The 69,455-nt window shown below is 45.3% G+C and overlaps 5 protein-coding genes and 1 pseudogene across 7 annotated transcripts in view; 1 reads left to right on the forward strand and 5 right to left on the reverse strand.

The window, feature by feature from the left end:
- Upk1a (uroplakin 1A) overlaps positions 1–469 on the reverse strand; it is an 8,618-nt gene extending 8,149 nt beyond the window's left edge. The window contains exon 1 of the mRNA XM_076839184.2: positions 389–469. Coding sequence (XP_076695299.2) covers positions 389–469 — 81 coding nt within the window. The remainder of the gene's footprint in view (positions 1–388) is intronic.
- A 12,970-nt stretch (positions 470–13,439) lies between these two features.
- On the forward strand, positions 13,440–14,007 carry LOC143383196 (receptor-binding cancer antigen expressed on SiSo cells pseudogene; annotated as a pseudogene).
- A 2,792-nt stretch (positions 14,008–16,799) lies between these two features.
- On the reverse strand, positions 16,800–25,558 carry Cox6b1 (cytochrome c oxidase subunit 6B1). The gene is made up of 4 exons (XM_076838849.2): positions 25,467–25,558; positions 22,980–23,096; positions 21,613–21,713; positions 16,800–16,987 (listed from the first exon to the last, which is right to left on the reverse strand). The coding sequence occupies exons 2-4, from the start codon at positions 23,083–23,085 to the stop codon at positions 16,934–16,936; spliced, it is 261 nt and encodes an 86-aa protein (XP_076694964.1). The 5' UTR covers positions 23,086–23,096; positions 25,467–25,558; the 3' UTR covers positions 16,800–16,933.
- Positions 25,559–31,770: 6,212 nt separating this feature from the next.
- Positions 31,771–34,071, reverse strand: Etv2 (ETS variant transcription factor 2). Its single transcript, XM_076837544.2, has 6 exons — positions 34,002–34,071; positions 33,815–33,904; positions 33,535–33,594; positions 32,833–33,294; positions 32,268–32,380; positions 31,771–31,968 (listed from the first exon to the last, which is right to left on the reverse strand). The coding sequence occupies exons 1-6, from the start codon at positions 34,069–34,071 to the stop codon at positions 31,771–31,773; spliced, it is 993 nt and encodes a 330-aa protein (XP_076693659.2).
- Positions 34,072–37,409: 3,338 nt separating this feature from the next.
- Positions 37,410–45,673, reverse strand: Rbm42 (RNA binding motif protein 42). 3 transcript variants are annotated; one of them, XM_076838131.2, is made up of 10 exons: positions 45,447–45,673; positions 45,070–45,214; positions 43,361–43,445; positions 43,183–43,257; positions 41,438–41,503; positions 41,183–41,337; positions 40,409–40,741; positions 40,033–40,150; positions 37,746–37,940; positions 37,410–37,651 (listed from the first exon to the last, which is right to left on the reverse strand). In XM_076838131.2, exons 1-10 carry the CDS (start codon positions 45,572–45,574, stop codon positions 37,539–37,541), a joined length of 1,413 nt encoding a protein of 470 aa, XP_076694246.1. In that variant the 5' UTR covers positions 45,575–45,673; the 3' UTR covers positions 37,410–37,538. The 3 variants fall into 3 exon arrangements, with proteins under 3 accessions (XP_076694246.1, XP_076694245.1, XP_076694247.1); XM_076838130.2 differs by having other exon boundaries at positions 41,183–41,358; XM_076838132.2 differs by lacking the exon at positions 41,438–41,503.
- Positions 45,674–54,069: 8,396 nt separating this feature from the next.
- On the reverse strand, positions 54,070–63,011 carry Haus5 (HAUS augmin like complex subunit 5). Its single transcript, XM_076838542.2, has 19 exons — positions 62,888–63,011; positions 62,370–62,432; positions 62,249–62,281; positions 62,089–62,113; positions 61,382–61,487; positions 61,148–61,307; positions 60,045–60,114; positions 59,878–59,954; positions 59,177–59,234; positions 58,903–59,027; positions 58,651–58,714; positions 58,437–58,567; positions 58,058–58,220; positions 57,792–57,872; positions 57,545–57,690; positions 57,211–57,322; positions 56,996–57,128; positions 54,487–54,619; positions 54,070–54,361 (listed from the first exon to the last, which is right to left on the reverse strand). The coding sequence occupies exons 1-19, from the start codon at positions 62,983–62,985 to the stop codon at positions 54,244–54,246; spliced, it is 1,896 nt and encodes a 631-aa protein (XP_076694657.2). The 5' UTR covers positions 62,986–63,011; the 3' UTR covers positions 54,070–54,243.
- Between the last annotated feature and the right edge of the window lie 6,444 nt (positions 63,012–69,455).

A 69,455-nucleotide genomic window follows, 5' to 3' on the forward strand; every position in this document is an offset into this window, starting at 1 on the left:
GGAACAACAACAAAAAAAAACAGATGTTATTCATTTTGGTGGGCCTCTTGTGCCAAGCAGTCACTTGATCATGGTAGCTAGCGTTTGCTGAGTGCTTTTTTCTCTGAGTTGAGGGCCCTACATGGACTCATCTCTACAACAGTAATCCATACCTACAACAGACACAATCTATCGATAAGGAGGAGGAGGCACAGAGAAGTGAGTTTGCTCCCTTGAGGTCACGTAGCTAGGGAGAGGCAGAGCTGGGTTTGGACCAGGTTGCTGTGACTTGAGGCTAAACAGAGGTCAACTGGAGAGTCCTGGGCCCTCAACGCCCACCCCAGGCTCAGGGCCTCCACCTCCCCCACCATACACCCACTTGACTTCCCAGCACTGCAGCATGGCTCACCAGAATAATGATGTTGCCCACGACCAACAGCCCCACCACAACCGGAGATCCCTTCTCCCCGTCTGCTGCTGCAGAAGCCATAGTCCTGTATGACATGGGCAGAGATGAGGCCAGGAGGGGAGGGAGGGAGCAGGCTCCCCATCTCCATCCCACACCCAGAGGCCTCAGGGCCACCAGAGGATGCCCTGCTCTCTGCAGGGGCGCAGGCTGGTACCCATGTGCCCAGCCCCCACAACCCTGGCAGTGAGCTGCAGCAGAGAAAGCCTCGGTTCAGGCAGAGCAGTCACTGGCTAGAACTCAGCACTGGCCCTCCCGGACCTCGCCCCTCCCGGTTCCCCCTGCCCAGTCCAGACTCCCAGGGTCCCCACCTCACCTTCTCTGCCCAAAGCCTCTCTGGTCAGCTCCACCCACAGCAGCTCCCTATATATGCTCAGGCCCCTCCTTGGGCCAGTCTCCAAAGAATGGAGGAGAGTTCTGGAGGAGGAGACAAGAACCCAGAGGGCAGACCAGGATGGGAGACAGATTTTATGAGATCCCGCCATGTAAGTGATTTATAGACCCGACATTCTAGATTGCGCTGATATCCGGCCACCTGGACAGGGTGATGTGCCCATGGCCGCTGGTTCCCAGGCTGCAGTAGGGGAGGAGGGAAGGTTGGGGGGCTGAGGACACACCCTGATATCCCAGGACATGGGCTTTCTTGGGAGCCTGAACCAGCTTCTTGTCAGGGCCACCTGAGAATCCTGAATCTCAGAACTGCCTCCTCTCCTCTGTGTGAACTTGGGCAGGTGGCTTCACCTCTGTGAGCCAGGAGCCCAGGTGGAGACCCAGGCAAGGACCCTGGGACCCCCAACTCCTATCCTGGCAGGCAGGAGAGGAGGACAGAGCCAGACCAAGAGGGTGATGGAGGCTAGGAGGGGGTGGGGGGAGAGGTGGAAGGCATGCTTAGGAGGCGGATTATAGAGGCCATGGCTGAGGAGAGGATGATGAGTGAGAGGAGTGTAAGAGGGGAAAGAGGAGTGTCTCAAAAGAAAGGAGGGGGGCACATTGAAGGGGCTTAGTGGGAGAAAAGCAGCCCTCCCCCAACACACACTCACACAACCATAGCTAGAGGTTTCCTCAGGTTGTGGAATCAAAGACATCTAGGAATGGCACACAGGCAATCCCAGGAGGCTGAGGCAGGAGGATTGCAAATTCAAGGCCAGCCTCAGCCACTTAATGAGACCCTGTCTCAAAATTTAAAAAATGTTGGGCTGAGGATGTGGCTCAAGTGGTAGCATGCTCGCCTGGCATGCCTGCGGCCTGGGTTCAATCCTCAGCACCACATACAAACAAAGATGTTGTGTCCGCCAATAACTAAAAAATAAATATTTTAAAAAAAAAGTCTCTCTCTCTTTCTCTCTCTCTCTCTCTCTCTCTCAAAAAATAAAAATAAATAAATAAAATTTAAAAAATGGAAAGGGGCTGGGGCTGTAGCTTAGCCGGAGTTCTGGCCTAGTATGGGTGAGGCCCCGGGTGGGTTGGGGCTGGTTGGGAGGGGGAAGAGATCTAGAATCAAATCCTAGTTCTGCCTCCTCCGTGGCGTGCACATCTGCAAAATGGGTGCTCTCAGACCACGTGCACGGGCGGCTGTGGGAATTGAGCGAAGTCGCCTCTGCGAGGGATAAATGCGACAAGTGACCGCACCGCGCCTCACCGCAGCCTCCCCAGAGCCCCATGGTCTTTCCTATGGCGCCCTCTAGTGGCGCAGGGCTGATCCCACAGGCGAAAACGAGGGTTTGGGGCCTCCAGACCCTCCCCAGGATTTCTGAGCCCGGAGGCCAGGGCATTTGTGTTTTCTCTGAGAGTCCACGCTTCCCCGTTGCATGCAAACAAATAGCACTTAAAATTCCAATGTCAAGACGCCAGCCTCAGAGACTTAGTGAGACCCTGGCTCAAAATGAAAAGGGCTGGGGACAGAGCTCAATGGTAGAACGCTTTTGGGTTCAAGCCCCTGTGCCAAGAAAAACAAAAACCCAAAACAACAACAAAATAAAAAGAAGACACTGGCTTGGTTATTAAAGCATGAGATGCTTTCCAGTTAGAATGGTTAATTTGGTATGTCAATCCACTTTATAGATTTAAACTAGTTTTTCTCTTTTTAAATTTTTTTTTTAGTTGTAGAGGGCACAATACCTTTATTTTATTTACTTATATGGTGCTGAGGATCAAACCCAGTGCCCCACACATGTGAGACAAGCACTCTACCACTGAGCCAGAACCCCAGCCCTAGTTTTTCTCTTTTGAATTAAGCTAACAAGAAAATTTAAATGATAATAATGTGCGTGAACTGTCAAGTACATCTTACAAGTTTGGCTTAAATAATTTACAAAACAGCAGAGCCATGCCACTAATTTGAATATTTCATTTTCAAATAGTTGGCAACTCTTAGTATTTGCAAGTTATATAAAAGGTCCAATAAAAGCAAAAATGTTGTCATCAATGGGGCATTAATATGCCACTGGTCATAAAGGGTCTCATTTTGGTTTGCAACATGAAGCAAGTGTTCTTTGACTTCAGGCTTGAGTTTTCACTATTATTTCTTGCTGTTCGTAAGTCAGTTTTCCAAAGAATGAATGTGAAGTGTTAATTGTTGTTTTATAAAAACTACAATGCCATTCTCCTGGAGCTGAACATATGCCTACCTATAACCCAACCATTTAATTGCCCCACTTCTGTCTATCAAATGCAGTGAATGTAACTCAGAATATTACCAAAATGGAAGTCACTGAAATATCCCTCAGTAGTATAATGGAATCAGGAACTGTGGCAGACATCTGTAATCCCACTGGCTGGAGAGGCTGAGGCAGGAGGATTGCAAGTTCAAAACCAGCCTCAGCAATTTAGCAAGGTCCTAAGCAGATTAGTGAGACTCTATCTCAAAATAAAAAATAAAATGGACTGGGGATGTGGCTCAGTGGTTAAGCCCCTCTGGGTTCATTTCCTGGTACCATGGTACCAAAAAAAAAAAAAAAAAGAAAAGAAAGAAAGAAAGAAAGAAAGAAAGAAAGAAAGAAAGAAAGAAAGAAAAGAAAAGAAAAACTACAATTGCCAGTGGCTCAGGAGGCCAAGGCAGGAGAATCAAGAGTTCAAAGCCAGGGGCTGGGGATGTGGCTCAAGCGGTAGCGCGCTCGCCTGGCATGCGTGCGGCCCGGGTTCGATCCTCAGCACCACATACAAACAAGGATGTTGTGTCAGCCGATAACTAAAAATAAATAAATAAATAAGTATTAAAAATTCTCTCTCTCTCTCTCTTCTCACTCTCTCTTTAGGGGGAGAAAAAAAAAAAGAGTTCAAAGCCAGCTTCAGCAATTGTGAGGTGCTAAGCAACTCAGTGAGACCCTGTCTCTAAATAAAATACAAAATAGGGCTGGGGATGTGGCTCAGTGGTTGAGTGCCCCAAGTTCAATCCCCAGTACCCCCCCCCAAAAAAAAAGTTGCTGAGGCTGACTTAGAACTTTCGATACTCCTGCCTCAGCCTCCTGATCTGCTGGATTACAGATATGTCTGGCTGTAATTACTGTGCCTGGCTGTAATGCAATCTTATGATGGTATCATGGAGAAAGACTCCTTTTGAAAATGCTACTGTTTCCTCAAAGTCTTTGTACCTTGCAGAGTGGACCTCAACAGGCCTCTGCATTTGACTAGACTTTAAACACAGATTTTTGTGGTATTTATTTTTTGATATTTTTATGGTGCTGGGAGTGTATTTATTTTTAAGATGAGATGCTGTATTTTTCTATGTTTAGTGGTGAAATTTTTCTTAACTTTTTTTATTATGAAATAATTCAAGCATAGAAAACAATGTCATAAGTTATATTTTATTTAACTACTGACACCGCCACTGGGATTTGTCAAATTGAAGCATTTTTCTACATTCACTGCAATTTTGTTTTTTGCTTTTTGTTTGTTGGTGTGTCTGTCTTTGGGTACTGGGGATTGAATCCAGAGGCACTAACCACTTGCCACAACCCAGCCCTGTTTATTTTATTTTATTGGGGTGCTAGGGATTGAACCTCCCACACTCCTTCCTTGTCTTCCTTTATAGATCTCGGGTATCATGGGTTGAGTTAATTCAACACCCTCAGCAATTCAGCGAGACCCTGTCTTATAATAAAATGAGCTGAGGATGTAGCTCAGTGGTAGAATGCCCCTGGGTTCAATCCCCAGTACCTCAAATGTTGGCAAGGATGTAGAGAAGAGGGAACTCATATTCTTGGTGAGAATTAGCCCAGCCATGATAGAAAACAACATGGAGTTTCCTCAAAAATTAGAAACAGAACTACCATATGATCCAGCCGTTCCACTTCTATATACCCAAAGAAAAGGACATCAGCATGTCAAAGAGATAGGTGCACTCTCATGTTTATTGCAGCATCATTAGACTCGTGTGTGTGTGTGTGTGTGTGTATGTATGTATGTGTGTGTGTTGCCAAGGATTGAACCCAGAAACTGGGGCATGCTAAGCAGGTGCCTACCTGATCTGTATCCTCAGCCTCTTGTAGAATTATTTACAAGAGCCGAGATACGGAATCCACTGACGAGTCCCTTGACATATGAATGGATAAAGAAAATGTGCCCCCTGCACACTATTGAGCCTTAAAAAAAGAAATCAGTCCTGTTGTTTGTGATAACAGTGATGGGATGAAACTGGAGGACATTATACTAAGTGAAATAAGCCAAAATGCTGCATTTTCTGACTTATACGGGACTTTAAAAGATTGAACTCACAGCAGCAGAGAAGTCGTTCTGTGGTTGACATGGCATGCTGGAAGGGGAGATAGAAAGATTTTTGTCAAAGGGTATTGAGTTCCAGCTAGACAGGATGAACAAGTTCTGGAGTTCTATCTACAGCCGGTGACTATAGTTAATAATATATACTTGCACATTGATATGAGAGCAGATCTTAAATGTTTTACCACACACAAAAAAAATAAGTATGTGAGGTGATGGGTATATTAATTAACTTGATTTAATTATTTTACAAAGTACACACATATCACAACATCATCCTATATACCAAAAATATCTATACATTTTTTTATTTGTCAGTTATACCTTATTCAAAATTGAAAAAATAAAAATCAGCTAAGGATTTGAATAGACATTTCTCCAAAGAAGATTTATGAGTGGCCAATAAGCACATTAAAAGGTGCTTACCATCAGTTAGTCATGAGGTAAATACAAATCAAACCTATAATGAGATGCCACTTCATACACCCATTAGGATGGCTATCATCAAAACAGGGAAAATAGCTGGGCTTGGTGGTGTTCACCTGTCATCCCAGTGGCTGGGGAGGCTGAGGCAGGAGGATGGGAAGTTCAAAGCCAGCCTCAAGAAAAGCGAAAGGCTAAGCAACTCAGTGAGACCCTGTCTCTAAATAAAATACAAAAAAGGGGGCTGGGGATGTGACTCAGTGGTTAAGGGCCCCTGAGTTCAATCCCCAGTACCAAAATAAAACAAAAAACAGGGAAAATAACTAAGATTGGTGAATTTGTCGAGACCCTGGAAACTTCATACATTGCTGGGGGAATGTTTTGTTTTTTTTTTAAAGAGAGAGAGAGAGAATTTTAACATTTATTTTTTAGTTTTCGGCGGACATAACATCTTTGTTTGTATGTGGTGCTGAGGATCGAACCTGGGCCGCACGCATGCTAGGCGAGTGCGCTACCGCTTGAGCCACATCCCCAGCCCCTTGCTGGGGGAATGTTAAATGGTAGAGAAGCTATGGACAACAGTTTGATTGTTCCTCAAATAGTTAACACAGAGTTATCATATGGCCCAGCTACTCCACTCCTAGGTATATATACAAGATCACTGAAATACACCTTCTCACAAATATGTATATATGGATGTTCAGAGCAGCATCACTCCTGATAGCCCTAAAGTGGAACCAACCTAAATGTTGATCATCTTATGAATGGATAAAAAAAATTGTGATATATACATACAATGGAATATTATTCAGCCATAAAAGGGAATGAAGAACTGATTCTTCTACAACATGGACAAAACGTTATGTTAAGTGAATGGAGCTGGATGGAAAAGACCATATATCACACAATTCCATTTAGATGAAATTTTCAGACCAGGCAAATCCACAGAAAGTAAATTAGAAGGGCTCAGTGGTACACGACTATAATTGTGTACCTCAGCTTGGGAGGCTGAGGCAGGAAGATCGCAAGTTCAAATTCAGCCTCAGCTGTGGGTGGCCAAACTAGCACCTGACCGCTTCTGTTTCCCCTTCTGATTGGTGAGGCATCATAGGTCGCTCTGTGATCTGGTTGCCTAGGGAAGCCAGAAGATGGCCCCAATCTTTAAGGTGCGAACGACTGTGTCTTCGTGCAAGGACATGTGCCTTCCTACAGCCCCATGGGTGGGGCTATGCTCACCTGTTCCTTTGTAATATAACCCCTTGCCCTGTTTGGGATAGAATGTTCCATGGAAACACCCTTTGTGTGTCTCCTTCTCTTACTGTGCCCTTGGGTGTGGCCTACCCAGGTGTCAGTCAACCTGCTGACAGTGGACATCATGAAGATAGACTCAGCCCCTGAAACCTGACCCCTTGCCTCATTTGAATAGCTTCTCCTCAACAAAAGGGGTCAGCAAATGCTCTCTCTCTCTCTCTCTCTCTCTCTCTCTCTCTCTCTCGTTCTCTCTCTTTCTTCAGACTCTTAAGGTCAGAGGAACCATCACAGCGATCCCAAAGAAAAAGGTATTTGTGTCTCTTGTGTGGTTATTTCGCGCAGCCCAGTTAGCCCAGTTCCCCTGGAGTGACCCCTGAGTGTTTTAGTCGCGAGCAACCCTGCACTCATCAACTTAGGGAGGCCCTAAGCAACTAAGCAAGACCCTGCCTTTTAATAAAATATAAAAAGGTCTGGGGATGTGGTTCAGTGGTTAGTGCCCCTGGGTTCAACCCTTGGTACCAATAAATAAATAAATAAATAAATAAATAGATTAGTGGTTGCCAGGGTCTGGAGGGAAGGGGCAGTGGGAAGTGACGGCCTATAGGTACAGGCTTCTTTCAAAGCAATGAAAATATTCTGGAAGTAGATTGTGATATGATTGCACAATCTTCTGAATAGACTAAAATTTGGACTACACACTTTGAAATGTTGATTTTTATGGTATGTGAATCAGAAATTCAATTAAAAACAGAAGTTGCGCAATTGTTGTCCCAGATGGGGTATCCCAAGTTTCTTTTAATTTATTAAATAATCGTTCTTTCCATCATGCCCAGTGCAATCAGCCAGACTCAGAAAATCACGGGTTGACTGCTTTCTCTCACATGTGGCATCTAGAGCAAAAGAAGGGACAGAAAGCAGGGTGAGGGGCTGGGTGGACATCGTGAAGACAGAGGGAAGCTCAGGGGGGCAGGAGGAGACAAAGAGGGAGGGAGGAGGGACGGGGAAGGGAGGAAATAAGGAATGAACTTAGCAAAAATCATGTTATACGCATAAACATACCACAGGAATGCCGTCCTTACCTGTGTACATAGAAAGTACCAATCAAAAATAGATAAATAAACGAGTAAAAGGAAGATTAGTAGAGGAAGGAGAAGAAGGGCAGGGAGAAGGAGAGGGAAAGAGGAGAAACAGGACTGATCTAATTCCATGCATGTATGATTTAGTCAAAATGAACCCACTGGGCTGGGGTGGTGGCTCAGTGGTAGAGCGCTTGCCTAGCATGGGTGAGATCTTGGGATCCATTCTCAGTACCGCGGATAAGTAAATAAATAAACAAACAAATAAATAAATCCATCAACAACTAACTAAATTAATTAATTAAAAAACCACAGAAATTCATAAGAAAAGAACCCAACTACTGTGTGTAATTATAATGTTCTAATAAAAAATGACTGCTCTCTCTGTCTGTCCCTGTATCCCTCCCTTCTCACTTCCCACATTGAGGAAACTGTGACATTTGTCTGGAATAATATCATACCTTCTGCATTCTGCTGATTCTTCTGTAGGTCATTTACCTGGTTTTCAGTCCCCATTCAGCCTACAAACTGCTCACTGGATCTAACCCAGGCTCCCTTGCTGTTCATAGTGTGGCTGTGACCCGGCAGCCTCAGCAGCATCTGGGAGCTTGTGAGAACAGCTGAGTCTTAGGTACCACCCAGACCTGCCTAATTAGAATCTGCATTTTATTTATTTCTTTATTTGTGTATTTATGTATTTATTTTGGTACTGGGGATTGAACTCAGGGACCTTAACCATTGAGCCACATCCCCATCCCTTTTTCATATTTTATTTAGAGACAGGGCCTCGCTAAGTTGCTGAGGCTGACTTTAAACTCATGATCCTCCTGCCTCAGCCCTCAGCCTCCTGGGCTGCTGGGATTACAGGTGTGAGCCACTGTGAAAGGCCCTAGAATTTTAAAAAGCTGCATTTTAACAAGCTCTCCAGGCATCTTGAATGTGCCTCAGATCATTCTGCATCTTAGAATCCCTGGGAAACAAAAACACTCTCCATGTCTGGTTGCATCCCAGACTAAATATATAGAACTCTCTGGGTTTGGGCCTGGACTTCAAATTTAATAAAATGCCCCAGGTGATCCTCACATACAGCCAAACTTTAGAGATATTACGTTAGAAAGATTATATTAAGGTTTTGATTTTTCAAAAATATTTTTGTAAGGATATTTCATAGGCTAGAGCTTCATTTCCAAATGCATTTACTTCAACAAAGATGATATATTTAAACATCAGTGGCCACAGTGATGGGCAGACTTAGCAACACCCTGAAACCTGAAGCTTGGGCATACAGTAGAGGCTGAAGACTCAGGGTGCTCCTTTGGGTCAGCTGAGCAGTGGAGGACACAAGATTAATGGGTGGGATGGGAAAGCTGAATGTCCTGCCGAGAGAGGGGGACTTCAGAGCTGTGTGAAGGAGGAGAGGGGAAAGGTGAGGCGGGGGAGAAGTCACAGGGAGGCCAAAAGTTGGTGTGAGGGGGTGAAGCCAGGAGAGAAGCCTTAGTGTGGTGCAGCAGGGTTTTTTTTCTCAAATGTATTGAGCACCAAGTGCTGCTCAGTCCTGAAGGGAGGTGAAGGGATGATGTACATAATGAGCTTTCTGCATGCTCAGCCCTGAGCAGGGCCATGCTGGGAACACAGTGGGGACCATGGCACCCCCGTTCTTGGCCTCCTAGGCTCCCATAGAGAGGAGGAGACTGACACTGACCAGAGAGTGGCAGCCCAGCGTGGTCAGGGGGAAGTAACCAACGATACACACCAGAATGATCAGGACCATGACAGAGGAGATAAAGATGAACACAGGTCTAGAGGAGGTGCCTGACCCAGGGGGGAGGAGGGGACATTGAAGGAGAGATGGGGGTTGGTAGGGAAAGACAGGGAGGAGTGGTCCTGACAGAGAGAGCCTGTGGGACTTGAAGTGGACAAGCACCTCGGGGTATTCACAGCCTCCAAGGGAGGCTGCCTCAGTTTCTGGTTGCTACCCCTGCAGACCAGGGACCAGGCGACTTGTGAAGAATAGAGGCTGATTTGGATTTGTGGTTGTGGAGATGGGGAGTCCAAGAGCATGGTGCTGACATCTGTTTGGCTTCTGGTGAGGGCCTCATGCTGCCTCAACTTCCGGTGGGTCGTGGAGGGGGAGGCAGGACTGTGGGAGAGAAGTAGAGCCCCAGGGGCTGCCTGGCTTTGTGAGAACCCACCCTCCAGGGAACCAGCCAGGTCCAAGCCCAGGTGAACTTATGCCAACAAGAAAGTCTTTTTAAAGGCCCCGTTGGCTTTTCCCACAATTAGAAGGGGGACCAAGCCTCGACATGAGTTTTGACGGGGAAAAATCAGATTCAAACCATAGCACAGGCCGAAGTGCCTGGAGCAACTAATATTTAGAGAGCACAACACACACCGTTCTAGGCACCTGAAATGTATCAGGCACTGTCCTAGGTATCCTTCATGCACCATCACATTTTTGGTGGGGAGGGTATCAGGGATTGAACCCAGGGGTGCTTAACCATTGAGCCACATCCCTAGCCCTTTTTATTTTTTGAGACAAGGTCTCACTGACTTGCTTAAGGCCTCACTAAATTGCTGAGGCTGGCTTTGAACTCATGATCATCCTGCCTCAGCCTCCCAAGCCACAGGGATTACAGGTGTGTGCCACTGCCCCTGATTTTTATTTACTTATGTTTTTTGGCGAGACTACTTCATGGGTGGTGGTGAGTGCTTCTGACCAGAGGCACATGTTGGTTTCTGTCTTTGTTTGGGCTGCCATAACAAAATATCAAAATCTTACAAACAGAGCTGGGGTTGTAGTTCAGTGGTAGAGCGCTCACCTAGCACATGCAAGGCCCTGGGTTCAATCCTCAGCACCACATAAATAAATAAATAAAATAAAGGTATTGTGTCCAATACAACTAAAAAACTTTCAAAAAAATCTTATAAACAACAGAAATTTATTTTTCAAAGTTCTGGAAGCTGGGAAGTCCAAAATCAAGACACTGGGATCTTTAGTGTCTGGTGAGGGCCTGCTTTCTGTTTCATAGATGGTGGCTTTTGCCATGTCCTAACATAACAGCAGAAGGAGCAAGGAATTATGGGATTTTTTTGAAGGACATAAATCTCATTCGTGAGAACTCTACTCTCATGACCTAATCATCCACTTCCTAATGCCATCGCCCTGGAGGTTAGAACTTCAAAATATGAATCTCAAGATGCATTCAGACCATAGCAATTGTCTCTTTTGGTGACGTTCTCAGCCATTTCTGCTCAATGGGGGTTGCAAATGGGGGTTGCAAATGCCAATATTCTAATTATCTTTTCTTCTTTATTTATAGACTGGAATCAGGTATTTAAAAAGCAATGTAAAACCCTAAAGTAAAGCTACCTTCAAACCTGTACAATGTGGGGTCATGTTGAATTGAATATAATGAAACGAGAATCTGAGGCAAGTTAATTATGTTATTTCCAAATTCATGTCATCACGGGATTTTAGGGCCTCAAATTCCTCCTAAAAAGACACCCCAAAAGGAAACCCACAGCTGCCTGACCTGGGGGAGGGTGTGGAAGCTCTCAGTTCCCTCACTGTAACATGGGGCTCATCATAATGCAATGCTCACCGAGTGGCCGGAAGGCCTGGAATGTGCGTGGCAGTTCTATATCTTAAGAAGAAATAGGTAGGAAATGGTGTTCAACTGACCTGAAGGAGAGGATGAGAGGGTCTGTGACTGCCTCCTTAAAAGAAGGGATCGAGGAACTGCCTCGTGGCCACCTTTCATGAGACTGCTTATTTCCCTTTGTGTCAGGAGAAAATTCTAGAGCACTCTGCCAAGGTTCCAGTCAGACACCAGTTAGGACTGGCCTGTGTGGCTCATGTGATTATGTACAGGTTGTGGAGTGCCATGAGGAGTTACTCCCCATAATATCACCCCACAAGTTGTGCCCATTGGCAAGGAGGGAAAACAGATCTTTCTAGAGGAGGTAGCTATTGGCCATCATCTTTCCCAGGGATTAGATGGCCATCACGAATGGGCAACCTAGCATCAGGTACTTCCTGTTGGGAAGCAATAAGGAGGTTGCACCCAGGAAGGAGTCTTGCAAAAACTATTTAACCTGCAAATGGCCTGTAGAACTAAATTCCAGTTCATATGATGGTAGAGGAAGAGCAATGTCAGCATGAAGAAAACAACAAAACAAACCCAGAGTAAAGTACATTTTACAAAACAGCTGGCTTTGAAGACTCCCCTTTAAGCTGAGCATGGTGGTGCATGACTGTAATCCCAGTGACTTGAGGCTGAAGCAGGAGGATCCCAACTTTGAGGCCAGCCTCAGCAACTTTGAGGCCCTAAGCAACTTAGCAAGACTCTGTCTCAAAAAATATAAAGGGCTGGGGATGTGGCTCAGTGGGAAAGCACCCTGGTTCAATCCTTCTAATAACTAACTAAACTCTCCTTTACCTGGCAGGTGGTAGGTGGGGTGTGAAACGCTATTGTAGAACATTAAAAATTGTAGAACATTAAAAATCTATTGTAGGGGGCTGGGGATGTGGCTCAAGCGGTAGCGCGCTCGCCTGGCATGCGTGCGGCCCGGGTTCGATCCTCAGCACCACATACAGACAAAGATGTTGTGTCCGCCAAATACTAAAAAAATAAATATTGAAACTCTCTCTCTCTCTCTCTTTCTCACTCTCTCTCACTCTTTCTTTTTAAAAAAAAAGTCTCAAGATGTTTTTTTTAAAAAAAAATCTATTGTAGAACATTAAAAATTCTAGAGGCTAATAACCACATATGCAGAATATGAACCTCAATTGTATCCTGGTTCCAAAAAACAAACATCGCTGAACAACAGTATGGAGGACTTTTTTGGTGCAATTTGGGAAATTTGAATATGAACTGAACAGGAGACTTTTTAAAGGAATTTTAAAGATACCTTTATTTAAAAATATTATTTATTAAATTTTATAAATTCTATTTATTCATTTGTATGTGGTGCTGAGGATTGGGAGCGCTCTACCACTGAGCTATCACCCCAGCCCCTGAACAGGAGATTTTAAGGAATTAACTTTTTCTTATAAGTGATAATGGCGTAAAGAAACATGACATTTCTCTGAGATACATGCTGACATATTAGGAGTGATGTGAAAGGTATTTGGTAAATATTTTCAAGCAGTTTGACAAAAACACATGTATACAGTTAACATGACAAAATGTAAACAATTGTTAACCTCAGGTGGTGGGCAATGGGCAACCATTGTACTATTTCTGCTGTATGCTTAAATTTTCATAATAAAAGTTAAAAGGGGGAACTGTCTTTTTTTTTTTTTTTTTAATCCCTGCTGTCATGGAAATCACATTCTAGAGGTCTTGGAATGATGATGATTGATGATGAATAAGGAAAACACTTGGGTGAGGGAGGGGCTGGGAGAGGGTTTCCTGCAGAGGGAGCACCCAGCAACTGCTGTTAGAGCCAGAGCTCCAGAAATGACCACAGCTCGGGGAGGGGGGGGGTTTGATTCCCATCACGGCCATCACTGTTTCAGCTAATTTAAAGTTTGTACCTGTCTAGCAACAGTATTCTCATTCCTAAAGACATTAATATGCAGATCTGGCAAAGGAAGTAAATTAAGTGGAGACCAAATAACTTTGCCAACTACAGGTGATTATTTACCAGTTCCTAAGCAGACTGATGTGGAAGAGGAGCTTCCTGGGATGAAGACGCACCCACAGTGTGAAGTTTGAAGGTAGGAATGGGAAGGTGGCGGAACAACAAAATGCTTCGGAACAAATGGAACCTGACTATTTTTAAGGTCATGACACCAACTATAAAGAAAACTCAGAAAATGATTATTAAGAAGAGAGAACCTCTCCAGTAGATTAGCTGTTACACAAGATATGCCTTTTATTCACCAATCTTCTGAATTAGGTGACTTTGATACCTGGCAAGAAAATACCAATGCATGGGAAGAAGAAGATGCAGCCTGGCAAGCAGAAGTTCTGAGGCAGCAGAATAGCAGACAGAGAAAGAGCAGCAGAGCAGCAGAGGGAGAAAATGGAAAAGGACGCACAGAGGCTCATATAGAAAGAACAAAATAAAATCGGTGTGAAACTTTCATAACAAATGTCTCCAAATGTCATAGTGTCAGTAGGAGAAATCTGAGCTCCTCAACCCACACAACATTTATTTGGATTTAAGAGTATTTTGAGAATACAAACTCTGCTTTATTTCAAGTGCATTCATCAGGCCATCCGGGACACCAGAATTCTCCCAAAGTACCTTGAATTCCTAGTAATTAAGACTCAAAAGAACAAAAAAGGACTTACAAGACAATATTTTCTTCAACATGCTCCAAATATGACTGTAGAGAAATTATTATGAATGGAATATACCAGTACCTCTCCAGCTAGTGTTTCTAGCTAAATTAATGGTTGTAAATAGTTTTATGATGGAAAAGAATTCTGCTATTGTGCTTTCCTTCAATGTGCATAATTATAAAATAAAATAATTTTAATTAAAAAAACCACTTGGAATGTGACTGAGAAATGCTTTAGAAACTGAGTAAAGGGGTTCAATGTGTGAGGTGATGCTGCAGGCTGAGTGGTCAGGGAAGGCCTTACTTTTATCCACCACAAGGAACCACAAGGGAGTGGGCAGCTGGTTATCTGATGGAGAAACTTGCCAGGCTGAGCGGCCAGAGCCAGCTGGTGTATTGAGACATCTCATGTGCTCCATCCTTCCTGCCACACCAAAGAGGTCAGTGTGGCAGGAAATGAGAGAACCAACAGCAGATCAGCAGACCGGAGGGGAAACAGGAGGGTTGTTCTTTATCAAATCAAATACATCTCATTAGATTTATGAATGCTCCTAAGTGCATGGACTGTCTCTGGAGGAAAACGGGAAAAAGACCGGTGATAGCCTTGGGCAGAGATGGGCAGCTGGAATCAGGGAGCTCTACATCTTGACATTTCACTGCATGTCCTAGTGCTTTGAAATTTTGGTGTTTCTTTGCTATTTCCAATGCATGTCATAGCTCCTATGGTCCCTCAAGGTCCCCTTGCATGCACAAGGACCTGTTTACAGGTCCTATGACTGGGCAGGTGCTTCACAAGATCCTTCCCTAAGGCCACTTCCCTCAATCCAGGAATCATCTCTTTGCTCACTTGGAGGAAGTGCATCAGACAGTTTTTTCACACAGGCATCTGACGTGAGGGCACATCATTTCAGCCACAAGATGGCGCTCTGGCAGCCCTGCTGTCAGTTCCCTGTTGAAAGGTTTGGTAATTATTTTGAACTGTTAATGTGTGGCAATTCCTTCTTTGGGGGTACTGGGGAAGTTCTTTTTTTTTTTTTTTTTGTATGAAGGATTGAACCCAGGGGTGCTTAACTATGAACCACATCCCCAGTCCTTTTTTTGTATTTTATTTTTAGACAGGTTCTAAGTTGCTTAGGACGCTGGTTTGAACCCAACAATTCTCCAGACTCAGCCTCCAGAGGGGCTGGGATTACAGGTATGGGCCCCCACACCCAGTTGGGAAAGTTCTTTATTTGACCTACTAAAATGACTTTCAATCACTGTGATCTACATGATAAAGGCCCAAAACACAGGGAGAAAAGATCCATTGTGGTGAACACTGCTTAGAGGATGTTAAGAATCTATTGTTTCTTAGGTATAATGAGAGTGTGACAGTTTTAAAGATCAGTATCCCACGGGTATGCACACCTGCTTCTAGGGAAGTGGAGGTAAGAGTAAAGGCCAGCCAGGGCAACTTAGCAAGACCCTGCGAATGGGCTGGGGATGCAGCTCACTGAACACTTCTGGGTTCAATCCCCAATACTGCATAATATAAAATAAAATAAAATTTAAAAATCTGATACACACACATGCTCTGGAATAAAATATAATTTATGAGACTGACTTTAAAATTATCTAGAAAGGGGTAGTTAGTTAGATGAAAGAGGTCATTTGTTAAAGCTAGGTAAGATATGTGTAAGAGTTATCTTATGGTTCAAAAATGATACATAAGAAAAGTTAGCTGGGTGTGGTGGCATATGCCTAGGATCCCAAGTTCGAGGCCAGCCTCAGCAATTTAAAGCCCTATAAATAATTTAGTGAGACCCTGTATCAAAAAAAAAAAAAAAAAAAAGTTAAAAATCTACACAGGCAATAAGGGTAAATACAAAGATCAATTTTTTGCCTCCCCCCCCCCGCTTTGGGGGGAGGGGTACTGGGGTGTTTAACTACTGAGCCACACACATCCCCAGTCCTTTTATGTGTGTGTGTGTGTGTGTATATATATATATATATATATATATATATATTTTTTTTTTTAATGGGCACAATACCTTTATTTATTTATTTTTTATGTAGTGCTGAGAATTGAACCCAGGGCTCACATGTGCTAGGCAAGCGCTTATCCTTTTCAAAATTTTATTTAAAGACAGAGTCTTACTAAATTGCTGAGGCTGGCAAACTTGTAATCCTCCTGCCTCAGTCTTCTGAGCCACTAGGATTATAGGCATGTGCCACCAGGCACTTGAAGCTTTTTAATAGCTATTTTGCATAAATACCCATTCTATTGATTGTCTGGAGTGGAGTAAGTGGCCAAAGTTTAATTAAGTTAAAAAGTAAAACAAACAGAAAAGAGGGCTGGGATTGTGGCTCAGTGGTAGAGCGCTCGCCAAGCATGGTCCACCTAGCATGGCCACACCTAGCATGGGTGGGACCCAGGCGAGATGCGGTTCCATCCTCAGCACCACATAAAAATAAAGGCATGTGTTATGTCCATCTACACCTTAAAAAATAAATATTAAAGAAAAAAGAAAGAAAAGAAAATTACCCTGAGGCTTCCCACTTGTTGGGGCACTGATTGAGCTTCTTGCTCTGCTGTCCAGCTCTTATACACACAGTCTTGGACTTTTCCAGTGAATTTTTATTAGTTAAGTCATGATTCAGGGTCCCAGGGTAGGAAGAACCAAGCACCCAGGTCCCCCTTTACCACCCTGGGAGAAGGACGGAAGACAGGAGAGGCAGGGTGGAACCAGTTCAGATCTTCCCGGGAAATGTGCCTTCTGCCCGGCGGTCATCCCAAGTTGAGACCTGTGGAAAGACAAGTCTGTGTCACTCCATATTCTGTAGGGAAGCCAAATAGATGGATCTGTCTCCCTGCTTTGTCCATCTGTATATTTAGTCAACAAATAACTGCAGGTGCCTGCTTTGTGTCAACCACTGCCACAGGAGCCAGAGAACCAGAAGTTACCCCAAAGACAAAAATTGCCTTCTTGAATGAGCTGACACACTGGGGGAAGTAATGGGCAGAAACATCCCAGACTCACTGCAGGGATGTTCATGGGGAGATGTCACTGCTCAGATGTCCCAGAGTGTGGCTGGGCCCTGCTTCCTCAACCCCAGAGGCAATGCTCAATGCTACTTTAGGAACAGAAGAAAGGTGGAATACTAGGCATTACAATGAGGCTGATTTATGTCCTGGCACAAAAGGATCTCCAAGGATGCCTAGAGGTGGAACTGGCAGATCAAAGGATGATTTTTTCATTTTGAAAGAGCCTGCCAAATGTGTCATCAAGTTCAAAAAGGTCCCAGAGTGCAAAGTAAAATTCTAAGCTTGATCACAGATGTGGCATGGCATAAAAAAATGACGGAGAGGTCTGTATCCAATTGTTAACACTCTCCTTAAGTGCTCTCTGCTTTGGGGACCTTTCTATAGCAGTTACATGCATACTCCTTTTGATATACCTACCAACCCATCTGCCTACACTCATACACTCCCCAGCTTTTGCTCTCTTATATGTTAGATATTAGAGGAAATGAATAAAAACATGGACAACAGAAAATAAGTCTGACTCCCCACCCATTACTTCCTAGTTGTGTGACCTTAGGCAAGTTACTCCACCTATCTGGGTCTCAGTTTCCGATTCTGTAAAAGGAGGATACTGATCAAGTATTTACCTCATATGTTCAACCAAGTGCTTACAAAGGATCTGGCCCATTTTATATAGACATACAGTATTGGACTTTACCAGTGAATTTTTATTAGTTAAGTCATGATTCACACACCCACACACCTTAGAGCTCTTTCTGTATAAAGGTTATAGAGCTCACGTTCTCTAGAAAGATTATCAAGACAATTCTGCATCATTTATGTAACTCTGGCTGTCTCTGAATGTCCCCCATTAAAAACAATTCTGCAATGGGCATCCTTACTTACAAAAATTTTTGTAGGATGCCTAGATGTGGAATTGGCAGATCAAAGGATGATTTTTTTCATGTGAAAGAGCCAGCCAAATTTAACCTCAAAAGTGACTGGACCAGGCCGGGTGCAGTGATGCACACATGCCTGTAACCCCAGAGGCTTGGGAATCTAAGACAGGAGGATCACAAGTTCAAAGCCAGCCTCAGCAAAGGTGAGGTGCTAAGTAACTAAGTGAGACCCTGTATCTAAACAAAACCCCAGAATGGGCTGAAGATGTGGCTCAGTGGTCAAGTGCACCTGAGTTCAATCCCTGGTTTAAAAAAAAAAAAAAAGCAACTTGATCAACTTACTGAACCAATAGCACTCTGCAACAAAACCTAACCTTTAGTAACTTTTGGTCTGGACTACAAGGTTAAAACAAGTACCTCTCTTGTTTCAAGCTGTGTTTTCTTGATGACCGGAGTGGAGATGAACACCTTCTCATGGCTGGGGTCCATCTGGATCCCTCATGCAGCTCTACCCTGACTCCACCTCTAGTCTGGCCTCTAGCAACTGGCCCTCTGTTAACACCCCAAACTAACAGGCTGCTGTCTCTCTCTGGAGATGCTTGGCCTTCCCTCTTGAATGTGTATTCCAAATGCTTCTTACCACCAAGAGCCCACAGAAACCTCAATGTCTCTAGGAAAAAATAAAAAAGTAAAGAGGGCAAAAGAATGAGTCCAGTTCAAGGGGCAGAGAAGTTTTTCTAATTATTAAAGATGACAGGATGGCGGCTACCTAATAATGGAGGAGATTGTGTTGGTGTGAAAACAGGTATATAATGCATGTTAGACTAAAAAGAAAAGTGCAAAACAGTATCTAGTGTATTTATAAATATAAAAAAGTACACATATATGCTAGCACACAGAAAAGGAGTATATGACTTACACTCAATTGCTAGGGGGCTCAGAAAGGGTTAATAGAGAGACCAGGGATATAGCTCAGTGGTAGAGCACTTGCCTAGCCTGTGCAAGGCCTGGGGTTTGATCAGAGTACTACAAAACAAACAAACAAAAAATAACTGGAAGGTGCCACAATATTATCAGCCAGAACAGGCAAATGAAGAAAAATTTATCTGCCCCTTTTCTCTCTTTTTTAATTTGTTCTAATTAGTTACACATGACAGCAGAATGCATTTCGATTCATTGTACACAAATGGATATCTGCCCCTTTACTAATTATTAAGATTTTGTGAAGTGGTTACACAAATATTTATTTTTATTTACATCAAGTTTTTGGAATAAAGAAGCCAGGGCTTGGAGAGTAATCTGGGACACCTTTGTTCCCCACCCCCTTCTTTTTTTTTGGGTGGGGTGGGGTGCAGGAGTGTGTGTTTTTTAGTCTTTTTTTTTTTTTTTTTTTTAATTCATCAACTCATGGACAGCCCTTAGGAGAGAAAGAAGAACTGATTCCACATTTCATTTCCTACATCTAGTGTAGAAAATGTGTTCCCCACTTGGTGCTCTTAGGAAGGAATATAGTTAATGCCTCATTTAATAATATATTCCTTTTTGTAAGTTGTTTTTTTCTCCACCCTTGAGTAGATCTAGTATTTGATGAAATTCATAAAAACCGGTGGACAAAAGCTATCTCACCCCTCCTCTTTTCTAGGATGCACTCTATATGACTGTGACTTTCAAGGAAAATTTGTTTGCCATTTGCTGTTTTTTTATTTTATTTTATTTTTGCAGAGGAGGTTCATTTCTAACTTCTTTCACTGAAAAATGAAGAAAAGCGTTGCACCTTTTGACATACACCAAATAAATCTGGTTTGTAAAGGGAGAAAAGTGAGTATCCAAAGAATCATCCATGAACCACTGAATGTAAGAAACACTCATGAACTGTTGCAGCTACTGTTAAAAAAAAAAAAAAAAAAAAAAAAAAAAAAAGAGGGTCCTGTCCTGTGCAGAATGCATTTATACCCAGCCTTAATGGGGCAGAGAGAGGGGATGCCTGAGTGGAGAGCCATACAACCAGATGCTCTCCATGTAAGGGGCAGGACTAGGGACCTGCAGGCTTGGGGGGTGGGGCAATGACAGAACCAGAAACACATTTTCTAGGACCCTGGCCAACTCATACCTAATGCAGGCCCCAAGGAGGGATGAGGGATATTACAGAATCACACACTGTATTATTCAAGATCACCCCGGGGAGAAATCCTGGGTCCAGAGTACTCAAGACTCTTAGGTGAGAAAAAAAAACAAGTGAGGAAAATATGCCTTTAAGGCATTTTGTTCTAAAGAAATAAGCCCCAAAGATTGTAGGTTTAGGATGCTTAATATACTCAAAAAATACAACATAATCTCCATTAAAAAAGAACAAGTTACATAAAACCATCTACAAGTTATTAAAATAAATATGTATTGTCACAATATAAGGCTCCAAGACACACTGATATGCCAAAGCAAGTCATAGAATAGAATATACAGTATGAACTATTCATACATAGAAAGTTCCACAAGCTTATTATGTATAGTAAATCTATACTGAGAAAAATTGAATCATTTAGTAACGGTTACCTTAGGGGAAGGAGACTGGAGAGTGCAGAGGGTTTTTGCTTTTTATTTTACTGTTCTGCTTCTGCTTGTTTTGTTTTTTAAAATGAGCATTATTATTTTCATAATAATACCACATTGTGATTGTAAGACACATAGGCTTTCACTAATATCTGAAATTATCATGATCTATTAGTTTTCAGCAATTAAAAAAAGATTCAAACATCTTTCAACATGTCTTACAGTCAATGGGTCAATGGAGTCCTTTGATTTGATGAAACAGGAGAATGCTGAACATAAATTCTTTCCATTAAAAAAAGAGGACATAACAAAAGGTATTAAAATATTGACAAAAGGTCTTATCAGATCAGGGGTAAAGAACTGCCTTATTGTACCGTTATTCTTTGGAGAGTCCAATCAAGTAGGTAAGGATGAAATGACCTCAGATTTACTCTAGAATATTTCAGCAAAGGAAAGAAGGAAAAGAAAAGAAATGTATGAAGAAAATGTGGAAAAATCTTGGTAGCTATTCGAAATTTGATTGATGAATATATTTGAGTGATTCAAAAATTTAATTATATATAAAATTTAAAAAATGAGGGCTGGGGATATAGCTCAGTCGGTAGAGTACTTGCCTCGCATGTATAAGGCCCTGGGTCCAATCCCCAGCACCACAAAAATAAAAAAGTTCATTATGAACAACAGATAGGGCTGCGTGATATATCTGTAGAGTGCATGACTAAAACTGATCTGGCAAGATAGTCCTGGTTGCCTCGGCAGAGGGTCAGGACTGGTTGAGCCGTCAGTGAGAGAAGGAAGGGAAACAATTCTAGGCTGCAGAATAGGCATGAATCCCATGGAGAGTTCGATGCCTTGTCCTCTCTTTATCCCCCAGAGATGAGTTCCCACTGAGCCACCAATATCCCCTTCTGCTAAGTCACCTCCCCAACATCACAACAGCCCCAGTGGGAGGCACATACCCAGGATATGGGGCAGAGGGACTTGTACACACGCCGGTACCACTCACATACAGAGATATCGCCCCCTTTTGCGGTCATTGCCTTCTGGCAGCGGTGGAAGTCTGTAAAGAAAGGGGATCAGGGTCAGCCCAATCAAGGCCTGCAAGATATTTTTGATCAAAATTCACCTTTTTACCTCATGAACAATTAATACATACGTATTTACACACACAGGAAACACAAATGTACAAGTGTACTGAAAGGGACTAGATACACCTCACTAAATTGATTTTGCAACCCTAAGAACTGCTGTTTAATTTGAAAATTTTGGAGTCAGCATGTGAGAGGATGAGGGAAGTCTAGAACCAGGGCAAGCAAGGGGAAGATGGGCTTGATGCCAAGTACTAGAGAGGAAGGTGGGGGAGGGGGGTGGTTTAAAAAAAAAAAAAAAGCAGGCAATTTAAAAAATTCCTCCAGGCATTCTGTTCCTAGGTACACTCCCTAGAGAAAAAAGCACTTATATCGACATAAAATAACATTTAAAAGAATATTTACAGCATCAACATTTGTAAGAACCCCCAAATGGAAATCATACAAATGTCCACGAATAAATTGTGATGAAGTGCACAACAATGATAATGAGCAAACCATATGCCATAGCACAGGTCAATCTGAAGTGCTGAATGAAAAAATCCAAAGACAGAAGGAGACATACAAAAGGAGACTTCATATTCATGAAGTTCATAAAGAAGCAAACCTAAACGTGATGGTAAAACAAAAGCGTGGGGCTGGGGATGTGGCTCAAGCGGTAGCGTGCTCGCCTGGCATGCGAGGGGCGCTGGGTTCAATCCTCAGCACCACATACAAATAAAGATGTTGTGTCCACCAAAAACTAGAAATAAATATTAAAAATTCTCTCTCTCTCTCTCTAAAAAAAAAAAAGCAGATTACCTGAAGTTGGTGGGGTCACATCTCTAGTGGGGAGTAAGATATGGCATTCAAGACAGGGCACAAAGCAGGGAAGGGAAGCCAGCATACTGGCAATATCTATTTTCTTTGTGGATTATGGCCTTACAGGGTTCACTTTAGAATTATTAATTTAACTGTACATGTTTTATTTATTTCATGTGGGTTATATCACAAAGAGTCCACACACACATGCTACTTAAATTAAAAAAAAACAAAAAAAAAACAATCATTATAGGAACCCAAATTTGTAAACCTGGCCCATATCCTAAATACAGTTGGTGATGAGGACCTTCTGAGATAAGATGTCCAGAGTAAGAGGGAAGAGGGTGGGATGCCCATAAAATAAGGCAAAAGGTGAGTGACTTGAGGTGTGGGGCCAGGGGAAGGTCTGTGTTCCTCCATCACCATGCCCTGCTTACCCACATAGTTCTGCCAGCAGTTCCTGGTCTGGTTCTGGTTGGGGAAGCGGCTGTCAAAAGGGGCAGTCTTATAGTTCTTGATTTTGGTCTTGATGTCTTCAGCCATGATGCTGACTCCTAGAGACAAAGGGAATGGGTGTTGGCAAGAGGCCAAGCATGGAGATGTCAGACCAACCAGGACCAATGGAGGAGACTCAGATATATAAAATAGGTTGGATGTGAACAAGTTATAGGGAAACTCCTTAGTAAAATCAGGCCTGCCCGGTCCCAAAATAATACTAGCTAACGTTCACTGGGTGCTTACTATATGCCAGGCCCTGTTCTACACATTTTACTCTTAGAGTCACTCTAAAAGGCAGGGACAGGCACAGTGGTGCATGCCTGTAATCCCAGCAATTTGGGAAGCTGAGCAGAAGGATTACAAGTTTAAAGCCAGTCTCAACAACTTAATGAGACTCTGTCCCAAAATAAAAAGGACTGACAGGGGAAGACAATAGAATGAATCAGACGTAACTTTCCTACGTGCATGTATAAATATACAACCAGTGTAACTCCACATCAGGTTCAACCATAAAAATGGGATCCTAACTGCAATGGGTTGCACTCCATATATGTATGTCAAAATGCACCCTACTGTCATGTATATCTAAAACAACAAATAAAAAAAATAAAAATAAAAAGGACTAGGGATGTGGCTCCATGGTAAAGTACCCCTGGGTTCAATCCCAAATACTCTCTTTCCCCTCCTCCCCAAAAGGCAGGAATTATTACTATTCCTGCTATCCACACCAGGAAGGGTCAGAGTGTCTAAGTGTCATCCAAGGTCATATAGCATATAAATGGTGGGCTGTTTCAGTCATTGGCAGAACCTACACTGAATAGGTTCTCTTAATCTTTTTGGTGCCACAAACTCCTCAGGGGTCTGACAAACCCCATAAACCTCTTTCTTGGAATGTTTAAATGCATTCAAATTTTGCAAAAGATGACAAAGAAAAGCAGTAAGCAGTTATATCTAGCTGAGGATTTGCTGAGTTTTAAAATTTTGAAGAAATTATGACTGAAAATGATATTTGTAACATTTGCAACAATGACCAAATATAAGAATATTTGTGGGGCTGGGGATGTGGCTCAAGCGGTAGCATGCTCGCGGCCGGGGTTGGATGTCCTCAGCACCATATACAAACAAAAATGTTGTGTCTGCCGAAAACTGAAAAATAAATATTAAAAATTAAAAAAAAAAGAATATTTGTGATTGTTGGGTACAGAGATGCACAACATGCCTGAAATCCAAGCAACTCAGGAGGCTGAGGTTGGAGGATCACAAGTTTGAGGCTAGTCTCAGCAACTTAGCAAGAACCTAAGCAACTTTGAGAGCCTGTCTCAAAAATAAAAAGAATTTGGGATGTGGCTCAGTGGTTAAGTGATACTGGGTTTAATCCCCAGTATAAAATTTAAAAAAAAAAAAAAAAAAAAAAAGGACTGAGGATATAGCTCAGTGGTAAAGCACCCCTAGGCTCAGTCCCTAGTACCCTCCCCTGCCCTCTAAAAAAAATTTTGATTTTGATCCCTGATAAAGTTATAGCTGCAGATAATACTACTGAAGTTGTTCCCTCCATACCTAACTGAAAGAAATTCTTACTACATTTCAATTAGAGGTTAGTACAACTAAGGATGCAATTTCCCCTCCCCTATATCATCACCTATTCAAGAACTGGCACGCCTTGTATTCTATCAACTCTGTGCACCCAGGGTTGAAAATCTTTGATATATCTCTGAGGAGTTGACACACAGTTTTCATCTGAAATCTGAGAGAAAGTGCCTATGTTCCAGATAATCCAAGAAGCCATAGCGCCACACAGAGGGGCACAAAATACAAGCGGCCCAAAATAGTGGCAGATATCTGGACTACTAGAATAGGCTTTTGGGAGTCCTGGGGGGAAAATGAGGAGGACGGACGCGGAGGACCGCTTGGACTCAGTTGAAAGAGTAGTTTTGTGCAAGATCTCAAGTTTACGTTTAAGGATAAGGGTAAATCGAAAATGCTGCGACCCCTCCAACGTCCAAGAGGGAGAAGGGACGAGACAGGCTGAGACCCAAACACGCCGCATGAGGCCACACCTGTGCACTGCAGTCCCAATTAGTGGGTCCAAACCCTGACCACTGAATAGCCTCGGCTGAGCAGCTTAAAATCTCTGAGCCTATTTCCTCATGGTAAAAGGGGATAATCACAGGACCTACCCCATAGGCCTGGACGTAGAATTAAATGAAATTATATAAATTGCATGGACAATTATTACCTGGTATCAAGAAAGAACTATATAACCGTCAGCTCTTACTATTACCAGACCGACAGGACCACAGAACCCCAGTGTCAAAGGCGGATGGCCGCCGCACAACGCAAGCTTCGCCCCGTTCTCCGGAAAGCTGCGGTCCGGGTCCTCAGACTTCCAGGATGGGGTCCTAGGTTCCCGAGCCCTCCACACTCACCTAAAGACGCCCCTGCAGCAGCTCGCAGCTCAATGTGACCCTTAGCAAAAACGCCAATGTCAGACAGGAAGCGGAATTAAGACCGGCCGGAAGCTGGGTGAAACGGAAAATAAGGGAGTCTTTCCAGCGGCTAGAGCGCCTCGGAGAGGCCACTCAGGCCACGCCCACACAAGAGAACTGCGGCTTCCTATTGGACTGAACACCTATTCATCATCCCTGCCTGCCCAATGGTGAGCTTGTTAGGCATTTTGGATTGCCCTGAACTCAGGCTCCAGAGGTCAGGTTACAGATTCTACGCTCTGCCTTTAGCCCACATCTCGGGACTGACGGGGGAGTGGGCTTGGGGATAAAATCCTAGCGAAAGTAATTTTATTCATGCCAGAGGTATTTATTGGCACTAATATAAGGGTTGAGAAGGCATCGCTGGAAAAAAAAAATTCCATACCCCCAGGGAACCACAAGGGCAAAAGCACTTAAGGGAAAGCCAGACTGTATGTTTGGGAACAGCTGGAAGGGATCATTTGAAAATGAACCAGTCCCCCTGCCAGAATCCCTAAGTCACAGTGTGAGGAATGCTCAGAAGCCACCTCCTTGATCATTCATATATTTTCTCAAACCTCAAAAAGCACAATTTAACAAAGATTTGGATGGACCGAGGGCTAATAAACCAAAGTCCTGCATCACAGAGAGAAAAGGGTTTGTGATGGATCTGGCCGAAATTGTTTCATCTGGGAAAATGGCAACTATTAATGATCTTTCTACTCACGTTTTGTCGTTGATGACTAACTTTGTTTCACAGTACATAGCTGATCTAGTTTACAAAAAAATCCTGTTGCTTCTGCCTTCAAAATATAATCAGAATCTTCCTCTAAACATGTAGTTCAAGCTATAATTTTCTCTAGCCTGGACTACACCCTGGCCTCCTGGCTTCCCTGTTGCCCTCTTTAGTATCTCCGTTTAGCCAAAGGAATGTTGTTCTCTTAAAAAAAAATGTTCTTTTTTAGATATACACGACAGTATAATGTGTTTTGACATATTATACATACATGGAGTGCAACCCATTCCAATTAGGATTCCATTCTTGTGGTTGAACATGATGTGGAGTTACACTGGGTATATTCATATATGAACATAGGAAAGTTATGTCTGATTCATTCTACTGTCTTTCCTATTTCCATTCCCCCACCTTTCCCATCATTCCCCTTTGCTAATCCAATGAACTTCTGGTTCTCCCTCCCTACAACTCCTTATTGTGGGTCAGCATCCACATATCAGAGAACATTAGGCCTTTGTTTTGGGGGATTGGCTTATTTCACTCAGCATGATAGTCTCCAGTCCCATCCATTTATTGGCAAATGCCATAATTTCATTTTTATTTATGGCCGAGTAATAAGGAATTCTGTTAACACCTCTGTCAGAAGGAGCCTCTTCCTCAGCCCAGAACTTCCCCCACCCCAGGTTTTGATCTGACTCTTAATCTAAAGCCAAGCTCCTTACAAATGATCTACTTAATTTGGCCCCTTTATACCTTCATCTAGTCCCCTGTCCTCACCACTCCAGGCACACTTCCAGCTGTTCCCAAACATACAGTTTGGCTTTCCCTTAAGTGCTTTTGCCCTTGTGGTTCCCTGAGCTTGGAATGCTCTCCCTAGATGGCTAGGGAGAGCATTCAGTTTGCTCAGATTCACCATCTGGATGAGTCCTTCTCAGACCTACTATTTAAAATTGCCATTTTGTCAGTCTCCATCCTCCTTCCCGACTCCACAGCTTTTTCCTTCTCCTTTCTTTAAATCATGTTTACTCCTTTTTGTCTTTTCAATAGAATAGAGGCATCATAAAGAAGCAGTTTTTGTCTGTCTTATTCACCAGCCCATCTAAAATAGTGCCTGACACATAGGAGGTGCTCTATAAATATTTTTAAATGAATAAGTAAGTGGGACAGCTGAGGACTAGTAGAGGGAGGTATTTAAGAGAATTGTTTTCTCCCTCTCCTTAGTCTAGCTTCTGAAGTTTTCCATATATTGTCTTTGAAGCAGCATTAAGTTCTAACTGGATCAAGGACCTCTTGTTCTGTGCCCATCAACAATGCAATCATTTGTGGAATTACCTATTTGTTTGCTGCATCCCTCCTCTTTTTAAAAAAATTTTGTTTGTTTGTTTGTTTTTGGTTCTGTTCCTAGCAAAACAATGTAAGGATTCTCACTAGACCCTGGACATGTATGGCTCATTGTATAAGAAAATAAATTAAACAACCAAAAAAACTAATGTTTTAATTGAGTGTGTATACTTTTAAAATATATTTTTCAAGTTTTTCAACTAAAAACAATTCAGAGTAATGATACCTAATATAAATGTATATGGTTCCCATAGAGCTTTATTTTCCAAATGACTAGTTTGTGAGAAGTAAATATGAAAAGTAAACTGAGACATCTTCTCTTAGAAAGAAATCAAAGAAGGGATGGAGAGTGAGAGATAAGAAGGAAATAACCAATAAAGTGAGAAAGGAAGAAAGTAGAGAAGAGAGAAAGGAAGGAACACATTTGACTAATGGTTTTTCTCATTTGGGAATGAAGAGAGGTTAAAGCACCTTCTTTCTTAGGGAGCCAGTTTTTCTTCCAATTACCCCTTGCCATTGTAGTCCATGTTCTGATTCTCTCAACCTCATCAAATTGAATATTTAGCAGATATACATTGTCATTATAAACCAATCTGTGCTTGAAGATAATTTCTTCAGCTACTGTACAGTTCAGCTTAGCCATGAGCAAGTCGTTTAAGAACTGTGAAAAAAAATGAACTGTAGACACCAATCATGCAGGATGTTCTCTTTCCCATTCTAGGAACCAAAATGAGAACCTCTTTTCTGTTATCCTTGGCTGAGAAATGTAAAAGAAGGCCCTGACTGGCCCTGGTCATGTCTAACTCTACTAAATATTGTTGTGCGCATAATGGAACTTAATCTGAACAGAAATGACTCATGGACCCTGTTATCTGTTTCTGGTAGGATAGTGTTAGTAACTACCATAGCTCAGAAATGAAAGATTTACATGGGAAGGATTAAGTTATAAAGAAAATATGGAGAAAGAATATGAAAGTCTCAGTATCATAGAATGCCTAGTATTTAGCTGATCAATAGGACTGTGTTTCTAAGTAATATCACCCACAATTTATCTGCCCCTTAATGTGTATCAGCACACCACTTTACTTGGACTATCTTCATTTATTTCAACAAGAGATTTGTTGGGTAATGCATCCCTCCTCTTCACTAAGATCTTCCTAAAACCCAAATCCCTCTCCTGTTCAAACCCCTCTATGGCTCTCCAGTGCCCTGGAGACAGAGTTCAGACTCTTCATCATGGCTCATGGATCCTTAGTGAACTCTTTGTGAACTGGCCTACATTCCTCTTTCTAGCCACACCGGTGTTATTGAATGATGCTGTGAGATTTTCCACCTCTGAGCCTTTGCTCTTGCTGTTTATTCTGCCTGAAACATTCTTTGCCCACCTACTTCTCAAATCACTTGATTCTTCCTCCAGAAAGTCTTCCCTGTCTCTCCTGCTCCTGGGCGAGGTCAGTTGCCTCCTTTTGGGCTCTCGTATGTATTCCTCTGGAGTGCTTCATCCTAGCCCTGACCATTCTGGTATGTCCCTATCTGATGATGGGTCTGGGATCTGTCTTCCTGGAGCACTGTGAGCTTCCTGAGGGCAGGGTTCAGGGATGTTTTGATGGTATATGCCCACTATCATGCAGGAGGACCATACAGTAGGTTCTCTGTAGGGACTTAGAGTTCCCAGAAGGGATGGGTTCTCAGTAAATTCCCAGTAAGCTCTCATTAGAATCTAGGTCTTGGTTCTCTGTTTTCTAACTTGGAACAGGAAATCAGAGTACCTTTGGTGTTGGGGGAGCCAAACATTAGGTCTAATTCCTTGATGATCCCTAGCACTGGGAAGGCATTAAGTAAATCCTTTTTGTAGTCTGAGTCTTATCTGCAAGGGTACACGGCCAATGAACTTCCATAATTGGGTCTTGTGTTAATCAGATTTTCATTACTATAAGGAAGTACCTGAGGTGGCATAATTTATGAAGAGTTTTACTTTGGCTGGCCATTCTAGAGATATAAGATCCAAACAGGATAGCTCAGACTCTGTCCAGGGGTTCCCATTGACTATATCCTTTATGATGAATGACCTTCTTGTTGGCATGTGTTTTGTTTTGTGATACTGGCATTAAACCCAGGGGTGCTCTACTATTGAGTATATCCCTGGCCCCCCTTTTTTTTGGTGGGGGGACAGGGTTTTGAGGCAGCTCATAGCATGAGAGACAGGGAACACTCCTGTCCCATCACACAACTAAACCGGTCAGGGTTACTCCAAGTGAATTTGGAGAGTAAATAAAGACATAGATACAGAAAGTAACTTTTCTTTGGGTTCAGTGACTGCTCCTCAGCCGCAGCTCCCACAAGGGGTCAAGGCAGGCAGGAAAGAGCCAAGAGCTCATGCTGAACTCTTTTACTGGGGAGAAGCCATTCAAATAAGGCAAGGGGTCAGGTTTCAGGGGGTTGAGTCTAGCTTCCTGACATCTTGCTGTCAGCAGGTTGACTGACATCTAGGAAGGCCACGCCCATCTCAGGGGCTGTGTGGGGATCTTAGGCAGAGTAGGAAAAAAGACCATAAGTCACCTGCCCAGACAGAAGAGCAAATCGGTTCAGTCTACCCTGTGCCCTCAATGCTCATAGTTCACACACACAGCCCATGGCTGGCTTGCCACAGCTCCACACTCTCATCACTCAAAGCTAAGGGGCGCTTGGTTCCCAAGTGGCAGCTCCTGACCTACTCCTGTCTGTGTCTCCTTTTCTTCATAAAGCCACAGGATTCAATTGTGGGGATTCTGCTATAAGGACCTTATCTAATCTAATCAATTCCCAAACTGGCCACCTCTAAACACCATAGTTTTTACTCTCCTAATACCATTAACATAATTAAATTCCCACATATATTGGGGGAACAAACCATATTCAAGCCTTATGCTATGGTTTGGATGTGAGGGCTTCCCCAAAAGCTCACATGCGAGACAATGCAAGAGAGTTCAGAGGAGAAATGATTAGGTTGTGAGAGCTTTAACCCAATCAGCCTTAACCCAATTCCTTGATAGGGATTAACTGAGTGATAACTGAAGGTGGGTAGGGTAGGGTGTGGCTGGAGAAGATGGCATTGGGGATGTTGCTTGAGGTATATTGTGTATGGGGGGAGTGGAGTCTGTCTCTGATCATCATGTGAGCTGACTCCCTTTGTCACACTCTTCTGCCATGATGTTCTGCCTCACCTGGAGACCTGAGGAATACAGCCTCTGCCTATGGATTGAGACCTCTGAAATCATGAGTCCCCAAATAAACTTTTCCTCCTCTACAATTGTTCTTGTCAAGTCTTTTAATCACAGCAGTGAAAAAGCTGACTGATACACTGTATCAGGGCTGATTCCTTTGAAAGTCCCTGCCCATGGGCTGGGGATGTGGCTCGAGTGGTGGCGCGCTCACCTGGCATGCGTTCGGCCCAGGTTCGATTCTCGGCACCACGTACAGACGGGGATGTTGTGTCCGCCGATAACTAAAAAATAAATATTGAAATTCTCTCTCTCTCTCTCTCTTTCTCCTCTCTCACTAAAAAAAAAAAAAAAAAAAAAAAAAAAAAAAAAAAAAAAAAAAGAAAGTCCCTGCCCATGGCAGACACACAGTAGACCTTGAGGATACTAGGTTGGATTCCTTTGTATGTCCCAACAGGGTGGCACACAACTGATTCCCTAAATTAGGTCTGGTTCTCAAAGTCACGGTTGTGTCTTGGGATCTTGCAGCCAGAAAGGTGGGTGGCTTCTTAACTCCAAAATTAATCGTTGAGATGAGCTGTTTAGGCTGCAGGAGGAGCCAAGGTATATTGGTAAGGAGGGGCCTATGGCCTAAGGGGGACTGTAGCAGAGGGGCAGGGCTTAGGTAGCTAAGAGCTCTCAAAAGAAGGGGCGGGTGTTGGGGCTAAGCGGATAAATAAAATAAAGGTATTGTATCCAACTACTACTAAAAAATACACATATTAAGAAAAAAAAAAAAAGAGGGGAATACCTAGACCCTGGTAATCTAGGGGCCAAAGGGATGGGGACCCAGGATGATGTGAGATGAGGATCCGACGCTTGAAATCTCCGAAGTGGGGAGGCCAAACTCCTAAATGCGGGGGTGCACACTTAGGCTTTCTGGCGGGTCTAGTCAGTGCGGTGGGAAGGACACAGACAAGCACGCGCTAGGAGGTTTGAGCGGATATTTTTATTGGATCTCTGTTCCTTGACTGTCCTCGGAGTCCCGACCGGGTATACCGGGCACTCGGCCCCCGAAGCGGTACGTGTACTTGCGCCCACCGCTCTTACGCACGATGTCGCGGCGGTAGTAGTAGCGTAGACCTCGGCTCAGCTTCTCGTAATTCATGCCGGGCTTCCTCTTGCGCTCGCCCCACAGCCGTGCCACCTAGGTCGGAGGGGGGACTTCGTCAGCGGCCGGTGGGGCGGGGCCGAGACAGGATCGGGGGAGCGGACTTGGGGACCCGGACTTGGGGACCCGGCTCGGGTGGTCTGGACGCGGGTCTGGCACCGCCTAGGTGGATTGAATGGGGTTGGTTGAGGCTGAAACCCGACTCATTTTAAACGCGGTCCAGAGAGGGCGGAGGGGGGCGGGGCCGAGGGTTAGGCACAGTGAACGGCAGGATGAGGTTAGATTAGAGTCGACCCGGGGTTGGGCGGGCTAGCGGGGTAGGGGAGCTGCCCCACCTCTTTGGGGTCGCACAGCTGGAACTCGCGGCTGTTGCCAGTCCAGCGGATGCAGCTGCTACGCGCCTGATCGTGGAGCAGCTCCAGGAGGAACTGCCACAGCTGAATGGGACCTGAGGGGTGAAGGCAGGTGAACACTCAGGCTTCCTAGCCCCAGACCTCGCCTTTTGGATGATCTAAGACTCCAACAGGAGTCCAAATGTCCCCTCCTTGGGGATCCTTGAGTTCGGATCCCTCCGTATAAAGGAATCAAGTGTCGGCCTCAGGGACCCAGAGGTCCAGAGTCCCCATCTAGGAGATTTAGGAGTTTGGCCTTTCCATCCTGGAGATTCGGGCGTCCAAACCCTTATCTCTTTCCTCTGACATAATCCAGGAGCCTGGATCCTCGTCCCCTCGGTCTTTAGAAGACCATCAGAGTCTTAGTCCTCTCGCCCCTCCCCTCGAGTTCTCGGGTACCTAAATCCCTCCTTTCACTGCCAGTTTCCTGGGTCTGCCCCCTTAGGTGCCCCGGCACCGCCACGTTACTCTGGCTTCGCTACCTCGTCAGTCTTCCAGGACCTCTCACCTCGGTGGTTAGTTTTGGGGTAAGGAGCCAAGGCATCCCGGTCAGACTGCTGACTCTGTTCAGAGAGAGTGGTGACAGCTGAACTCTGGTACCCCTTCGAGGAGATGCTGCACTCTGTATGCAGCCCCGGATCCCACGAGGTGGCACAGTTCGAACCCACAGGCCCACTCCACGAAATGGCACAGTCCGCGCGCGGTTCCCCGCTGAGGCCATTGCCCCAGTAGGTGGCGCCGTGGGAGCCCACAGAACAGTCCCAGCGGATGGTGTTTCTGGCAGCCTGGACGTGCGACCACGTGGTGTCACAGTTCTGGCCCACCGTCCCTTCGGAACCAGTGAAGGGGACAGGACCAGGGGCGGGGCCCAGGATCTGGGAGGCGTGGTTCCAAGGGTCCGAGGCAGTGCAGGTGGTGCCGGACAGGTCTGCCCAGTCTCCTGACCACGCCAGGGCCTGAGGGGCTGGCTCTGTGAGGAGGTACAGACCACAAGTGAGGGGAGCGCAGGGGTCCTGGACCCCTTGAGAGTTCTAGCTGTCACTCCTGGTGCCTCCTGTCCACGGTCCCCAGATCAACACCATGCCACCTTGGATGCAGGCATCTCCAGTCCTAGCCCTGATCCGCTTCAAAGAATGGGGAGGGGGATTCTAAACTTCCAGACCCAGCACCTCCGGACCCCTTCTCCCACCGCCCCTCTGCATACACTCACCTGCCCCCCATGAAGCTTCTGGATGTGCTAAGGAGGGACTCCAGTCCAGCTCTGGAAATCCTGTGAGGGATTAGATCGCAGCTGAGTTCAAGAAAGGGCGGAAGATTTGGAGACCTCTTCAACCACCCACCCATCCACTGGTCTTTACGTGTCAGGGGTTGGGAGTTATTCACTCAGGACTCAGGACCCTCTCTTTCTTTGACCTCGGGAGTCCGGGAGTGCCCTCTTCCCTTAGTCCTAGGAACCTAGCCTTCCTCCTCCAGGACACAGGGCTCCCAACCCGGGAGCGAACCTTTCCAGCTTGTCTCCGCTGTCGGCGTTTCTCCTTGGAGTGCCAGTTCAGGGAAATAGAAGCCAAATTCAGTGCCTTCTGCAGACAAGAAGGACGTCAAGGCCGGTCAGGAGTCAGCAGAGGCCCTTACCCCGGCACCCTCCCCACACGTAGTGTCTCAGCCCCAGCCGCCTACCCAACCCTGACAGCTGGTTCCCCGGAGGCACTTCCTGTGGTGATGCTTCATCCCCATTCCACAAGTCCATGGATGCTCCTTCTGAATATTCTGGGTAGGGAAAAGTGCAATGGGCAAAGGAGGACCCTTAGGGACCCTGGAATATGGGCCCCTGCCCTTGCCTCCCTCAGACCCAGGATCCAGCTTTTGTTCCCTCCTTCTACAGGAACCTGAAATCTTGGCCTCCAGTTCCCTTTCCTCTCAAAGGAGGAGTGAGGAGTCTTAAGTCCTTTTAGTCACTGAGGCCCAGGAATCCAGGCCCCGTACTTCTCGGGAATCTAGAAACCCGGGTCCCTCCCTAACCCAGACACCCAGGCATCCATCCATCCCCAGTTCGTGGCGTGGCTCACCTCTGGTGAGTTCCTCTGCCAGCAACCGGGGGTCTCAGCTCCATTTCATACCATGCACCCCCTCCCTCGGGAGCCTGGGCAGGGGGGAATTTTCCGAGACGTCAGAGCAGGGGGTCGCAGCTTGGGTCAGGTTGCAGGGGTTGGGGCGGGGCCGAGTGGCGCCCCCGGCCTCAGGGATGCCACTGGCTCTGAAGCTGTATCATTGCCAGGGTGGGCATTTTGAGCTTGGACGAGAGCTTTTGGGGGACAGCGGGCTGGGCGAGTCTCATCCGAGAGGTGTTTACGGGGTGATGAGGACGGGGCGAGGGGCTTAGTGGAGAGGTGCTCAGACTTGGGGATTTGATCCTGCGACATGGGAGGTGGTGGGGGAGGAGGACCTGGGGTCAGTTGGGCTGCACCGGCCTTATCTGCAACAGGAAGAGGGATTTCCGGCCAGATACCCCCTTCCCAGCTGACGTCACAATCGGCAGGGTGAATGTGGAGTGGGGTGGGGTGGAAGGAGGAGAACCTGAATCCGAATCCCCCAAATCCCCGCCCCCCAACAGGCTCAGCGGGGGAGGGCCTCCTGGAGCTGCTCCCCAGGAGTTTCAATCATAATAGTAACATCAACAACCTGAATGATAATCGCTAGTAATAACAATAGCTAACCTTAAGTGAGGGCCTGTTGTATTTTATATGCCAGAGAATCACGTGCAAAGGTCCTTCATTTAATGAAGGTCCATTTTATGAGGTAGATACTGTTCATCCCTGTTTTATGAAGGAAGAAATTGAGGCAGACATCCTCCCACTTCTCTTTCCAAAGCCCATGTACTTCCATGCTCTAAGTTTGAAACTGGAAAATTTTGAGTATAAATTCAATGAGATATCACATGGAGTTATTAGATGTGGTGATGGCATTTTATGGAAGATGTCTCTGTGAAGAAATAAACACAGATATTCAGGGTTGAAGAGCTATAATGCCTGTAACTTGCTTTTAAAAATGAATACACAGGAACATGTTTATCTGAAATTCATAAGTAGGTATTCCATATTGCTATATGCTGTTTGGCAACCCTAACCTCAGGTAACCTGGCCTTAGATACTGTGTTTGTGCCAGACCTCCTATACAAATAAATAAATATTTACTGCTAGAAAGAATCTTTTTAAATATGGAGAGTTACCAATATTCATTCAGCTTCATAAAATATTTGTCATTCTGGAGGTAGGAGTTGTGTGGAGAGCACTGCTTTCCTGTTCATTTTACAGAAGGGAAACTGACCTCAAGAGGGAGAGTCACTTGGAACTGGGATTAGAACCCAGCGGGAGCAATCCATTGAGCCCTGGGGTATAACTCCATCCATTTACTCCATGTATCGGAAGGGAGTCCTGGCCTCCTTTCCCTGAAGCTGGCCTCTTTCCTGTCTGTCTCCATGTGCTTCTCCCCTGGTTGGTGTCCCCAGCTGTGGTCCCTGTTGCACCAGGACTGACTGAATCCAGTGAGGTCACTCAGTATCTCAGACAAGTCTTGCTCCCTCCCTTCTCTGAGTGTTCTCATCTTCTCCATCTCTCTGAGTTTTCTCCCCACCTCCCTTCTCATTGCAGTCTCTAATAATTCTTATCACTCTGCCTGAGCTTTCCCCTCTCCCTCCATCTCTGTATCTTTGCCTGCTCTTCCTCTCCATCTCTGTGCATATCTCTCTGGGTCCTTGACAAGACTCCTGTGCTTACTTTAACAACCCTTCTTTCCGGAATCACTCTCTCTTTCCATGTCCTTCCTGTCCCAGAGGTTGCAGTAAGCAGATCAGGGATAGGAAGGGCTAGTGATAGGGAAAAGGGGTTTGAGGGTCCTGAAACTGGGAGGTCCAGCCCAGGTGGCAGGGGGCTAAGGGCACTTCCTGCCAAGGAGGGAGGCCCTCACCTCTCAGACCAGACTGGAAAATATGACGTCAGAGAGGAGGCAGTAAGAGAGGGGAAGACAGGAACAGAAGAAATTTGATACCTCTCCTGGGTGATCTCCTTCCTGAGAGGCCTTGGTATTGCTGCTCCCAGCCCCCAGCCCCAGTCCTTCCCTGACTTACCCCCTAGCCCAGGGCTCTATGGCTGCATCCCTGGGAGATTTTCATTCCTTTCCCGCAGTCCAACCCTGCAAGCCCCTTAGAACCTACCCTAACCTCTTTCCAGACCTCCAGTGCTTAGTGGTGGTCCCTTGGTTTTCTAAACCCATAGTATATGATGCCAGTCAGTTCCTACTTGCTACCTGACCGTTGTCCCAGCTTCTCAGGTTCTCTGCTGCCTTTAGGGTAAAGCCTAAGCTCTTAGCCTGGTGCTCAAGGTCCTGCTTGGACACTTCTTCAGCAGGTGGAGGCAAGCTCCAAGAAGGAAAAAGACCCAGAGATACAGATATCTAGAGACAAGAAACAGAGGGCACTGAGAGACCCACGCAAGGCAAGTTGGCTGACATTATGGCAGAGGGAAGAAACTAAACAGCGATCCAGAGTAAGAATGGCAGGAAGAAAACCTGAGTGGACAGTTCTTTAGGAAGCCCTCCCTGACCCCCAGGGATCCCCCTGTTGGCCCTGGCCAGTCTGGGCCTATTCTCTGACAGTGAACCATAAACTCTGAGGAAGCAGGGTACAGGACTGTTTGTCGTTTGTCACCGCTGATGATGCTGTCACCCAGCATCATCCAGGCCCTCGATGAGAGTTTGCTGACTGCTTAAAGCCTAAAGGCTGTGAGCTCCAGAAGGCAAGGTCTAGGAGACCTCCTATCTTGATGCTGATAACACAGGCTGGTGTGTGGAAACTGATCTGAAATCTGAGCCTCAACTTGGCTGTTACCTTCCCAAAGCCTTTCTTCCTGCTCTGGAATAGGCAGCACTCAGTATGCACTTAAGAGTTTTTAAGTGGAGGTAATGGGCACATAGTAGGGGCTCAAAATGCCCATCTGGATGTTTTGCCTAGGTAAAACTTCAAGGCTACTCACATTCTCAGGTGAGGGAAAAGCCTGGTACCCAAAGAGTTCTTCCAAGCACAGCCAGGGGTGGAAATGAACGTAAATTTATTGAAACTGGTTTTGGGGCAAGTGTGTGGATAGTTTAGGGTTTTCCAAAGACAGCTCTGGGGAGGAGCCAGCGCCCGGCCGGATGGGAGCGGGTGCCCAGCCACAGACCCTATCTCAGTCCCAACTTCTTCTTTTCCTTCTGCTTCTTGCGGACCACATCCAGGTTCCGGTCCTTCCACATGCTCTTACGAAGCTTGATGGGGCGTGAGCCCACATATTTCCCTGTGGGACAGGAGGACTTAAGGTCAGGCTTAAGGGGTAAGGCTTAGGCCAGATGCCTGCCATACCCACTGCCCCTAGGGAAAGCCTCACCCACCATTCATCTCACGCATGGCGCGCACATAGTCACTTGGGTCCTTGAAGCTGACAAAGCCATAGCCCTTGGTCTTGCCTGTGCGCTTGTCACGGATCACCTTAGCCTTAAGGAAGGATGGGAAGCGGCTGAAGGCACGTGCCAAGATGTCATCATTCACCTCATTGCCCAAATCCCCGCAGAAGATCCGGAAGTCATCTGGGGTTGGGAGAGAGAAGTCAGAGGAAGCAGATGCTGGCCCCTGTCCACCCTATTTTAATGAACCCATCTTTTCTGATGCATCCTTAAGCTCTCTTTCCTCTATTTCCAAAGTCTCTACCCCGGGATCCTTGGTGATAACAGCCAACATCTTTGTAGTATTTACCCTGTGCCAAGTACCCTGGGGGGTTTACATATCTGATGCTCCCAACAGCCCTTTCACACTGAGGCACAGAGAGGTCAAGCGGCTTCAAACTTACACAAGTAGGAGGTGGCAGATGGGACATGAGCTCTGGCATCTGGCTCCAGGGTCCTCACTTTTAACCTCTAACTGTATTGTTTTTTCTCACCCAGGACTGTCACACATTCCCATGAAGAAGCCCTGAATTCTGACCTGGTCCCGGCCTTCCCTCTGAGACCCTGTTGTTCCTTGGTCTCCTGGACACCTCTCCAAAAATGTCCCCTGGGTCCGACACTCCCCAGCCTCCCACCATGGCACCTCAGCACCACAGGCTTCACCTTTCTTCAGCTATGCAGAGGCTGCTCTAATTCTACCTTGACTTTCTCCAAAGCTGATCTCAGCTGCCACTCTTGGGTATATCCCTGGGCAATCCTAGGCCTGAGCCTAGACTGATCATACTCTACCCCAATGAATCACTATCCCCAGAAAGCACTTATCATTATTTTATTTTTGGAGATAGGAAAATGAGGCTTTAAAGGCTAACTACCAAGGTCTCAGATCTAGGGTCCCAAACCAACACTGGACCCATCTGGGTCAAGGTTGCTTGGCCCTGACCTGGGGCAGGTATATTGTCCCAGGATAGGAGGCAAAAGTCAAGGACTTGGTGGGAGGTAAGTTTATTTTCTTCCTCAGTTATCGCCATGGTTGCCCCAGGCTTCTATGATGGTTAAGGACACTTTGAGAACAAGCTAAGCCATCCCAGGAGGAAACAATCTGACAAACTAAGAGGGTAGGAGCTTCTAAGACATTTGGCCTGGACACTTGAAAAAATTATACATAACACAAGGAGGTGGAGCATGTCTGTAATCCCAACAGCTTGGGAGGCTGAGACAGAAGCATTACAATTTCAAAGTCAGCCTCAGCAACTCAGCAAGACCCTGTCTCAAAAGGTGCTGGTTGAAACCTAGACATGCCACTGACTTCTACCCCACCATGCCTCCCAGGCCTTACTTTATATGAATGAGCACTCATTTCTCCTGGGTTCGAGACTTGGTCAAGTGAATCCCAGGATCTAACTGTGCTTAGCCCAGATTATCTATAATTTATTTATTTAGGTTGCTGGGGATGGAACACAAGATCCTACCACTGAGCTGTGCCCCCTCGGCTCTCTAAGCCCTATTTAAACATAATAAAACAAAAAAATATATATATAATGTAGAGACATAGAACTACATGTATCCTGGCTTGGGAAAAATAGCTGTAAGAATGTTTTGAGAAAACTGGGGAAATATGAATACAAATTGGCTATAAGATGTCATGAAATTACTGTTACTTTTCTTAGGTAATGGTATTATGATATGAAAGAAAGTGTCTTAGAAGAAGATGAATACTAAGGTATTTAGAAATGATGGAATAACTTCACTTATAATTTGCTTCAAATGACCGAGAAAAAGACAAGGGGCTGGGGTAGCTCAGTGGTAGAGCACTTGCCCAGCATGTGTGAGGGTTCCATCCCCAGCACTGCAAAACAACAACAAAAAGTATACATACACAGAGGAGTAAAGTGAATGTAGCAAAATATTAACTGGAATCTAGGTGGTAGATAAATCATTCATGTCATTCTGTACTTAAAATTTTTTTCATAAAAAGTTGGGGAAAAAAGAATGCTCTTTTTTGACTTTTAGCATGGCAGGTCTGTCATGAGTAAAAACAGGGGCCAGAAAGACCTAGGTATCTATCACCCCCACCAAGTTCTGGACTGTGGTTGGGGAGGGACCTGCCCCTCAGAGCCTCAGTCTGGGTTAACTACAAAGAGCTGTAGAATTATCTGGCTCCCCTTCCCTGCCTATAGCCCAAGGAGGCAGCATGGCCTGTCCCTGGTTGATCAATACTCATGCTTTAGCCACTTACCTGCATCCCACTCCAGCAGGCTGGGGTCCTCCCAGCTACTCCCAGCTGCTGTGCGAATGCAGCGTTTCAATTTCTCTGGCTTCCCTTTCTTCTTGTCTTCACCCAAGGGTTCTGGGACCTGCAAAGGAAAGGGGGTGGGGTACCAAGGGCTTGGTGTTAGAGTGTCCTACTCTGCTTTGCCCCTAGCTGTCCTGCCTCCAGTTACAGGACTGGATATGATTCTAGGTATGGAATACTTGGGTCTACCTCCCTTTTCCCCCGAGTCCTCCTACCCTCTGGAGAGAGGACTACGTGTTTTCCTGTGTGTGAAAACTAATGGGCTTCTGCCTATCCTCCTAGCCCTTTCTGTCCCCTTGTTGTTATGCTCCCTGCTTACCTCAAGAGCCATAAGGCCAGGAGGTGGCTCAGGCCGAGGGGGCCGGGGTCGTGGACGCAAGGACAGGAGCTCAGGAATGCGCAGTGGGGGCAGAAGGCCACGTACCACCTCCAGTGGGAGGGGCAGGGGCTCAGGTTCTGGCAATGGCATTGCCAGGGCCAGTGGTAGGCTGGGCCCAATGACTGCAGGGCCAGCTGGAGCACCTCCTGCACCCACAGCCACTGCTGCACTAGCCTCTTCCAGCCCAGCTGCTGCTGCCACCACTGCTTCTTCCTTCTCTTTCAGGCCCAATCCCAGGCCTAGGCCCAGCTCTCGGGGTGCTGCTGGCTCTTCCTGTGAGCAAGAGGAGGGCATGAGGGGGGTCAAATCACAGATCTGTATCTTACTTCCATTCCCATCTCACACAACAAAGTAAGGCCCTAAAGCCAAAGAGCAGGCCCAAAAGGGAAGTCTCTAGTTAAACAGAAACGGAGAAAAATAAGCAGAGAGGAAGAGACAGGCAGACATAGGTAAAAACATCGAGACACAAAAACAGGGACATCAGAGGAAAAATAGAGACAGAGACAGAAATAGACCCTCAGCCTGTTTCTCTCTACTCTTCAAAAAGGTTTGGCCATGGGAAAAAACCAGAGAAAGACAGAGGCAAACAAAGATTAAGAGAGAAAGTCAAAGAAATGAAGCCAGGGGAAAGATAGACTTAGACCTATCACATGGGGTCAGGATCAAGTACCCTGCCCACTGTACCTCTGATATTAGTTCCCTGTCCACACTCACCAGGGGAGGCCTCAGAGCAGCCATAGAGCCCAGGGGGGGTCCTGGGGCCCGAGCCATTGGTGGCAGCATCATAGGTGGTCCAGGGGGCCCAGGAAGAGGGGGTCCTACAAGGGCCTGGTGAGGGGGCCGCAGGGCCATTGGACGGGGAGCACCAGCTGCGGGAGAGAGAGCAGAATCTGTCAGGGTGTTAGTGGGGAAGCTGGAGGGCTTGGGGGAAAAGCTGTGTGGCAGGGATGATGACCCTGGCCCCCTCACCTGCTCTCTGTAGCACGTGGGGGACGAAGGCCGGACGCAGGATAGGGGCCCTCTGAGGGGCCACAGCTGTGGGAAAGAGAGATGGGGGTGTGTGTCATGGGGGACAGGGGCAACTGGGGTAAGATGTGTGTGAGAGTACTCTCAGCATCCAAGAAATCCTGGAGAAGAGTCTGGGGACTCTTCTGGAAGATATGAAGGTTTTTCCATGGGTTCATTCAGCAAAAATGTATCCACAAGGATCTCCTGTGGGCCCCAGCCCTGTGGTGGGCAGTGCTAAGGACCCACTAATAGACCAAGAGTTCTCAGGGAGCTCCTGTTTCAAAGTAGGAGAGAACAGATGCATCACTAGAGACTGACAGCCCAGAATGGTCAGGGCTGAAATGGGGGAAAGCTCAGGTGGAGGGATCAAGGATAAGAGAGGGAAGGCCAGGGAGCTGTCAAGAGTCCAGAACCAGCCTAGACTAGATTCGAGGTTTCTTGGAGAAAGAGACCTGTGAGTTGAGACTCAAAGGATAATGAAGAGTTAGGCCAAGGATTGAGTGGAAATGTTACTGGCAGGCAGAACTTTTATAAGCAGTACCTTTTTCCTTTTTCAGTTTAATGGGATTGTCACAAGGAAGTGGAGGGCCAGAGAGCATCATGACAAGGGTTGAAGGATCAGCAAGCTTTTAAACACAGCCTTCTTGGCTAAGCCACGGATATCTTTTTGAGGATATGGGGGAGCCACAGTAGCGTTGGAAGGTGTGGGAGGTGATTAAGTCAGCCATGCTTTTTTTTTGCCAAAACTATAGTAAAGAGTAAGAAATGTCAGCTTTGGACACTGAGGCAGGAAGATTTCAAGTTCAAAGCCAACCTCAGCAATTTAATGAGGCCCTAAGCAACTTAGTGAGACCCTGTCTCTAAATAAAATATTAAAAAAGGGGTGGGGATGTGGCTCAGTGGTTGAGTGGTTGAGTGCCCTGGGTTCAATCCCTGGTACAAAAAAAAAAAAAAAAAAAGAGTAAGAAATATTAATACTTCTCATGTCATATAAAAAAAAGTATAATAGATTTAGAAAACATTATTAACAAACTTAACAGAGATCATACCAAAATTTTATATCTAAATGAAAAATAACGTAACAAAAACTGACAATGAACACAGGGGTTACCTGAAAAACAAAAGGTAGAAAATGGTAGAGTGGCCTGTGGAGGGGACAGGTTGGAAGATCACAGCTGAGTTACAAGGGGCAATGGAGAGAAGGGACTGCAACAAAAGCACAGCTGGAACATCTCAGCAATGTTCAGGGATCTTGGGAAACAGAGGGGATCTCTCTCTGCAAGGAAGCAGGCCACATAGAGTCTGACCACTGGAGGAGGAGCTTAATGTTTGTTTGATTTATTCATCCCCTCAACAGATAGTGTGTTACGCTTTCTGTGCCACAGGTACCAAGACTTGTTCCCCTTGTGGAGCTGACATTTTAGAAGAAGCAAAAGATGATGATGATAATCACCAAAATAAGTAAACTGCATAGCTTGTTGTAAGTTGTTAAACGCTGGGGAGTAACAGAGGGGGGTTGGTTTGCAGGGACCAAATTAACTTGAGAAACTCAGGAAGGAAGTACATAGTAAGGTTTGTGCTTTAGAAAGATGACCATATCAGGTGGGGATGAATGCAGAAGATTTAAAGCAGTGATTCAGGCAAGAGGCTGAACTGCCTAAACAATTATGCCTGGTTACATGTGGGTGTCCTGGCTCCTGACTTACCTGCTCGCCGTAGGAACATGGCTTCTCGAGCCTCTGGACTGTCCAGGTGACTCCGATCAGCAGGGCCAAAGCCAACTGTTGGGAGGGAAGAGATGAGGATGGAGGGAGGAGTCATGGGCATCCCTTTTTGTACCCTGTCTGATCTCCTGACCCCCTCATTTTGCCATTCTTTACTTACCTGGGCCCACAAAAGGAGGGCCACCCACCATGGGAGGAACTACTGTGGCTGCAGCAGCTGCCCGGGCCTCCAGAGTCTGTTGCACCTGTTGGGGAGGAGATTGGAGTGAGAGGCCTGACTTAGTGCTCCCTGGCTGGCCACTCCCGGAGCCAAGGCTTTCATCCTTCATGTTCTGTGTGGGGCTGGCTCTCTGTCAGGTCTCAGTTAAAATGTCACTCCTCAGGGAGGCTCTTAGAATCATACTAGATAAAGCTGTCTTTAGCTTCTTCTAGCAGCAACTTCTTTCGTCACCCAGCTTCATACTCTCCACAGCACTTGGTACTATCTAAAATTATTTCCAATCTGTCCCCCCCCATCTACCATGTCACCACCCTGGTTCCGGCTAACATTATTATCTTGCTTAGATTATACAGTAACCTCTTCCTCAGTCTCCTGCATTCTGCCCTTCTCTCTTACAGTCTATTCTCCAGCCATACAGAGCTACCTTGTTATAACTAAGTTGAATGACATCATCTTTCTGCTTAAAATCCTTCAACAGCTCCCATCTCAGAGTAAAAGCCCAGGTTCTTTTATTTTTTCCTCTCTGTGGGTTGGGTGCCAGGGATTGAACTCAGGGGCACTCGACCACTAAGCCACACCCCCAGCCCTATTTTGTACTTTGTTTAGAGATAGAGTCTCACTGAGTTGCTTAGTGTCTTACTGTTGCTGAGTCTGGCTTTGAACCTGTGATCCTCCAGTCTCAGCCTTCATAGCTGCTGGGATTACAGGCATGTAGCATCGTGCCAGGCAAAGCCAAGATTCTCATGGTGAACCACATGGTCCTACAAGATCTGGCATCCATCATCTCTGTCTTTATCTCCTCCCACTTACCTCTTTGCCTATTCCACTTTAGTCACTGATCTCCCTGCTGAACATGATCACTCACTTCACTAGCAGTTCTCTTCCTCCAGATATCTGCATGGTTCCCTCCCTTGTTATCCTTTATATCTTTGGTAAATGTCACCTTCTCAGAAAGGCCTTCTCTGGGCTAATAAAACACTACTTTTCTTACCACACTTTGACTTCTCTCTCCCTAGTCTAACAAATTCCAAAAAGGCAATGATTGGTTTTGTTTTGTTCTCTGCTAAATGTCCAAGGCCTAGAGTAGTGCCTGGTACATAGAAGACAACCAATAATTGTTCTTTGGCAGAATGGATGACTTTCACAGAATGAATGATGTTTACTTAGTTTTTTATTGTTGTTTTGAGGGTACAGGGGATTGAACTCAGGGCCACTCAACCACTGAGCCAAATCTCCAGCCCTGTTTTGTATTTTACTTAGAGACAGGGTCTCACTTAGTGCCTGACTTTTGCAGAGACAGGTTTTGAACTCTAGATCCTCCTTCCAAGATGATGGGATTACTGTGCCGGCTTAGTTTTAATAGTCCCTTTCCACTAGTCATATATAGCTAGTTACTGAGCCCTTGAAATTTCACTGAGATTGACAAAGAATTACTTAACTTAAATATAAATTTTAAATAAGTACTGAACATAACCATCATTGCAGAAAGTTCTATTAGCTAACATGCTCTAAATGTAAGCTCCCCCAAAAAAGAAATATTATGCATCGTGGCACATGAGTTGACATGCTAATTAAATTCACAAGCCAAAACGTCAACACCTATCTGTGTTCACACACTTGCTGCCTTACATGCCTTAGCTCAGCCTTACCTGCTGGTATGTGTTGGTCGCGATAATAGGGCGGATCACAGGAGCTGCTGGGACCTGCATCGCTTCGACCGTGGGGACCGTGGGCACCGCAGGCACAGCGGTTGGGATTCCAGTTACTGGAGCCCCCAGAACTTCCTGCTCAAATCTAGGGGAGCAGAACATACACCAAGATCAGGTCCTCGCACCAATTCTGGAACGCTGGGTACATCGCGACAGCGCCTTCATCCCTGACAACGTCTCCATTTCACTACCCGCCCCCCGCCCCGAAGATTCCACTTCCCCAGGACAGAGTTATATCTCGAGCCTATCGCAGCCTGGAGGCGTTCAGTAGCTCTAGTTCTGGCATGGCTTTTATCACCCCCTCTCGCGGGCCTTACAGGGCCATCTCCGCCTCCATTTCCTTCAAGCGTTCCTCGCCACTCTTGCCCGGGATGCCCGCACCAGGGCCCGGGACCACGGGTCCTCCTGCACCCGGGAGCCCCGGGGCTGGCATCGCCCCGGCCATTGCTGCAGCCGTCCTTGTCGCTGCTACTACTGTTTCTGCTCAGTGGTCGCAGAGGTTCCTGCCGTCTACTCTCTGGTTTCGTCAGGATGGGCGCCTGCGATGACGTTCAGCGAAAGCGACGAGCGCCAGGACGTGACGCCTTACGCCCGTGAGCAAGGACCAATGAGATATGGCCACACCCCCAGGAAGGAATATAAACCAATGAGAGCCCCGGAGGGATGAACTAACGGAAGAATCTGAGTCAATCGGAACGCTGTGAAGAGAGGCGGCCACCCTTTCCAGGAGGAGCGCGGGCAAATGAGAACCAAGCAAAGTCAGTTGGTCCCTCCCTAATGTGGAATCTGGACCTTTGAGAATACAGGAAAGTTAGGAGGCCCCACCCGTGCCGTAACCCGGTCCTATGCCAAGTTTGTAAACACGCTGAGATCCACGTCGGTCCCGGGACTAGGCAAGGCTGGAGACCTAGCCAGGGACTGAGAACTCGGGCTCTGGATTAGACAGGCACACGTCTGTGACTTCCAGAAAAACTAGTGACGCCATGGGGGAAGCTCTGGGAAAGCGCCTGACCCGGAGACTTCCTGGAGAAGACATTTGCTGGAGAAAATGGGGAGAGATTTTTGTTTTGTTTTGTTTTGTTTTGGTGGGGGGTAGAAGGAACAATTTATGCCAAGGCCCAGTAATCCAGAGTGTCAACTCAGAAGTGCATCGTGGGTTTGGTCTCTACGCTCTTTCTTGGGACATGGTTGACTTCTTCCTCTTTTAACTCCTCCTTTCCTCAAAGCGTTTTATTATTTTCAAACAAACACGACATTAGAACAGCATCATGAACCTCTCAAACACTACCAATATTCTACATTTCGGTTTCATTTATAGTTCTCTCTTTATTTTTGTGGTACTGTAAATGGAACCCATGGCCTCGTGCATGTTAGTGCAAGCTCTCTACCACTGAGTTATCCCCAGCCCAATTTAAATTATTTTTGCTGGAGATGTTCAAAGCGAATTCCAGACATCATTCATAAATGCACCAGTATGTCTAACAAATAACTATTTTTAAACAATTACATTAATTATGCTATTATTAATTAATACAATCAAATTAATTCCTCGGTATCATCTAACATCCGGACCAGGTTCATCTTTCCCTGTCTTGAAAATATCTTTGTACAATAATATTATAAAATCAGGACCCAAATAAGGCCCACACAATGCATTTTTTTCCTGTCAAAAACTATTAGTTGCCTTGGTTTTTTAAGAACATTGTTGTTACAAATCCATACTTTATTCAGATTTCCTTAGTGTTGACCTATTCTGTTCCAGCACCTTATTCAGGATACCATATTACATTTAGTTGTCATACCTCCTTGGTCTTTTCTTGTCAGTTTCTTGTAGTTTCCTTTTTTTAAAAAAATATTTATTTCTTAGTTGTAGTTGAACACAATACCTTTATTTTATTTATTTATTTTTATGTGGTGCTGAGGATCGAACCCAGGGCTCCACACGATGCTAGATGAGTGCTCCACCACTGAGCTACAACCCCAGCCCCATTGTAGTTTCCTTTTTTTTTTTTTATGATCCTGATAGTTTTTAGGAGTGTTGGCTCAGGTTATTTTGTAGAATGTATTTTCATTTGGAATTTGTCTAATGTTTTTTTCAAAATTAGGCTGGGGTTATGGGTCTCTTGGTGAAGAACCATAAAAATAAAGTATAATTATCATATATCAAGGGTGCATACTATCAATGCAACTTACGACTGTGGATGTTAACTCTGATAACCTGGCAGAGATAGTGTTTATTATGCTTCTTCACTATAAAGTTAGTTAAAAAAATGAAAGAAAACAAAAACAATAAACTTCTCCATGTTTTTTAGGAAAAAAGTCACCATTTGCAGCTGTGCTTACAGAGTGGGGAGTTATGCTCCACCTCCTTAAGAGAGGGATAGTTACATAAATTATTTGAAATTATTCTATATTAGACTACATATTGGTATTACATTAGTATATAATAATATAATAAGACACTAGTATTACATTAGTATATAAGACTGCCGTTCTTATTATATAAGATGAAGAAAAAGAAGTAGTTTTTCTAATGTCATTGGAGACCAATTTTTTAGTATAAATGAAAGATACAAATATAAATAGACACCCTGGGGCTGGGGTGTAGCTCATTGGTAGAACCAAACTTGTTCTTATCTGCACAAGGCCCTTGGTTCAACCTCTAGTACCATGAACACACAAAGTAACCACTATTATTTGAATTGGAAATATCAGAATCAACTTGTGATTTTTCTCTTTCTAAAAAATGTTGGGCTGGGGATGTGGCTCAAGCGGTAGCGCGCTCGACTGGCATGCGTGCGGCCAGGGTTCGATCCTCAGCACCACATACAAACAAAGATGTTGTGTCTGCTGAAAACTAAAAAAATAAATAAATGTTAAAAAAATTCTCTCTCTCTCTCTCTCTCTCTCTCTCTCTCTCTCTCACACACACACACACACACACACTTTCTCTCTCTCTCTCTCTCTCTCTTTAAAAAAAAAAAGTGTTTTCCTACTGAAGATCTTAATATAATGACAACACAGTAATAGTGAGCAACCCTAGTGTTCATCCAGACTGGACCATCTCTGACTAAAAGGAACTAGGGACCCTTGGGACAACAGCCAATTTAGATCCAGAGGAGGAAATGTGTAAAATGTTTAAGGGTGATCTTGTACCAAAAAGAAACAAGTCCTCCAGGACTACTTTGGTAGAGTCAGAAGGAATCAGGAGCCAATCTGAAAGTGTTCTCACTGATAAAAGATAGAATTGGGGGGGGGGTTCTGGGGATTGAACTCAGGGGCACTCGACCACTGAGCCACATATCCAGCCCTATTTTGTAGTTCATTTAGAGACAGGGTCTCACCGAATTGCTTAGTGCCTTGCTTTTGCTGAGGCTGGTTTTGAACTCCCATCCTCCTGCCTCTGCCTCCAAAGCAGCTGGGATTACAGGTGTGTGCCATGCCCAGCAGATAGAATGTTTTGAACAACAAAGATTATCTGCAGATAAATAAAAATTAACTGCAATAGTTTGAAGCCCATCGAATATACTTGAATGTGTAAATTCATAATGACACAAATATTTCATCAAAGATTCTCCAAAGTGTGATTGTCTGGGCAAAGGTAAATGCTCATGTAATATTTTTATGGAGATTACCCAAGAGGTGTTGCATGTTGCCTGTGAACTGATGTATCAGTGTCCTTTTTCATACAGCCTTGTCAACAAAGTTAGCTGTCAAAATTCTGGGTTTCCTGCAGTATGGAGATTCCTTAGAAAACTTGGAATGGAACCACCATTTGACCCAGTTAACCCACTCCTCAATATATAACCAAAGGACTTAAAATCAGCATAGTGTAGTGATGCAGCCACATCAATGTTTATAGCAGCTTAATTCACAATAACTAAGCTATGGAACAACCTAGGAATGGATAAAGAGAATATGTTATATATACACAATGAAGTATTACTCAGCCATAAAGAATGAAATCATGGCATTTACTGGAAAATGGATAGAACTGGAGATTATCATGCTAAGTGAAATAAGCCAAATCCAAAAAACTAAAGGCTGAAATGTTCTCTTTGATATGTGGATGCTAACACACAATAAGGGGTTGGGGAGAGAAGAACAGAAGTTCATTAGACGAAGGGAAGGGAGGGGACATGGAAATAGGAAAAACAGCAGAATTAATTGGACATAACTTTCCCATGTTCATATATGAACACACGACTAGTGTAACTCCACATCATGTATAACCACAAGAATGGGAACTTATACTCCACATACCTTTATTTTATTTATTTTTATGTGGTGCTGAGGATCAAACCCAGGGCCTCGAATGTGCTAGGCAAGTGCTCTACCATTGAGCCACAACCCCAGCTCCTTGGGTTGATTTTTTTTTTAAAAATTTGGCCACCGGACCATTCATTTTATTTTTTATTTATTTATTTTTATTTTTTAATATTTATTTTTCAGTTTTTGGCAGACACAACATCTTTGTTTTTGTATGTGGTGCTGAGGATCGAACCCGGGTCGCACGCATGACAGGAGAGCGCGCTACTGCTTGAGCCACATCCCCAGCCCTTGGGTTGATTTTTTGCTGGTTTGATAGATGGGAAATATATCAAAGCTTGGTTTCAATTTGCTTTTTTTTTAAAAAAAAATTTCCTTTCTTTAAAAAAATTATTTATTTATTCATTTTACAGTAGAATGCATTTTGACGTATAGTACACAAATGGAACACAACTTCTCATCGCTCTGGCTGTTCATGGTTCAGAGTCACCTTAGTAGTGTAATCATACATGTATATAGGATAATAATGTCTGCCTCTTCCTACCGTCCTTCTCACCCCCTCAACTCCACCCCTCCACTCTATACAAACCAAGTATCCTTCATTTTCCCCCTATATCCTAGCTCCACTATGGCTCAGCATCCATTTATCAGAGAAAACATTTAGCTTTTATTTTTTGGGGATTGACTTATTTCACTTAGCATGATATTCTCTATTTCCATTCATTTACCTGAAAATGCCATAATTCCATTCTTTTTTAAGGCTGAGTAATAGTTCATTCTGTATATGTACCACATTTTCTTTATCCATTCATCTATTGAAGGGCATCTAGGTTGGTTCTATAGTTTAGCTATTGTAAATTGAGCTGCTATAAACATTGATGTGGCTCTTACTGTAGTATGCTGATTTTAAATCCTCTGGGTATAAACAGAGGAGTGGGATTGTTGAGTCAAATAGTGGATCCATTCCAAGTTTTCTGAGGAATCTCCACACTGTTCTCCATACTAATCGCACTAATTTGCATTCCCACCACCAATATATGCATGTACCTTTCCCCCCCACATCCTTGCCAACAGTTATTATTGCTTGTTTTCTTGATAATTGCCATTCTGACTAGAGTGAGATGAAATCTTAGAGTAGTTTTGATTTGCATTTCTCTAATTGCTAGAGATGAACATTTTTTTTCATGTTTGTTGACCAATTGTATTTCTTCTTCTGTAAAATTTCTGTTCAGTTCCTTAGTCCATTTGTTGATTGGGATTGTTTGTTTTTTGATGTTAAGTTTTTTGAGTTCTTTATATATCTTGGAGATTAATGCTCTGTTTGAGGTGTGTGTGGTAAAGATTTTTCTCCCATTCTGTAGGCTGTTTCCTTTGCTGAGAAGAAGCTTTTTAGTTGAATCCATCCCATTTATTGATCCGTGATTTACTTTTTGTGCTTTGGGAGTCTTGTTAAGGAAGTCAAGTCCTAAGCCAACATGAAGATTTGGGCCTACTTTTTCTTTAATTAGGCTCAGGGTCTCTGTTCTACTGTGTATTTGATCCACTTTGAGTTGATTCTTGTGCAGGGTGAGAGAGAGGGAGAGGTTCAATTTCATTCTGCTATGTATGGATTTCCAGTTTTCCCAGCACCATTTGTTGAATATACTATCTTTTCTCCAATGTGTGTTTTTGGCATCTTTGTCTACTATGAGATAACCATATTTATGTGGATTTGTCTCTGTGCCTTCTATTTTGTACCATTAGTCTACATGTCTATTTTGGCACCAATACCATGCTGTTTTTGTTACTATTGCTCTGTAATATAGTTTAAGGTCTGGTATTGTGATGCCTTCTGCTTCACTTTTCTAACTAAGGACTGCATTGACTATTCTGGGTATCTTTTTTTTTTTTTTCAAATGAATTTCATGATTGTTTTTTCTAGTTCTGTGAAGAATGTCATTGGAATTTTTATAGGAATTGCATTAAATCTGCATAACAGTTTTGGTAGTATGGCCATTTTGACTATATTAATTGTGCCTATCCAAGAGTATAGAAGATCTTTCCATCTTCTGAAGTCTTCTTCAATTTCTTTCTTAGTGTTCTGTAGTTTTCATTGTAGAGGTCTTTCATCTCTTTTTTAAAAATATTTGTTTTTTTTGGGGGGGGATGTAGATATGCATAATACCTGTATTTTACTTATTTATTTTTATGTGGTGCTGAGGATCAAACCCAGGGCTTTGCACATGCTAGGTGAGTGCTCTACCACTGAACCCCAGCCTCAGCCCTCTTTCACCTATTTTATTAGGTTAATTCCCAAGTTTTTTTTTTTTTTTGAGGCAATTGTGAATGGAGTAGTTTTTAGAATTTATCTTGCAGTGGATTCATTGCATATGTATAGAAATACATTTAACTTATGGGTATTGATTTTATATCCTACTTTGCTGAATTCATTTAATGGTTCTATAAATTTTCTGATGGAATTTTTTGGATCTTCTAAATATAGAATCATGTCATCAGCAAATAGTGGTAGTTTTGAGTTCTTTTCCTATGAGTATCCCTTTAATTTCTTCCGTCTGATTGCTCTAGCTAGAGTTTCAAGGACTATGTAGAATAGAAATGGTGAAAGAGGACATCCCTGTCTTGTTCCAGTTTTTAGAGGGAATGCTTTCAATTTTTCTCCATTTAGAATGATGTTGGCCTTGGGTTTAGAATAGACAGCTCTCACAATGTTGAGGTATATTCCTATTATTTCTAGTTTTTTTTGTGTTTTGAACATGAAGAAGTGTTGTATTTTGTCCAGTACTTTCTCAGCATCTATTGAGATAATCATATGATCCTTGTCTTTAAAGTCTATTGATGTGATGAATTATAAACATAAGTTTATTGATTTCCCTATGTTGAACTAACCTTGCATCCCCATCAATTTGCTTTTCCCTTATTACTCTGGGAATCTTGTCTGAGAAATATCCATTCATATATTTTGTGCATTTTTTCTACAGACTTTTTGAATTTTCCTTCCTAGTCTGATACTATAGACACACACACGCCCTTTTATGGTATAAATTGTAAATAGTTTTTCCAAATTGTCATTTCTTTATTTTCCTCATTTTTTGCCATGAAGTTTATAATAATTTATTTATTTGGGGGGGGCACTGGGGATTGAACCCAGGGGAACTCTACCCCTGAACTAGATCCCCTGATCTTTTCATTTTAATTTTTGAGATAGGGTCTCGCCAAGTTATGCAGGTTGGCCTTAAACTTGCAATCCTCCTGTCTCAGCCTCTGAAGTCTCTGGACTTCAGTGTGTACCACTGTGTCTAGCGCAAGTTTATTTTTATGTAATCAATTCTGTTAATATTTTCCTTGATTGTGTCTAGATTTTGTCATATTTAGGAAATTTTGACCAACTTCTAGTTCATAAAGGAATTCACTGTCTTGAAGCTCATATTTCTGAGGGAGAAAAAGGATAATGTAAAATACATTGTATGTTAGAAGACATACTAAGGAAAAAAATTAAGTAGGATGGGTGGATAAAGACCCTGGTGTTTAGAGTTCATGAGGGAGGTGGGGGTTGGGACCTGTGATAGGAGGGCATGCCAAGACCCAGCTGTGGAAGGGGCATGTTAAGGATGGTGAAGAGGAAAGCGACGTGTCATGACCAGGAAACAGTAGCCATGGAAAGGAGGAAAATTGGGAATGGGGTTGCTCTGGAGAGGAGTTGTGAGGAGGAAGGTGAGTAGCAAGTTTCAAGATCATAAAGGTGTCAAGTCTCCCTAATTTGTAAATTAGTGCACTACCAATGAAACTACCAGCTGTATTGTTTTTCTTCTGGCACTCGACATGTTAAGTATAAAGTTTGTTTTATTTGGAAGAAAAAATTAGCAAGAAGAGACAGGGAAACCTTGAAAAATAAAAGCCCAAGAGGACAATCTCTTGTTTCAGAGACTAAAGTGTATTACAAAACCTTTATAATGAAAATCCCGTGGTAGTGGCACAATAGGGTTAGATACACACAGGTCTGGAAAGAACCCTGACACAATTTGGTTAAGCGTGGAGTTTTACTTTATAAATGCAAATTTCCGGGGCTTTAAGAGAGCACAAATCCTGCTACCTAGGAAGTTTCCTCATCTCCACATTTGATCGCTGCCACCTGCCTCTTTTTCAGAGGCAACTGCTTCTCTGGGAATTTTTAGCAAGTGCTAAAAATATGGGATATATGCAAAACAAAACCATACTGAAGCTGTTTGCCAGGATAAATTCCAAATGGCTCAGATTTAAACGTGAAAAAAAAAGAGAAATTTTAAAAACTTAGACTACCTTATCTCCTGACCCCATCCCCACTCCCATGGCACTGGGTTCCTCAGTGGCCCTCACACCAGCACATTCCAGTGGACACTGCAGCCTCCACCTGCAAACCCTTCCTGAGGCCCGTGTGACTCCGCACACCACAGTGCAGTTCCCTAGCACCTAAAGAAGGTGCTCAGTTATATTTTCTTGAGAGGAAAAGTGATGGACGGACTTTAAAGGGTACCCGGAGTATGGTCCATAGTACGCTATTCTCTTAGCTTTGGCTGAATGAAAGGACAAGGACAAGGGAATTGAGAGGAGCAGCGGAGCAGCCTGAGGGGGACTATGGGATAGAGACAAGGGGCTACAAATTCTGGCCATGCTTTCTTTTCAATGTTTTATTGGGGGATGTAAGGTGTTGGGGCGAACAAATGTGAAATTCTTGATTCTGGTTTGAAGCCCCTCTTTTTTTTATATACCTTTATTTTTATGTGTTGCTGAGGATTGAACCCGGGCCCCGCCGGTGCTAGGCGAGCGCTCTACTGCTGAGCCACAATCCCAGCCCCTTGAGGGCCCTCTTCATCTGCACAGCTGTTGCAAAGCTCCCTGGGCCTGGACCCAGCGCAGCCGCCACTGGGGCAGGGACAGGCCCTGGCAGAGCTCCCCGGAGAGGGTGGCTTGGCCTGGCTGCTCCCACCTGGGAAAGGGCATAGTGTCAGAGGGAAGGCCAGCCTTCCGACCGCTCTGGCCTTCCACCATCATGACCTGCGTCTTCACTTTCCACCCAGATTAGTTCCCTCCCTCTCTGTGGCCGCCTCTCACCAGTCTGCCAGGACTCCCTGCAGTTTAGGGACTCGCTCCAGTGCCTGTTTCAGCAAGTTCTCCAGCCTGTTCAGAGCCTGCCCCAGGTTCTCCTTCTGTTCCTTTTCCTGGGATGCCTGGATCTGCAGCAGCTCTGGAGGTTAGAAACCAGGGAGGCAGCTTTGAGGCCTCTGGCTTGCCGGAGCCTTGCAGCCAATAGGTCACCAAGTCTGCAGTCACCCAGTCTTGACCCCAGCATCTCTCCCAAACCTGTCCCTCTTCCTAGGTCCTCATGTCAGGGCAATAACCCCCATCTCCACCAGGTCTCGTCCTGGATGCCTTCTTCCCTACCTTCATCAGGTCACGGCCACCCATTCAGCTTCCAAAGTTCATGTTTTTTGTCTCTCATTCCGTTTTTTGTTTGTTTTTGCAGTACTGGGCATGGAACTCAGGACCTTGTGCATGCTAGGCAAATGCTCTGCCACTGAACTACAACCTCAGCCCATGTTTACTGAGTTTGTTTCTCCTGTCTTCTTACTCCACTCTCAGCCTCCCTCATATTCCAGGCCTCAGTCTCTTACTCTGGTCACATTTCAGAGCAGCAACCTGGCACCCATGACCTGGCAGTCATAGTGATCTTTCTGAAGCCTGGACCCAATCCTCTCTTTCTCCTGCTTAGAACGTTTCCCTAGGCCTCCCAAAACAGAGTCCAAGTCTTCAGCCTGGTATTTGAGTCTATATTATGTGGCCCCTGCTCATTATTCTTTGGAAAAAAACCTGACCCAATCCCAAGGCCCGTGTGAGATACCATTTTCCCTTAGGCAGCCCTTTTTCTTTAGCATCCCTCTTTGCAAGGCTTTCTCCTCAGCCTTCTCCAGTCTTAACTCTTGTGGTATTTCTCCCTAGGACTGTGACTGGGCCTAGCTCCTCTTCATGTGCCCAGCTCAGAGCAGTCATAGATTATTAGCATGAGCAGATCTCTTGAGCCTGAATCCTGACTCCATCCTGCCTTACCTATGACCTTGATCATGACTCTTGTCCTTACTTTAGCTATATGTTGGTAAGTGGACTTAACTGAGTCATAGGCTTGTGGGACAGGAAGCAGATTGGAGAGAACTCTGGCAATTGGACCCACAGGGCTGGTTGACAGGTTTGAGGGCAGGTTGGGATCTGGGAGGAATTAAGGACAACTGCTCTGTTTTTAGCTAAAGCACCTGATGAGGAGGGTGGAATAATATACTGACAGGAGGAAACCAGAAAGAAAAGAAACAGAATTGCTCTTTGGAGTAGAGGGAAGTTATAGATATAAGGTTCAAGATGACCATGAAGTTGGGCATAGTGGCACATGTCTGCAATCCCAGTGGCTTGGGAGGCTGAGGCAGGAGGATCACAAATTCAAAGCCAGCCTCAGCAACTTAGTGAGGCCCTAAGCAACTTAGTGAGACCTTGACTCTAAATAAAATATAAAAAGCGGTGGGGATGTGGCTCAGTGGTGAAGCACCCCTGGGTTAAATCCCTGGTACCAAAACAAATAAACAAACAAACAACAACAAAAACAAAACCCACAAAAAAACAAAAACCCAAAACAACAACAAAAACAATGCTTATGAAATAAGGACATGCTGTGATGTGTCTTGAACTGTTCTTATTTTTCCTACACACTGTTCCTTTTCCTCGGGGTGAGATGGAAGGCAGGGAGACCCAAACTCAAGGGTCTGAAAATGGTTTCTTCCTACTTGCCTGATGGTGTCCCTAATTCATCTCTCATCAATTCACCTCTTCCACTTATTTATATTTTGATTCCTTGCTCTGTGCTTCTACCATGGGTTTCTTGGGGCTGGCCAGCTGTTTCCTTACTCCCCATCAAACTACTTGGGATGGCATCAGGATATCTGTGAGTTTCTGTTTTCTTATCTGCAAACTGCGGGTCTTAATAATCCCTTCCCTCACAGTGAGGAGTCAAAGAGATGATGTATATACACACCCTACAGACACCAAGTGCTTGCTGCCTGCCAGGTACCGTTCAATGCCGAATTTGGGTCACCTGACTGAATCTTCCCAGCAACTCTCTATGACACTGTTACTTTGCTTACTCCACTGAGGAGGAAACTGAGGCATGGGGAGATCATTCGACAAGGAAGGGAAAGGGTTGACAAGAGAATCTGGGTACTTTAACTCCATAGCCTAGTTTTAAACCACTCTATTTGGGGGTGATGAGTGAGTACTTGGCAAATGGATGGCAGTGTGGTCTAGTGGTCAGGAGCACAGGCTTACGTCAGACTACCTGGGTTCAAATCCCAGCTCTACCATGTAGGCAAACTACTAAGCTCTCTGTACCTCAGTTTCCTTCTCTGTAAAATGGGGAGAACAGCAGCTTTTACTACATGGGCTTGCCATGCAGCAAACAACTGAATGTGCTTCAGCACACAGGAACACTGACTAAGCAGTGGGTGTTGTCTGTTATTACTTGGGAGGCTGACGTGCTGAGAATGCCCAGGGAGGCTGGATGTGGGAAGCAGTGGAGGCCTACCCTGGGGGGATGGTCCCGATGGCAGACGGGTCTTCATGTGGAGCAGATCTCCACAACGGAGACTCTGCTGGTCCTGGAAGAATAGAAGGTCCTGACGAAGAGAGGCAGCCTTTGGGAGGAGCAGCTCTGGTGCCTGGAAGGAGGGGGAGAACAGTCACTTGGGGTGAAGATTGGAGAGGGCGGGGGCAGATAAGTCATAGAGGACAGGCACTTACCTTTCCTGTGGGCAGCCCCAGTATGTGGCTCAGCGCTATGAGGCTAGAGCCCTTTGGGCACATGGGGTGCAGCTGGTGGATGGATGGTAGGATCGTGGGTAGGGGCTTCAACCTGGGGTGGGGGAAAGTCCAGATTGGATAGAACACTGAAAGGCAGGTTTGAGTTCTAGAAGTCTGGGGACCCAAGAACTTGAAGGCAGACCAGACTGGGGCTGATGACCTAAGGGTGAGGTCTGGGCAGCCTGGAAACATTGAAGCTACATTTTTTTCAGGAGGTGAAGGGAGTGATAGCGTCTCCCCATGGCAGGGGAGACAGGGATGGCCTCAGTCTTACCCTTCAGGGCTATGCCGCAGCAGGGTGCCCAGCAGAATGTGGGGCAGATGTCGGGCTTCCTCCTCCAGACAGCGAAGCAGCTCCTGGCTCTGCGGCACCATGGCCTCAGAGGTGGGGACAATCTTCTGCTGAACCAAAGCCAGTACCTGTTGGGAGGGAGAAAGTGGATGGGCAGCCTGCTTCCACCCAGCCTCACCCCTAGCAGATTTAGTCCCCTGTTCCACACCTTCCCCCACACCCATCTCACCTCTCCAGGACTGCGGCATAGGCGGGTCTTGCTGGCTGAGTTGCCCTTGATGAGCAGGCGGATCTGTTCCTGGGTTTCCTCCTGGGGAGCCAAGATGCCCTTCAGAGTAGCTGTGTATCCTTCCCTCCTCAGACCCTATGCAAAGGGTCCTGCTTCCTCTTAGGAGTTTCACCCTGAGCTTCCGAACCACTGGCAGGCCCAGTCCCTGTTCACAGGCTCTAAGCTTCCACTCTGGCCCTCCACCAGCTCCAGGCCCTGCCTCTCACCACCAGTTGGCGCCAGTGCAGGATCCGCTGCTGCTTGGCCTGCAGCTCCCTCAGCAGAAGCTGCCTCTGCCCAGCTGCATCCTCCAGTTCCTTAATCTGGGCCCTCAGGGCCTTGAGCTCTGCCCAGAGTCCACAGCATCTAAGTCCCAGTATTAGCACTTTCCTGGGGGACAAGCAGAGAAAGCAAAAGAGAGAAAGGGGACTGAGACCCACACTGGGAGGAAGAGATCCGCAGGGATGCACAAGGAACCACAAACACTGGGAGACAAAGTGTGAGGAAAGGGAGGCAGGGGCAGCCACAGAGGTAGGACATACCCCAGGTCTACAGATGCCAGGGAGAGAGATGGTCTAGAGGCCTCTGCTGGAGGAACCCCCTTACCTCTCACTGGATCCCAGGGTACGTCTCTCTATCTCCTCCACCAGGCCCTGGAGGTGGCCAGTCAGGATTTGACGCTCCTTCAGGAGAGCACCCCGCTGGGTAACAAGTGCACCCACAGTCTGCCAGCCCTCCTGGGGTGGGTACAAAGTTTGTGTGGGCATGATCCATGGGGATGAGGGGACTGAATAGGTCTTGGGAAGGTACCTAGGGTTACCTGGATGAGATGCCCCATGGATGGCAAGGCCTGGCTGGAATCTGACTGGTCCGGTGCCTGGGGACTGGGGTGGGGGGCAAAGCTGCTGAGGGAACAGCCCTGTATCCTTGCCTTGGTACTTGGAGGGAGCCAGTGACACCCACCTGCCACAATGGCACTGGGCTGCAGTTCTACCCCATGCCTGTTCCTGACCCTGTCCCAACTCACCCACCCACATGCCTGCCCTGAATGTAAGAACATTCTACTCCTTACCTGGACAGCTCGATATCTCTGAGCCCATCCCCTCTGCACAAGGATCGAATCTCTGCTTCTCGCTCTGCGGCCAGGTACTCCAGGGCAGCCAGGACATGGCCTGGAGGGTGGTTTGTCAGTAGGGTCTGGTGGATAAAGGTGAAGTCAGGGCGGGGGCAGGCTTGCATGATGGGACCCCATGGGAATGAGGTAGGGATGAAGACTTATGAGCAGGCACCCGATGTTTTCACAGGTCTGGAGGGTGTGGCCTTTCCTGAAGGCCCTGCCATCTCACCTCCACTGAGCCAAGCCACTGCTGGTATGAAGTTCCAAAGTGGTCATCCTGAGGGCTTCTGTTGGGATGGGTAAAGGGATAGAGAATGTTATAAGACAAATCAAATACCTCTGTGATTATTACCACCCCACACTAAAGTAGGGACTGTCATTGTCCCCATTTTACATATGAGGAAACTGAGCCCATGTAGGCATGCTAGCCTGGAGATCCTTAATTCTACAGTTTACAAGTCTTGGGGCTTTTACGTGCGTGCTAAACCTGGGATGCCTTCGTGACCCCAACTAACTAAGCTTCCTTGTCAGAGAACCCCTCACCTCCCTGCTTCCTTAGCTGGGAAAGGGTCTCTTCTGGTTACTTTGAGCCTCCCAGGCTTCCCCAACCCCAATAGCTGTGACTATCACTTTCTGCTTCTTTTTTCTAAAAATTTTTAAAGTTGTAAATGGACACAACACTTTTCTTTAAATTTATTTTTATGTGGATCAAACCTAGTACCTCACACATGCTAAGCAAGCACTCTAATACTGAGCTGCAAGTGTAACCATCGCTTTCTATAAGGGGTCATGGCTTGGGAACCGTGTCATGGTAGGGCCTGGACTTGATACAGCACAGAATCCCAGGAACCTAAGAATTAATACACAAGTGACTTTCTGCCTTTAAAGTAAAAGTTCTTTGGAGGGTTCCTGGGTCCTGGGAACACTTACAGGATGCTGCCACCCCTGGCTTGGAGAAGATTCTGCAGGAACTGGGCCCGGAGGGTGCAGGCTGTTCGGACATCACGCTTTGGAGGAGAGGACAGAACATGATAGGGACCCAGATGTCAGACTGACCCCAGTCTTCTCACACCTTCTTCTATGGCCTAGGGTCTTACCAAGACAAGAGGCTCCAGGGCCACAGATGTTGATTTCAGGGGTCCAAAGGTCACATCCACTGTGGCCTTCCTGGAGGAAGAGTGCAGTTGAGGAAGGTTGTACCTGGGAGAATAGGTGTCTGTGCCCCACCCTTCCTACTGCCAGCCTGGCTAGTCACAGGTTTTGCTGAGCCTGGGTCTTAGGGGCCACCTCCAAGATTAAGCTACTGTTATGTCCTGGCAGGACTACTGCATGAGCCCCCTTCACTGGTCTCTCTGCTTCTCACCCCTGTAGTCTGTTCTCCACCCAGTGGTCAGAAATCATGTTTCATACAACCTAGGGAAGATGAAGTCACTGCTCAAAACCCTGCACGACAATGGGACCTTTCCCTGACATGTTCAGAATGACAACGTGAATAACAGGCAGTCTTCCTAGCACTATACATAGCTTACCACATGTAACTATCATTTCTTCCATAAAAGGGTGATATAAATATTATCATATTCCAACAAATCTTAGAAACTGAGGTACAAAGAAGTTAAGTCCCTTGCCCAAGCTCACATAGTTATAAATGGCCAAGGCGGGGCATGAACTCCATCTAACAGTAAAACTCCTATGTCTCTAGGGCCCTCTGACTGCTTCTCCTATCTCACCTCTTCATCTTGTCCCTCCTGTCTTCAAATACTGAGCTGTATTTGCTTCTTGGAAGCTCTTCCTGAAGGCCAAGATTGGAGCTCTGGCTGTTCCTTCTCCATGAATATTTGTGCCCCAACCCAGGTTACCTCCTCAGAGAGGCCTGTCCTGAGCACCCTAGCTTAGATAGCAAACACCTTTCCCTGGGTCACATAGTCTTTTCTTCATTGAACTTATTTCTCCCCAAAATGACAGGATCTGTTTAATAGTTTGCAGTCAGCCTTCTCTACATCAGAGCATAAGGTCCAGGAGCATAAACAGGGGCCTGTCCTATGTCTATTGTTGTTACCCAAGAAATGGTGCAAAACTAACTGGGCTTATGGGCCTTAAATCCTTAAACCCAGTAAGGATCAGGTAAGAACACTGGGATCTCAGAGGCAAATGTCTGGCCACCTGGTGAAAGCTGGTCTCTTGGGCAGATGAGGCTCACCTCTCTATGTCCTGTAGGCGTCTGAGCTGATTCTGCAGCTGCTGTGTGGGGACTCGCAGTCCGTGCTGCTGTCTTCGCAGGTTTCCAGTTTGGGCCCGGAGGAGGAGAGCTCGATACTGGGTGTCCCGTGTACTCTGCAGCATCTGCTCCACAGCTAGGTCTGTGGGAGACACAGGGGTCAGCACTTTTCCCACCCAGCATTACAATGCCCACCTTCCTGGCCCCATGGGTCACCCTGAGCCTCAGCCTCTCGCTCCATAAGCTCCAGGTTCTGGTCTAACTCTTGGATCTCTGTGCGCAGGCGTGCCACTGCAGCTTCCAGCTCCAACTTCCGGCTGACCTGGTGAGATCAGGTATAGAGTCAGATGCTCGTGAGTGTGACTTAGCCTGGCCTCACTACCTTTTGGGAGGCACCAGGCTCTTATCTACCAGGGGAGTGGTTAAGGGGTTTTTCTGTGCAGATTCCTTGTCTGATCTGAAGCACTGGTGAACCCTCTGGCTCCCTTTTTCCTCAGGGCTTGTTTCACTTATCCTCCCTGCAGGTTTTATTTTATTTTAATTTTGTTTGTGCTACATTTCTGTCTCAGTGGTGATCTCCTCCCTGAGTCCCACACCGAGGAGTCCTGAGGTCTTCTGAAAGCATCCCCCTGATGTCATCTGGGTTCCTTGCACAAGTGGATCACAAACTGGCCTTTGCATCTCTTCCAAATATGGCCCATACTACTTTTCCCTTCACCAGCTTTGATGGGGAAAACCTTCAACTGTGCCATTGCACCAGTTCATTTCTGATTTCCCCTGAACTGTAAGCCTAGGAATGCAGGAATTAGGGCTGTTTTGTGACCCTGTGACCCCAACATATCCAGCACCAAGCAGGGACAAGAGCAGAAGACGTACAAGTTCTTTCTTGGGTGAAAGGGAATCTTACAGCATAGGCTTCTCACCTCTGGACTGTCCTGGTGGCCATACCTGAAGAAACCATGCCAGAGTTAGGATATGTGTGGGGCTTGCAGAGGGAAGGGCAGGAAGTGTGAGGCTGTGGGTGGGGACAAGGCCAGATGGGACTGGAGAAGATAGGATGGGACAGCATTTAGAAGCACTTACCACAATAAGTTTCCCCGGATCTTCTTGACACTGCTATAGTGGAGAAGTGGAGGAAGAGGAGTTACTGTGAGACTTGCCTGTGCCCTCTTCCTGGCACCCTCCCCTGATCCCACTGGCTCACCTCTGACTATGCACATGCTGTAGGATGTAGGCCCAGATGTCAGCCCCCTGGCCCAGACACAGCCTGTGGGGACAGGGTGTAAGGTTATGTCTGGGGCACAACCCAGGTGAAGGATACTTATTACTAGGGTGATGGTGAAAGGGAAAGTCTTTGCTAAGGAGTTCTCACTTCTGGGGGAGGAAGTCCCTTCTTAGTCACAGAAAGGGTGATTTATCACTAAGTATGGGGACATCCTCATTCCAATAACTTCCAGAGGAGGAGAAATTTGGTCTGCCCTGAAGAGCTCTCATGACTAGACAGGGTCCTCACTCCTACAGATTCAGTCCATTGTGGTGGTTATTGCTAAGGGATGGGGTGGGAATGTGGGGTCACGATCAGGGCCTGTCCCTCATATACAAGATGCTCTACTAGAACTTAACACTGCCACAATAGGAAGGAGCTGGCGGACTCAGCTGTTGGGTCCTCCCTGGTGGCGACTCTCTGAAGAACCGGGAGACCCTACGGCCCGCCCGACTCACCTGCGCAGGGTGGACTCCGGGGCCCGGGACGCCGCGGGCACCCGCATCTCTTCGGCCGCCCAGCAACCGAGTTCCCGCGCTTGCGGAACTAGCTCCATGACAGCGCCCAGCCCGGCCGCCGCCTCCCGCCCCCTCTTTCAAGCGTGGCGCCCTCCTCTGACGTCACGAGTGCGCCGGCAGCTGGGCCCCCGGGCCGGAAGGACCCAGAGCCCTGAGCCGCCGGCTCGCGGGCGGTCCAGCCGGTCCCGCAGCGCCCAGTGTTCCCGCGTGGGCCCCACTGAGGGAGGCGTTGGCGCCCGCTGGCCTCCAGTTTGCTCCGCTGACCGCCAGCTGTTGGTGAAGAGGCAGAGGGTCCTCCGTGCCCTTTTCAGGTCCTGGAGAAACGGGGCTGGCATCCGCAGGGGACCGGGCACTCATTGCTCGCGAGTTTCAGAAACAGCGAGTCCCAAGGCTGAGCGCAGGTAGAGCAGAGAGCGTGGCCCCGACCTCCCCGCGCTACGCAGCCTTTCAGGTCCTCGCCTTTGCTCCTCGTGTCATTAGTGTCCCAGGAGCTGACCCTGTGCTGCGCGGTGACCTCACGCCCGCTCCCACAGAACTGCCACATCTCTGCTCTAGGCTTCTGCGCCCTCCAGAACTCCCAGAGCTCTATCTGTCGCAAAATGACCCACCCCTGCTGCTCTTTTTCTACCATCATTACCTAGGGAAGCGCCCGCCTCCCCCACTGAACGGTGAGTTCCTGACGGTGGGGACCAGGGCGGTCTTGCTCGCCACTGATACAGCAGGTTTGGAGGAGAAGCTGAAGATTCCTTTGAATGCTTCTCAAAGACTGAGGAGCAGAAGAGAGCCTCAAAGGTTGATGTAATTTGGTGGGCTTCCAGGAATAAAAATTGGCAGTATTGACTCCTGGATGTCTGCTTTCTCCACAGCTGTCATTCCCCACAACCATCTCCACCCTCAGTCCTGTGTAGTGTTGACTACTTAAAAATCAGTCAGACACCATGTCTGCCTTGAGTCTATGAGCTTTTCTGGGGGCTTTGAAGATGAGTGAGAACTTTCAAATGTATTGGCTGTTAAAAGGATGCAAAGACAAGTCACAGGGTTGGAAGAAATATTTGCAAAACTCATACCTGATAAGGGACGTGTATCCTGAATATCGAAGAGCTCTTGAATTCAACAGTAAGAAAAAAGCAATAAAACTAATGGGCAAAAGATATGAACAGATACTTCACCAAATTGCATTACATATGGCAATTAAATATACAAGATTCTCAATTTCATCAGGGAATTGTTAGTTAAAATAATAATGGGATGCCACTAGATATCAGTTAGAGTAGCTAAAACCTAAAACACTGACAACACCAAGTACTGGTGGGGATGTAGAAGAACAGGAATGCTCATGCTGTGGTAGCAGGAATGCCAGATGACATGGCTGATTTGAATGAGGGTTTGTAAATTCTTCATAGAACTAAACAGTCTGACCACACAATCCAATGCTTCTGAAGGATATTAGTCATATGTTATGGCATACTCTTTTTTTTTTTTTTTTTTTGGTGGTGCTAGGGATTGAACCCATGGCCTTGTGCATTTGAGGCAAGCAGTCTACCAACTGAGCAATATATCCCCAGTCCCATGAACTGGCATAATCTTGTTCCCTTTTTTTTTTTTTTTTTTTTTTTGTTATCAGCATGTTAGTGAGCTTTGACAGAAGCATAACACCAATTTCTAGAGAAACTTTTTATTTTTTATTCTTTTGGATGCCACGGGAATTAAACTAGTGTTAGGCAAGTGCTCAACTACTGAGCTACATCCCAAGCTCAACAAAATCTCTTTTTAATATACTAGCTATATACATTATATTTCATGTGTTATGTGACTGCATATTAAATTTACTTGATGATCAGAGAATGTGGTCATGGTGGACTCTTGTGATTCTTGGGTGGCCTAGTATCTGACTTTCCCCCTACACCTGGGAGGCCTTCATCTCCTAAGAGAAAGCCCTCCTCATCCTGTCAAAAGAGATAAAATGGTTAGATCCTCTTTCAGTTTTCCATGTACCAGCTTAAATACTCTAGCTTGGTTGTTCCTATATCTGATTAATTTAATTTTGTAATTATACCCAATTTATAATAAGATTCTTAAACATCTCTTAAGTTGTGAAAAGTATTATTGCAGAAAAGAGAATGGTCAAAGTTGTAGAATGAAAACAACTAAAAATTTTTGGCCGCTTATACTTCTGCTTAAAATGGAGTAACAGGGATCAAATTAAATTGAACAAATTTGTAAAATGAGCTAAAATGTATATAACACAACAGTCTTGAAGACAATGCACACATAGCAGGCAATAAAGGATGGTGACCCTTGAGAAGAGAAGCAGAGAAGGGTGAGCCTTAGCTGACTGCCTGTAGAGGTTCTAGGCTTCAGTGCAAGGAGCAGAGACTGAGCAGACCTCATCTTCCTTAAACTGAGAAGGAGCAAGGAGTGCACAGAAGGCAGGACCGTTTGAGTTCACAGGGTGTAGTCCTGGAGAGGAGAGAACAGGCCTGGAAGGGAACTGCATGGGGTTCCCCATCAGTATTCTGTAGAGTGTGTAATGATACAAGCATGTGCAGGAGGAAACTCCCTGAGGGGACAGGAAGAAACATCTGAGACTAGTAAAGGGAACAATCTTCAGAGCCACAATGGCCAAGGAACATGGATGATACCACCTACTGAACACCTTGTAGTCAGTGGGTACTGGGAAGAGATTGTTCCTTTGGTTGTAGGGAAAGATTAACCCTAGAACAAATCCTTCTTTGAAACTGACTAAAAATGATTAAAGGTGTGAGGCATGGTGGTGCAGGACTGTAATCCCAGCAGCTTGGGAGGATGAGGCAGGAGGATAGGGAGTTGAAAGCCAGCTCTAAAAACTTGATGAGGCCTTAAGCACCTCAGTGAGATCCTGTCTCTAAATAAAATATTTAAAAAGTTCTGGGAATACTGGGGGTATAGCCTAGTTGGCAGAGTGCTTGCCTTATGCCCATAGGCCCTGGGTTCAATTCCCAGCAACACACACACACACACAAAGTGCTGTGGATGTGGCCTTGTGCTTAAGTGCCCCTGGCATTAATCTTTGGTACAAAAATGTTATATTATATATGTGTGTGTGTATATATCTATCTATCTATCTATCTATCTATCTATATATATATATATAGAGAGAGAGAGAGAGCGCGAGAGAGACTTGGAAGAATGAAGGTATTAGTTATATGCATTCCAGAAAGAATTTTCAAGGATATTTATAGAAATGCATATATTCCAGAATCCAATAATATGAAATTAACAAATTAACATTATCTGTCAGCAGAGCTGGGGTTGTGGCTCAGTTGTAAGAACATGTGGGAGATCCTGTGTTCATTCCCCAGTATCATAAAAATGAAAAAGATGAGAAGAAGAAGAGGAGGAGGAGGAGGAAGAGGAGGAGGAGGAGGAGGAGAACAGCATCAGTAAAAAAATCATAGCCAAGTAGCATAGAAGCAGGGAAATATAACTGAAAATGATAAAGAAATCAATAAATGGAAACTAAGCCAGAATGTAGTTAGATGATATAATTGGTAGGCAAAGACTTTAAAGTAACTCTTATAACTATATTCCATCTGAACTAAGTGCTAGAGGATATAAAAAATTTAAGTATAGTCATGAAAGAAAAAAAAATACATGTATCTCCACTTTAAATTTTGGCAGTGAAAACTCAACATCTGAAATGAAAAAAAAATAAAGAATGGATAGGAATAACAAAAGATTGTTGCAGAAGACAATATTAATGAACTTTCAGATATATGTGTTATTCATCTTTTCATCCTTGTGACCAAAAACCTGATGAGGAAACTTGGAGGAGGATAAATTTATTTTGTCCCATGGTCTCAGTCCATGGGCAGTTAGAACCATTGACCTGGGCCTGAGATGAGGGTGAACATCATGGCAGATACACAAACTCTGAAAGAATTATCATCAGCAGACCTGAATTCCAAAAAAAAGTTTCAAAAAATCTCCAAGTAGTAGAAAAATGATGACAGATTTGAATCTATAAAAAGGGAATGAAGAGTACTGGAATGGGAATAAGTATATCCATATTTAAATTATTAAAATATCTTTAAAGAGATTATTGGTCAGTTTAAAGAGAAAATTGTAGTATGACATATAATATACACAGGTGAGAACTGTGTGAAGAATAACACAAAGGCTGGGAGTGGAGGCCGGGCTGTGGCTCAGTGGTAGAGCATTTGCCTAGCACAGGTGAGGCACTGGGTTCTATCCTCAGCACCACATTAAAAAAAATAAATAAAACAAAAGTATTGTATCCATCAATAATTAATTTTTTTTTAAAAAAGGCTAGGAGTGGAAAATGGGAACATTCTCTAATATTCCTACACTATTGGATAGGTAAATATGACAGTGCCGCCCCCAGCAGCGTGGGTGGCTAAACTAAAGTTCGCTTGAATGAATTTACTAGGATACGAAATAAAACATAAGACACACAATTTACCTTTAAATCAAGCTTCAGGATGGCTCCTCTGCTGTCGGCCTCAAGCCACCCAAATGGAAGAGAGGCTGGGCAGGGACAGCTAGCAACTTTCATTGTTTAGAAAATTCTATCCAATAAAGGTCAAGATGGGCAGGGTTACAAGGACAGGTAAGGTAATTTGACCCCTGGAGCTGAAGGAGGTCACGCCTATGCATGAGGACACATTCTGCTACTTCCAGGATCAGGGCAGTGTTCTGGGGCCACTTTGAATGTGGCCAGATCACTACAGAAGTGACCAACAGAGCCTCTACCCATCATGGGAAGGAAAATGCTGGCCTCAGCACAACAGCCCCCATGTGACAGGTTTCTGAGAGGCCTTGGTCTTTCTAACTTTTCAATCTCAAGAATTATTGTAGCATGTGTTGGGACTGCACCATCCTGAGAGAAGGAGGAACTAACTAGAAGCGTCCATGGAGCAGGGTGTTCTTCAGTGCTTTTTTATCCCCTTGAATCATGTGCCCCCCCCCCCCCCGGGTTATAAAAGCTGGAATCAGAGGCTTTCTGGGCTTCCTCCTCGATGGTGCAATTGGGGCACACAGATAGGACTCCATCCACCCAGGCCAGCTTTCCTGAGCCTTGGGGACTGTTTCACAATGACTCTTAGGCTTCTATTGTTCCTTGCTGCCTATCTGCAAGCAGTACGTCTACTTCAGGTAACCGTGTGTCAGGCTGTCTTGCTACAGCCCCATGGGTGGAGCTATACTCACCTGTTCCTTTGTAATATTACCCCTTGCTCTTTTTAGGAAATAATGTTCCATGGAAGTGCCTTGTGTGTGTCCCCTTCTCTTACTGTGCCCTTGGGTGTGGCCTAACTAGATGTCAGTCAACCTTCCAACAGTGGACATCATGAAGATAGACTCAGCCCCCTGAAACCTGACCCCTTGCCTCACTCCTCAATAAAAGGAGTCAGCTTTATGCTTGCTCTCTCTCTCTCTCTTTCTCTCTCTCTCTCTCTTCCTGCAGATCCTTAAGGTCAGAGGAGCCTTCACAGCAACCCCAAAGAAAAAGGCATCTGTGTCTCTTGAGTGTTTATTTCACAAAACTCAATTAGCACATTTTCCCTGGAGTGACCCCTGAACCTTTTAGTAGCAAACAGAAACCCAGCAGTTATGCTTTCTCCAAATCTGTATGTTGAAGCCCTAGTCTCAGTACTTCAGACTATTGTCTGTATTGCCTTTAAAGAGGTAATTCAGTTATTTTGTAGAGTAGACTGTAATCCAATAAGACTTGTGTCATTATAAGATGTTAGCAAACAGATAAACAGAGGGATGACTATGGGGACACAGCCAGCTGGTAGTCATCTGCAAGCCAGGAGATGGACCTTAGAAGAAACCAAACCTGGGCTGGGGATGTGGCTCAAGCGGTAGCGCGCTCGCCCGGGTTCGATCCTCAGCACCACATACAGACAAAGATGTTGTGTCCGCCAAAAACTAAAAAAATAAATATTGAAAAAATTCTCTCTCTCTCACCTCTCTCTTTAAAAAAACAAAACAAACAAACAAAAAAAAAAACAAACTTGCTGACACCTTGATCTTGGACTAGTAGTCTCCATAATGGTAAGAAATTTAAGTTCTCTTATTTAAGCCCAATTATTCTATGGTGTTTTCTGATGGGAGCCCTAGCAAATGAACAGCGCACCTGTTCCTGAATGATTTCTGGACACCACTCCAGTTGCTACAAAACCCTCAGGGTGAACTGGAGCAGAAAATCACCATTCACACAGCAGGGAAATAAGACTCATCAGAAACAGTGACCCACAGCTTGCCCAGCCTTCTAGTTGGACAGTCCTGTGAGATGGGACTTCCTGCTACTAAGTTTGGGGAATTTCTTATTAACTTTTGATAATAAACACTTGATTAGCCTTTACAAATCCCAACAGACCTGCCAGCAGTCGTCACAAAGAGCCATTACAGGCCTCACTGACATTTAAGGATACCCTGAAGGTTCCCCATCACCCCACAGTGACCTCATGCAAGACTTTCCCTTTATGACAATATGTGCAACCAA

This window comes from Callospermophilus lateralis, chromosome 18 (genome assembly GCF_048772815.1).
Source record: "Callospermophilus lateralis isolate mCalLat2 chromosome 18, mCalLat2.hap1, whole genome shotgun sequence".
Taxonomy (NCBI): Eukaryota; Metazoa; Chordata; class Mammalia; order Rodentia; family Sciuridae; genus Callospermophilus; species Callospermophilus lateralis.

Excerpts from the sequence above, each read along its gene's own strand:
- Cox6b1 (XM_076838849.2), bottom strand. The coding sequence starts at position 23,085 with ATGGCTGAAGACATCAAGACCAAAATCAAGAACTATAAGACTGCCCCT. Across the intron at positions 21,714-22,979 it reads CTGCTGGCAGAACTATGTGG|ACTTCCACCGCTGCCAGAAG; the intron begins GTAAGCAGGGCA and ends CTTTCTTTACAG. Across the intron at positions 16,988-21,612 it reads CCCTCTGCCCCATATCCTGG|GTCTCAACTTGGGATGACCG; the intron begins GTATGTGCCTCC and ends GTCTTTCCACAG.
- Etv2 (XM_076837544.2), bottom strand. The coding sequence starts at position 34,071 with ATGGACTTGTGGAATGGGGATGAAGCATCACCACAGGAAGTGCCTCCG. Across the intron at positions 33,595-33,814 it reads CTGGAAAGGTTCGCTCCCGG|GATTTCCAGAGCTGGACTGG; the intron begins GTTGGGAGCCCT and ends AATCCCTCACAG. Across the intron at positions 32,381-32,832 it reads CCCCAAAACTAACCACCGAG|GTCCCATTCAGCTGTGGCAG; the intron begins GTGAGAGGTCCT and ends TTCACCCCTCAG.
- Rbm42 (XM_076838130.2), bottom strand. The coding sequence starts at position 45,574 with ATGGCCGGGGCGATGCCAGCCCCGGGGCTCCCGGGTGCAGGAGGACCC. Across the intron at positions 43,258-43,360 it reads CCCTCCTTTTGTGGGCCCAG|TTGGCTTTGGCCCTGCTGAT; the intron begins GTAAGTAAAGAA and ends CCCTCCCAACAG. Across the intron at positions 40,742-41,182 it reads CTGCTCTGAGGCCTCCCCTG|GAAGAGCCAGCAGCACCCCG; the intron begins GTGAGTGTGGAC and ends TCTTGCTCACAG.
- Haus5 (XM_076838542.2), bottom strand. The coding sequence starts at position 62,985 with ATGGAGCTAGTTCCGCAAGCGCGGGAACTCGGTTGCTGGGCGGCCGAA. Across the intron at positions 61,308-61,381 it reads GCGAGAGGCTGAGGCTCAGG|ACCTAGCTGTGGAGCAGATG; the intron begins GTGACCCATGGG and ends TGTCTCCCACAG. Across the intron at positions 57,323-57,544 it reads CTGCGGCATAGCCCTGAAGG|GTTGAAGCCCCTACCCACGA; the intron begins GTAAGACTGAGG and ends CCCCCACCCCAG.